Source organism: Daktulosphaira vitifoliae, unplaced genomic scaffold (genome assembly GCF_025091365.1).
Source record: "Daktulosphaira vitifoliae isolate Bord-2020 unplaced genomic scaffold, ASM2509136v1 Scaffold_1, whole genome shotgun sequence".
Lineage (NCBI taxonomy): Eukaryota > Metazoa > Arthropoda > Insecta > Hemiptera > Phylloxeridae > Daktulosphaira > Daktulosphaira vitifoliae.
The window spans coordinates 9,865,911-9,925,262 of NW_026099572.1; the positions used below are offsets into that span (position 1 = coordinate 9,865,911).

Genomic DNA, 59,352 nt, shown 5'->3' on the forward strand with positions numbered 1-59,352 from the left:
AAATGTTCAATATGTATGTTACAACAATATACGAGGTATGTTCAGAAAATAACGGGAATTTTCATTATTTGAAAAATGCATTTATTTATTCGTCTACATTAATGTTGTTGCCTTCAAAAAAGTTCCCATTAAATATTATGTACTTGTGCTAACGCTTCTTCCAATCCTCAAAACACTTCTCAAACTCGATCTTTAGGATATCCTTCAGCTCATTCAGCTATGCGGTTTGATGGCATCTATGCTTGTAAAACGACGGGCCTTTAAGGTTCTCTTTATTTTTGAAAATAGAAAAAAGTCACACGGAGTCATGTCTGTCGAATACGGAGACTGAGGAATCGTTACAGTATTGTTTTTGGCCAAAAATTCACGAACAAGCAATGAAGTGTGAGCAGGTGCATTATCGTGGCGTAAAAGCCATGAATTGTTTTGCCACAAATCCGGGCGTTTTTTCGGATTGCTTTTGGAACGCAAACGGCGTTAAACTTGTAGGTAGCGCTCCTTATTGACCGTTTAATCATCTCGTAAGAAGAATTTATGTTGCACTTTTGCTATTAAAATAAAAAAAAAACAGTGAGCATAACCTCCACGTTCGATCACTTTTGTAGAGCCTTTGTCGATCTTGACGATCCAGAATGTCTCCACTGAGACGATTGAGCCTTAGTTTCGACTTCCTATCCATAAACTCATGTTTCGTCACCAGTTATAACACGTTTCAGTAATTCTGCAATGTCGTTGACTTCATTCAGTAACTCCTGAGCAACTTTCATTCACCGCTGTTTTTGTTCAAAATTCAACAATTTTGCTGCTACGCGTTTCAAAACATTCGAGAAAATTTCATGGTATGAGCCAATCGATATTCCAACATCATCAGTGACTTCTCTGATTGTGATTCGGCGATCTTTAATAACCATTTTTTTAACTTTTTCCACGTTTTTATCGGTTGTTTATGTGCTGAGGCGTTCGTCATCTTTAATGTTTTCACGGCCTTTGAAACGCTTATACAATTCGTAAACCCTTGTTTTACTCATGGCAGACTCAACATAGGCCTTTGTAAACATTTCATACACTTTATTTCAATTTTATACAAATCTTTTGATCTATTTTTAAAAAAAAACGAAAATCGGTAAGCTTATAAAAACACGTCTTACCTTATCTGCTGCCACTGTCAAAGTAAAAATTTAATCCAGCTGAAAATTTTATCATTCTTTGGGGGACATAATATGACAATTATGTATCAACATTATGAACATTTTATTCTTGATAATCAGACGTCAGATCTGCGAAAATTAAAAATGTTTAGAATATTTTCTAATTAAGATCTCTAATATTTTAGGTGGTTAGTTTATTTTTATACTAAAATATATTATGAAATATAGACTTGAGATAAGACGAAAATTATATTTATTGACACAAAATTCTGTTCTTAGATTAGGTTTTTTATTATGACATCGTTGTTGTTCCTATTTTTAACAAAACACGAATAAAGTAATGTATGAGGAAAATTAGAAGATATGCAGCAAAAACTAATTAAAACTCAATCTGAAAAATAAAATGATATTATTAAGTCAAAAAAAAATCCCTATTTGATGATAGTGATGGAGTTAATGATGTTTTATTCTATAAAAGTTAAAATTTTATTTTCGAAAAGAAGAAAAATTGTTTTCAGTTATGACAAAGCAATAAAAATGTATAAACAACACTTATTATCTTTTTTTTTATTATTTTTTAAAACCAAAACACTGAAACTATAATACTATTATTCAATAAAGAACAATTTCATTTATTTAATATAACCAATGTATAATAAAAGAGTCTTGTAACAAAAAATAAATTTATTTTTTCATAATAAAAGGTAATTTGAAAATATTTAATTATCGCAATGAGATATAGCTATCATCTATATATTTTTTATATTAATATTATTATCCGATTTGGTTGGTATACCATAGTCCGATTTGTACAACAATGATATTTTAACAGTATTCTTGAAAATAAAAAAATAGTGAAAATATTTAAATATTAAATTAAATTAAATTTTTGATTCCATTTTTTTTTTTTTTTTATATCGATTTATTCAATATGATATTGATATCCAAAAATATATCGTTGTCGGACCCTACTAGTTATAATGAGTGGTAACAGATTATTGTTAACTATCAAAACAACGTTTCTTTTTGTTTTCACAACATTCTAAATAGTATGTTTAAATAGTTCTAATATTTAAGACGTCAACTATTCATGAAATTTTTGTTTCCTTAGTAAGCCAATTTTTGTTGTGTGAAGACTTAAATTTTAATTTTGCAATACATACTTTATTATAGAATTATTTAAAACTATCTACAAAATTACAGGTTTTCTTAAACTATTTACTAAAATTCAAAGTATCCTAATATTGAAAGTATTTTTAATATTGGATATTTCATAATACTAGGTGTGTTGATATAGATTATTTATGGGTAGATTTAGAACAAATAATCTGTCTCTCCATTATTTTTAATCTAATTTTATTACATGTAAAAAAAAAACGAAATAGTTGTTTTAACTCTTCTTACCCAATTGATTTAATTAAAAAAAAAAAAAAATTATATTTAATATTTAGATTTAATTTATACTTGGAAAAAAAAATCTCTTTTTTTTTAAGTTACAGTTGTATTAATCGATTGTTGTAAAAAACTTATTTTCCCTATTATTAAAGAATAACCTATGCAATGGTTTAAAATTAAGAGCTTCTTATCAATAAAAAGTTAATTATCAAGTATTTAAAGTATTGAATAGGTATAAAATAAAAATTATGAATATCAATGTGACAAGTAATGAATTATTTGCTTAGAAATATTGTGGTTGTAATCAAGTACCATGACTATTAGTAACTGTTATGTAATTTATTAAAATTAAAAATTAAACTTCGTAATTGCGTTTTAATAATACAAAAAATTGTATTGCTTATATTTTGAAATTAAGTATATATTTTTAGTCTTTTAATAAATGTGAATTTATTTTTATTTCAACTAATGTGTACTGTACTGTACTGCGACTGAATCTAAAAAAATATGTAGTTTGGTATGATAGTATATTGTATTATTTTCTATCAATAATTTAAAACACTTTTATGACATACAGAAGTAATAAGACGTCAGATCGGATTTTGTATTGCAACAATCAGATTGTTTAAAAGTAAAAGTATATCTTTTAAATGCATGAAAAATATATGTCTCCAGTAAACTAATACAAATAACAATAAAATCTATATTATTTTTTGAAAATGTTCAAATCATGCGTCTTTTGTTCTTTTGTATGACTTCATTTCCTTATAGCAGATATGACGATTGTCGACAGTGATGTTTCCCTTCCCGATCAAACCACTTAGGTAGGACGGGCCGCCAGAACACGCGATCAAACGGCGGCAGTTGCCTATCACAAACCGTTCAAGATAGTGGCGCGCTTATGCGTACAGGTGACTGCCGTTTATTTCTATCCCTAGCGCACAAGATGATCTTACAACTTTTATTAGTTGATCAAGTAAAAAAAATATTTCATTCGAATTTTAAATTAGACTAAAAGTTTATTTTTCAATATCTCTTCGTTGTTTCTGTAAATCATCTGTGTTAGGGTTGCGAATATATTTGAAAAAGTGATAGTGTATGATTGTGACTCTGAGTTCATGAACTTCGTTTGGATGAAACACATAAAAGGTAAAATTCTAAATAATTATTTAAATTAACTTAGAGTTTACATATTATTGCATTGTTATTAATATTAAATTTAACTTTATTTATTTACTCTGAAATTCCAAGTGAATATCGAACTAGGCCAAATTATAATTTAGGCATATGTTTTTTCAAAGCAGCCGCCCGCGTTTATTGTTATCACATTGTAAATTATACAATTTTATCTTATCATATAATATTTGTATTATTATATATACACGAAGTTAATTGTTTATGAAACATATGTGGCATTCAGTTGAAGTTACCAGTACTTAATACTAAAGAACATAAAATCATTTTCAGTTATTAATTATTTAAATTACATGTGTATTACAGATAGAAGCATATCTGTAATGAGATTATGATTACAATGTAATGTATAGTAACTTACATATTTTAAACGATTAATTTTCTTTATGAAATACTTAGTATAATAATAATTTATTCAGTATTTTACAAAAATACAGGAAAGATGTACATATTTTTGGTTGTCACTTGATTATGTTTTAGTCGAAAAATTAAGTCGTTTAAAATAAGTATATGCATGTTAATATATAAATACTTCCGAGGTTTAATTTTGTATCAATTATCCATATTTTTTAAATTCTTGATTATCGAAGTAAGTCTTATAAGTAAGTTCATCATTGTAATCTTATTTTTTTTTTTTTTACTAAGTAAATACACTTGCCATACCATAGAAAAGTATGCATCATTGTTACGTTAACCATTTTTTTGTGAACATGAATTTTACCAATTGTCAATTTATTTTTAATAACTATTTGGGTAATATATTTATATATAACAGAATCATCAGTTAACAATAATTCTTATTAGAATATAAAATCTTACTAGAATTTAAATTTTAGCTCCATCGATACACAGCGTAACCATTAATAAAATATCTGAAAATGTTTTAATTCTTAATAAATATTCTTAAATTTATCTAACTTCGAGTTAAAGTTAAAATATTTGGTATAATAATTGTACTCTGAAATAATTCTTTAGAAATCGTTGTGGTGGTAAAACCTAGTCCAATTGTAAGTGTGCTTATGTTTAAGATAACTTTTAAGATGCCAATTTATTTTATATTGGCAAGTTGTATTACATTAAAACGCTGATAAGGCATAAACTTATGGACATTTTTGCTAAGTCTGCAAGTACTTAGTACTAAGTCAATATATAATAAGAGTAGTTACATATAAATATTTATTGTCAGGTAAACATGAATATAGTATTCAATTTTTAGTTAAATTGAGTTAAATTTGTTTAAATCAAAATCAAAATTGTTTTTAATCAGAAAAATATTATAAGAGTGACAAAAGTGAGACGAATATTGTTTTTGTCAAGTCATTTCAGGCTATTTATACTACGTGTAGGCAAAAAGCGAACGGCCGGAAGGAATGATGAACGAAAATTCATATCTTCCCGTTCATAATCTAGGACAATATTATTATGATGATATTTATACTATATATAGGGGCTCACAATGATTGAACAGATCAGTGTTGCTAACACGTTAAAATGTCTAGTTGGACATTTTTTTTTATATGATTTTAGGTGTAAATAATACTACTTGCAAGATAAAACATCATGATAATTGAATCATAAAACTCTGGAGGCTATTTATTTTTCTTATTCAGTAGATTTTCAAAATAAATTTTAATGCAACAAAGAATAATAATTCCTCGGCGGCAAACAGAACAAAAAGTGGAAACGATCAAGAGAATTTGTATTTTAGTTATGGAATTCATACGTGTTCGTATTACAGTTCAGCGAGGACAATGTCGACTATACCTGATGTATGTTGTGCTAAATAATGATTTAATGAAAAGAATATTATAAAAATATAATAACTAAAATAGAAATCGTTGTATAACCAAAGCGTATTGGTCAGAGGATGAAACATAATTTTCTTTCTTTGATAACGGTAAAATTTTATTCTTTATATAATAATATTGCGTTTACTTTTTTCGTACTTAAGACCTAATAAACACCAAACAAATTTAGTCGATCAGTTCAAAAGATTTTGAGAAAATTTTATACCCCTAAATTTTATATTACTAACAAATGGTTTATATTATATTAGAATAAACAAAAATGTCTTATAATATATTAAGGATTATTCTGTTAGCTTTTATCTTAGAATACAGGTAAAAAATGTAATCTAGACATTTCATGAAATATAAATTATCTATTATTTGATTCATTGTATATTCAAATAATTAAAAAAAAAAATGTGTTCAAATTTTTCTTATTTTTGTTACAAGTTAATCTAAATTTGTTTGAAATTTATTTAGAATTTCGAAGAATACAATTATAATTAAAGAATACATTTTTCTTATTAAATAATTAAGAAAGAATAAGTATAGTATCAATTTTTGTTAAAACTGGGACGATGAATATTGCCGCATTCGATGAACCGTTTGAACCATGAATATGTTACAAGTTAAAGTTAAGTGGATTTTAGACCAAAATTTTATTATTTGACTGGTTTAAATACTGTAGTATTCATTTTAAGCTGTCATATAAACCGATTTTTATTGACTAAGATAATGAATATAGTTAATTAAATGATGTGGACATTTTTTCTTGATAATTACTGTAATAAATTTGTTGATAAAATCATTTCATTAATACATTTTTCTTGAAATCCAAATATTTAAACAATCTTAAAACGCAAGGATTTATCAAATAAAACAAATTATAAGAATAAGATTGATTTACAATTTTTTTTTTCTATCATATTGTCAGTTAAAAAGAAAGATGCCTATTTAAGAAAATTACTTACAGGATTTTTATCCTAAAGGGATAAAATAATAATTTAAGTATATTTTGTTTTAGTTTTTTAACCTAATAATTTTCTCATTGTAAAAATAAAAAATTTTCCATAATTTCTAAGAAAATTATTATCTTACCAGATTTCGATCACTCTGTATATAAATATATTCTTTTGGAAGGCTTAATTAAAAAATGAGTAAAATAATTTTGTATTATGAACAGAATTTGTTTTGACTCTATTTAAAAATTTTGACTTTCTGTACTTCAAAATTAAGATAAATTTGAAAGCTGACATAAAATTTAAATTAGTGACCTTTAAAACAAAAGGAGTAGAAAACTTTACATTTTCCTTACATCCAAAATTTTTTTTATTACAATAGTTGTAAAAAAAATAAAATTTATATGTTTTAACTTCACGAATAATATTCTCTATTACGGTACAAAAATAGCTCAAAAAACATAAAATAAGCAAAATATAGTACTTAAAATTTGAAATATGCAAATTATAGAAGTTGTAAGCTCTAGCCACAAAAGTATTTACAAATAAAAACAAAAATCCATTCATAAAATTATAAGTCACTCCTGTAATAAAAATGTCTAACTCTAGGCGATTAGAGATAATTATTAATCAAAATCTTTCTTGTGCTAGTTAAAAGTTAAATAGTATTTTCTAATATTTAATAACTAGTCTATGTATTTAAAATAGAATAGAACAGTTTATTTGAGTTGGAAAAACAATGGCACTATTAATTAAAAAAATAAAGAAAAATTCGCCGCAAGGACGAATTTGCTATCTCATAATATAAGAACAATAAATTTAAATAACGTGACTTCATTTTTAATTTGAATATAATGCGCCTTTGGGAAGTACTGGACCACTAAATTTTTCGAAGAGAAAAATATTTAGTTGATCATAGTTTTATATGTAAACGTATGTGACTTACTAAAAGAAAAGTTTTTAAAATTAAAAAGTGTTGGTAATAAATCTTTTTTTATTTATTTTTTTTTTGTTAACACAAAAACTTTATATTTGTGCAATATGTATTTATATTTATATTGTTATGTCATTTAATTAGTTAATATAATTGTACATTACATTTTATTAAAATAGTGGAGATAATTTTAATAATTATTTATGAAAGAAATACAAGTGAAATAGATGAAATTTTATTGAATAAATATTCACTTGGTATGACTGAAGATATTTTGATTTGACCCGATGATGCTTTGACTATTTATACTTGATACAAAATATACTCATTTTAGTGTTAAGTGGGTTGTTTGCAGGTCCGAATTAAGGATGGCTAAGGGGCGGTATCGAGGTCCCCAGATATAAGGGCCTAATTCAGAAACAAACTACCTAAACGTAAAGACTTTTAAATTTATTTTTTAATTAAAAATTTTTAAAATTGTCGTCAATCAGTTTTAATCTTATCAATGAATGGGATACTATTTGTTATATAATTTACTGTTTCATTTTAATTTTTAATGTTTTTTTACTAATTAATATGTTAAAATAAATCATTAAGAAAATGTTCATTTTAATAAACTTTCAAACTTTTTGAAAAATTTAAAAATTTTGAAAAGCAATAAAAAATTATTATTAGTAACAAATAATAAAATTATATGCTTTAAACAAAATCTAAGAAGGCAATAATTTAAAAAAAAAAAAATTATAATTGTAGTATCAAGTATGATAAGCATTATAAGTTAGTTCTGAGATACTCTGTATATGTAAAATTCATATTCAATTCAAACCTAAGATTTTTTTAAATTAACAATTAATTTTAGGTAATAAAAACAAGTAGATGCATATATTTTAAATTTCATAATAATTTGAATATCTGTAATTTTTAGTGTTAAATTGTAAAAAATTACTAATTTGTCGGCCGATTTCTCATAAAAGAACAGCCATGGAATGTTTTTCTTATATTGTAGTGTACTTCAAAAGTTTTATTTTGATATACTTTAGAAGTTGTAAAATCTCCCGGATCATTCAAAAATCGAGTTAAAATAAACTGCAAAAATATTCTTTAAATCTCCTCTGTACTTAGATTTTATGAATTATTGACGAAAAAGTGTACTAAATGAAAGTTTATTGCCTTTAAATATTTTTTTTAAATTTCATTGGGATCAATGTTTAAAAAAGAAAGTTATAGCAATTTTAAATTCAGAAAAAGATTTTGAAAATGCCATTTTTTTGGTAGTGTAATTTTGAGATAATTTTTTTAATTTCTAAAATTAAGGAATTTAAATATCGATCTTATAAAAGAAAATGATTGGTCTAAAACAAAATTTACAGAGTATTTTAGAAATTACTAATAATTTTAAGCTATGACTGGAGATTAGGTGCTGGTGCTGTTAATTTTTATCACTGGATATTCTTGGGACTCACTACTTCCATATAAATAGAAAAATCTAATATCTTATGAAATAATGTGTTTAATAGTTGATTTCTTATTTAGATAATCATCTGAAAAATCTTAGTTAATTATATTTGTTTCCATTAGAAAAATTAAGATAGCACCCATTTAATGTATAAGTTATAATAATAAAAAGTACTTCATGACTGATATATTAAGAAAAATGTGCAACATAAACCAATTTAAAATGATCAACATTATTATTATTTTCAATTAAGCAGTTCATGATAAAAGAATCATGCTGTATACAATAAATCAGTTAAAATAACTGTATTCATATAAACTGTAAATTTTTATTAAAATTGAACAAGAAGATAGAAATATTTTTCATTTATATATATTTGAATTCTTTAAAAAAATATTGAACATTGAAGGTATTTATTCTTTACATAGTTTACGTACTCGCTATTAAAAAAAAAAACCATTTGACAATTGAAGATTATTAAAGAAAGTTGACATTATTAAAAAATTTTTTCATCTATTTCATTATTTGTATCTACAAAAAACAGCAATTGCGACATTTGATTTTATTAAAAGTTTAAATTAAACATTTTATTTTTGATGCGATGCTAAGAAAGTATTAATTTTATTGTGTTGTATATTTTTATCTATAAAAATACGAAAATTAAAAAACTGCTCAATATTACAAAATAAAAGTGTTATCTTATTGATATGTTATATTTTCGTAGGTCAAAAACAAATTTTATATATATTTCATATTATCTTGTTTAAAAGACATTTATTATATTTAAATTTTTTAACAAATATAAAATTATAATTTATTAACATAGATGACAAATTTATTGCATTCTTTGTCTATTAATTAAATTAAATTAATTAAATTTTATTGTTAGTTATTTGATAGATCATACATCTAATAATACATTTTTCACGTTTGATCAACCAATTATTTGAAAATGTTGATTGATTCTCCTAACTGATATATCGGTCAATATGCAATTATATGTCTTTATGCAACAGTAACTATTAAAGCAGCATATAATAGTAAGGCCCATTATTGTTATTAATATAAAATTGCATTACTGGTGTTCCAAATAGGTGATCTTTGTAGTAGATGTCATTTTATTTGCGTTTAACTGCTTCGTTTGTTATTGCAATTAAGAACTATTTAAAGTCGCCTTCTCTGATCCTAGAACTGACACTTCATTTATTAAAAAAAATAGAATAATGTGTTCAGATAAATCTTTATTTATTTTTATAACTATATAACAGTTTACAAAAAAAAGAAATCTTGGAAGTACTTTGAAAATTTTAGTATTAACTTTTTATATTATATCAACAAATTATTCAGTGTTTTGTATTCGTATTTGATATGTATATCAAAATCGAATAGTGTATATATTTTTTTATTTAACAGTATTGTTTTAATTTGAAAATAGTATACACATTATATGCATTTTATTTTATTTTTATAAATAAAAAAAAAAATGTTGAGTTTCATTTAAACTTTAAATAGAATCCGCACTGTAGATATATTAAATATATTGTGTTATATAATTATACTTTGGTGGCCGTAAAGTGATCGTATGCTTATGGAGACAGAGTTGCATATTTTTAAAGTTAATTATGACTTATAGACATAAACGCGATAACAATGTTTCAATAATATTTAAAAAATTTTCAAATATGTAAAATTTTAAATTTATTACTTTATAAAATAATATTATCTTATGAGGGAATTTTTTTTTGCAGTCGGAAAAACGGTTCATGGTTTAGTGTAATGGTGATGGGCGTTTTGTTCTGTCGCTTAGGACTCGCCTGTTTAGTACGTATGAAAAGTCCGTAAACAATGTTCAAACGGATGTTCGATCATTTTTCATTTTGGTGAATTCAATGATAACAATAATTTTTCTTTTAATGCACGCAATATTTTATTAATATCACTTCATTACTTATATAGATTAGAACATTAATCATAATAGCTTTGTAGATTCAATCAGTTGATTAGTATATTTATGACATAATAACAACCTTAAAGGTTTTTAAATTCTGTTGAGATATACTTATTCCCCTGATTTTAACTTTTTAAATATTTTTCAGTTTTAAATTTGACATTTCAAGACATTTTTTTTGGATTCGTATATTCATAGTAATATTTCTCTATTTCCCAGTATATAAAGGATATTTTTTTTAATTTAATGTACTGCATTTTTTTTTCTTTTTGAGTTCTGTCTTCAATGTTCTTTCTATAAGATATTACTTATAATAAAAATAATTTTATGTAAAAGAAGCTATACAATTTTTGCATATAATACGTGTCAATATCCATTGCACTAACTGTATTTAAATAAGTGCTTCAGCATTAACTATTGAATATTAAGTGTAAAACTTTAGTAGTAACTAGTAGAAATTATATCAACTCTTAAGAATCGGACGTCGCGAACAGGTTATTATTATTATAACTATTATTTTTTTTGTAAATTGAAAGAAAAAACCTCATATTATAAAGAAAATCCTGTATGGACTTGCGAAATTCACTATGACCAGCATTATTTATGCGGCTAGACGGGAAATTTGTGACGGCATGTATAACCTTCATGGGATAACGAATTGTATATACACATTCAAGAGATACATTATCCGACAGAATTGGCCGAAAATATACGGTATCTTGTACACATATCGACAAATTTGTCAGATTTCTGTACATTCTAAGTAATCGATAGTCCAAGGTATTGTTTGTTGGTCGCGAAACGAATCAAGCGTTTAATTTGTTATTATTTGTTAATGGTAATTCAGATGTGTTAGAAGATAACACGGTAAATTATGCAATCTATGTCGAATAGGCCCAACTAGTTAAATTATACTATGTGAAAATTGTATAAAAATTATCTAGTTTTATCAACAAAATTTGTACGTTTAGTTCGTTTGTTGAACTATTATTTGTAATGTCAATCAGCGAACATCAACGTATGCCTCGTCGACTTCTAACGTTTTAAGAGTTATTATCTTAATTTTGCGATAATATATTTTATTGATGAAGGCTTTTATTTGCAATGTACACAAAAATACAATTCCTACTGCAAAATATAACTTTAAATATATATAACTATAAATGTATATTACTTTTTAAGTTTTAAGTAATATAATGGATTGTCTTTGTTTGAAAACGAAACCTACTTATTTTTCTTATTTTTTTTTTTTGATGTTCATAGACCAATCTGGCAAGACTGAAGGGCTTGACCTCTAATTATGTCGTAGTCAATAATTATAGGAATACATTTTATTAGTATATTTAAATTAATCTCGTTATTTCATTAAAATTAAATTTTAACGTTTTTTAAATTTTTGATTTAAGTTTTATGATCTAATGTCAGGTAAAAAAGGTTATGATAAATTTATTTTAACTCTAGCCATATTTTAATTACTAAGCTTAATCAAGTCTGAAACTCAAGTTGAGGTAACTATATATATGTAACATTGATAAACTCATAAATATTTAAAAATACAGCTTTGAAGTGATTCTTTTTAACGTTTTATGAAGTATAATTCATTGTACAATGATTGCATTGTGAAACGTTACTGAGTGTTTAAATAAAAAAGAAAAACTAATTGGATTGATAAAAAAAAATGAAAGTAATCATTCTAGTTGATTTCTGATAGTAATTAATTATTAAAATTTATAAGATATAACTAATATAACTTTTAAAAAATGAAAATACATCTATTTATTAACTAACAATTAATTCGTCGGATCACCGGACAATATAAACGAATTTTTCATTTTTCATTTTATTCAGTAAAACGTTTTATTGAATAAAAGGAAAAATGAAAAATTTGAAATGAACGAGAAACGTACGTTCCTCGGTCATTTCAAGGTGTATTATGTGTTATCTTCCACTAAAAAAATATGAAAAAGAGAAATTATAACAATAACAATAAGTATTTTATTACAGGCGGAACTTGATATTACATTAAACTGAGGTAAAAAAAAATCGTATAACTATACATTGGTTATACCATAGAAATTTTAAAGACTTTAATTAATTCTTGAATCTAATTGATAGAATATTTAGTAATCCCATATTAATCTAATTATTAGGTATTTGTTGGATGTTGTCAGCAAACCCAATTTGTTATAATTATTTAAGGATTATCAAAATAATATTTTGTTATTTAAAAATTATATAGCATATATACATATATGCTATATAATAAAAAAAACACTTTTTATAAAATAATAAATTATCTTTAAAGTACAGTTATTGCTTTTGACTATTTCATTGATAATATGAGTGGTCTTGCAAAAATACCAAATGTAGTAATAAAAATTTGAAAAAAAATTTACCTTGAGTCTTTCTCTAATGATGAATGTATGTTTAAATAAAAAAAATAATTGTACATTTACATTAGTCAAATTAAAATATAATATTTTTAATAATTAATAAAGAATAATTTTTTATCAAAATAGTAACAAAAGTTAAGAAAATAATTACATTATAGGTTAATTAAACGTTAATTTATAACATTATTATAAGATGACTAAATGCTTGGTTGTTATTTAAAATTCAATTGAAAATTAATAAAATAAAATAAAAAATTTAAGGTAAGCTTAAGAGTTAGATATAGATTTTTTAGAAAGTGACACTGAAAATGTAATACATAATATTAAAGATGTGTCTAGGTAGTTAATATATGTACAAACACCATACCAAGTAAAAACAGTGTAAAAAAATGCTTTTAAAGCGAGTACCGGCTAAATCTAAAAAGAACGCGAGGTATTCGACTTTTAATCGACAACCAAATACCCGAAACTACTTAATATATTGTTAGAATTTTAGTACCAATAATTCTTCACAGACTGTATATTAATGATTGACAAACAGAGTAATAAGAACCAAATTCAAACCGAGAGATTAAAATTTATCCAAGCCACTCACTTTTTAACAATTAAATCACAAGTATTGCCGTTTTGCGTCAACAAACAACAATATTTGAAAATTAACACAATGTTGCATGTATAAAATTTAAAAAATTAATACATTTTTTTTACTGTGGAATTATGCCGTAAACTAATGTAACATTTATGATTCAAGCTAAAAATATTGTAAAATTAGTGCCATCAATCAGTGACCGATTTGATGATGGTTCGAGTGGCTACATAATTACAATAGTATTTAGCAAAATTTTGTAAACAATTCATTTATTTGAAGTTATTGATATGTAAATTACAGACATTTCGTAAATAATTTCAAGGTATTTTGGTTTAAAATATTACAAAATGCAAATACTTCTTTATTGATGCCTAATTATTCATAACAGTCTATTGTTTAAATTTGAATTAAAGATATTTAGTAAACATCTTATTTTATTACTTATTAGTATTATTTATGGGCGTAGTAAAGGAGGCCGAGGGTTTAGACCTTTTAGTTTACAATTCAGCCTTCTCAGAAATTTAATAAAATTATATGTATTGTTATATAAAAATTATTATACTTATTATTATTATTATTTAATCGTGTTTAACGTCCTCTCTTAAAGCTATTGCTTGTGCCAGAGAAGATGGAAAAACCTACATATATTTTTAGTGGGAAAAAAATTAACTTAAGTTTCCCAATTAATTTGATTACCTTATACTTATTGAATTATTAACTCATATTTTTTATTCAATTAGTACTCACAAGGCTGTTTATATTCTAGATATTAATACAAATCGTTTTAATTACATGTGTTATTTGTTTTCCAATGTTTAATGTAGATTGAAAATACATATTTCTTCAAAATACGCTATTACCTACTCAGTAGTCAAAAATCAATAGTGGTATTGTATAACGACGCCAAAATAAGATCAATTGGTTCAATTTAACTCAATTTACTTTATTTGAAACATTAATGTTGGTTTATTTTTATAGAGAAAACAGTATTAACTTTTGTTAACACCTTAAGAGATTCTTTGATTTTGAAATGGTTTTACTGGAATTAGATTTCATTTTATTTTTGTAAATTGTATTAAAGCTTTAAAATAGAATACAAACCCAAATAGTGATCAATTTGACATGCACAAATATAATTTGATATTTGTATGCATCATACGAATATAATGCATAATCTAAATTAAATATAATCAAATAAAAATATAATTTATTATAGAAATTGATAAAATAAACACAATTCTTTACTTTCGTTCTTTTGATTTGAGGGTTTAAGTATCATTGGTGTTATAGAACTAATATTGAATAATGAGTATACAAAATTTATTATCACGTATTTTTCAATATTGACTGTAAAATGTACTCGTGATAACTATTCTCATCTTTGTTTACGAGGAAATTCTATACCGAAGCATTGTTTAAATATTATCGAGTTATTATTGTATATGTTCAGTAGAAATTATCTAAAATATCAATAATAATAAATAACTGTTTTCGCAGTAAAGAGATGTTTTCTACGAAAAACGAAACTGAACACTCTTGTATCAATTTGATTGGTAAAGTTTGCAGAAATATATAATTGCAATTCAGTCTACGAAGACTTCTGAAAACTCTTACTTTTAAAAAATGAACGATAAGAGCCGCTCTCAACGATTTCATTTTTCTTCAAATTATTATATATAAACAACAGTGATGGTCTCGTTTTTATTGTAGGTTATATTTTTAAATGCGTATACATATAAGATGGTAAACTATTATACCTTGACTGTAAATACTTAAAAATTATATATGCTGGGCACGACTCTAAATGCTTGTACGGACAAAAGATGCACGGACTGAATGTGTATTTAAATAATTATAATAATAATATAATAAATTACTATATATTCAGCTAAACATTCTATAATAATGAGTTAAAAGACCTTCACATCTTACACTAAATATAAACTTACTAGTTACTGAAAGCACAAACCACTCAAATTGTGTTTGAAATAACTATATTCAGTCGGGCGATCTTTTGAGTAATTCTTTGATTACTTAAACAATTAATTATTATATAAATCATTCCATTCTTTGAAAAGCTCTCATTATATTATCCATTACAGCTATTAACAATAAGGAATATGAGTTTGTTGTCGGTACATGTAATTTAAGTACGTTCTAATTGATGCTAATGAAACTTTAGAATTATAAATATTATCTTAGGTCAATAACTTCTAGGAACAAAAAATTAATATATAAATATCATTCAAAAATTCAATTAATTTTTAATTTTGTTAGAAAAACAGTTAATAAAAATTGTATCTGTTGATAGTGGTAATATTGTTCTCGAAATACGTAACCACGATTTTTAATAATTTTTATGGCTTTTAGGTTAGATATTTTTTAATTTTTAAATTAAAGCCAGGAAGATAAGATATATTCGAAAACTTTTGATAAAATTAATATTTTACGTTAATTTTTTTTTTTAAACCAATTTTATACTCTAGACTATACAAGTTACATAATATATCTATTTTTGTAATGTATTAAACAAATTTATAATTTACGGAAAATTCAGTAAAAGTTTGCAAGATAGAGTTATTTTGTAGAGTAAATTTTAATAAAAAATTTGGTTAAAAATTATTTTATTAATGTACAGTTGTAAATTATTTGTAGCATTTTAAAGCTTATGAAAATTTGAATTTTTGTGTTTAATTTTATGATAACAAACATTAAAATATGAATTGAGAAAAGGATAGAAGAAAAAAAAATATTTACATGCTATATGCTAGTTTAAGAATGTAACTGTTTCTATTAAAATTATTTATGCTTGAATGAATAAGTGCCCATCACTGAATTTGGATTTGATAGATAGAAGATAAAAGATTTGATATTTATTTATCATGAGTCAAAACAATAAATTTAAAAAAACAGGGCCTTCGTTCATTCCAATTGATAAGATTATTTGATGATAATCGTTGGGTTTCGCTTAAACTGATAATAACAAATTTTTAATTATCATAAATAATAAAAAACTACATCTTATAACCAAATAATAATTTAAAACAAAAATTAATTAATTTTTTTTTATACTTAAAGTTATAGTATATAATAAAATATATTTTATACATTTTTAATATCTCCTTTAGTAGTTTATGTTGTTCTTAATTATATCAGCTATGTATTAAAAATACATATAATATTTTTTAACATAAGATTATGTTGATTATATTTAATTTTGACGGATTAAATTTACGTAATTAAATACAGAGATTATTAATATAATCAAAGTTATTGGCTTTCTCAATCATTAAATTACACTAAAGTGTGATTTGAACATTTTTGTTTGAAATATTATGATGTTCATAACTGTTTTTTAGATACTTAATAAAGTTTTTTTATTAATAAATCATATTTAGTTTTTTTTAATTATGCTTAATGCTAATTATATTTCTATGTAATAGGTAAATGTTTAGACATAGACTATTATTAATAGTAAATTTTATTCAAATTTTACATGGGATTATGGAAATTGAAATAATTTACAAAATACAGTTGTATAAAGTGTTTTCAAATATGAAGTATAAAAATAAATATTTATGAAATTTATTATACATTTTTTTCAACCGAATATTTTAAATATCCGGGCCAAAATATTCGTTTTGGAAACTCCATTTGTGCACCCTTATTTTTGTTTAATTTACAATAATTAAGAAAATGTTTTACTATTTAGAAAAATTTTGAAATTCTAAAGCAGTGTTAATTGTTTTACTTAACATACTTTTAACAAGATTACCCTTTAAAAAGATAACACTTTTATTGATATTTATTGGGAAATTTAAATCATATGGTACTGAATACATTATTATTCTTGTAGTACATTCCTCCATTTAAATAATTAATTTTAACGAGATTTCTTATACTATTAAACATTAATAAAAGTAAAATGTTTAAATTATATGCTAAAAATAATTTGTATTGAACTCTTATTACAAATAATCTATCTGATAAAATTTATAAAAAATACCTGAGAAATAAAATTGTATAAGCATAATAACACAAACACTAACACATTTTTTTTACCAAATTAATATATTAATAAAGCTAAACAGTTACTGTATGACTGATATTAAAATATTAGTTACTAAAATAAATTTAACATTACATCACAACATCTTCATATATCAACAATTTTTTTTTAAAAAGATAGAGTATAAGCCAAAATAAAATATAAATATTTTGTATTACTCAAAAAAAAAAATTAATTAATTAGTTTAAAAAGTTTTAGAAATATATATATATATATATTTTAATGATAGAATTATTATAATATATTACAGAAAATACAGTACTATAATTTATTACAGAAAATACTTTATAAAGTATTTATTAAATTACTTAGTAATTACTCTATTAAAATTAATTCTTCATTACTATATTTATGTTGAAAAATAAAATATTAGCAGACTACTTGTCGATTTTTTTTAAATAACTTAAAATTTATTTGTTTTTAATTTAAATGTACATCCAACTCTAATATTTTTGTTGTATGTAATAAATAAGTCTTATTGGAATTGTCGTTATCTCGTGTGAAATTAGAGCAACAATAAATAATATCGAACGTCTAAAATTGGACGTTACTAACTATTACTTTCCTTTTTTATTCATTGTAATTCATTCATATTAAGCGTAATATTATTTTGATTGACTTTTAAAAAATATCCGTTGACTCTTGGTATCATTGTGTCATAGCGTGTGTCACGCTTATTTCCTATAACCATTAATAGTAATATTATTCATAAATTTATTTTTCACAAAATGAAAACCCGATCATAAAAATCAAAACAATGTAGTACTATAAGAGTCTATAGAGAGTCGTAGTTGATCTACTTAGGCTCTTAAATAATATTTATGGATACAGTAAAATCACAATATTAACTATTTAATTACACTAAATTTACCGGTTGCGATCGGAGTTTTATTTTTTTTTTTATAAAGAAATTTTAAAGAGCAATAAAAAATTTATTTTATCTTATTATATTAATACTATAGCTGTTTTCAGGTTAATACTGATAGGATTAAGCAGTATATGACAAATTTAATTAATATTATTTTGTTTTATTTCTTTTGTAAACGTTGAAATTTATATTGTTAACAGCGACGTAATAATTTACTAGAACAGATTCTGTTCGAATTGTGGTTTCAGATCATTAGTCACATTTAATTAGCCTGTGTTTAATAGTAATGTTGATCTGTAAAAATTAGGTTGCTACAGTTTTAAAGATCTAATATTGATAAATCATTTTATATGAATGTAATTATATCCATATTAATTGTACAAAGGGTGGCTTCATCTGCCGAACGAGAGATCAGTTTGGTAATTGGAGTCGCTATCCCTCTCTCCGGTGATGAACTAACTACCGTCCCGGAGTTTAAATGGTTTTAAAAACTTCTTCTTTTGGGGGAGGTCGCTATGACCCTAAATGGGCTTATAAAGCGTTAAAAAAAAAATTATATACAGATGAATTTTGTTTCTTTTAAAATGTATTATAACGTTAAATTAAATACGGGATTGATTACTTTTGAAAAAATATAGTTGCTGGTTTACATAAATGCAATTCACAACTCTTCGTTATGTATTGTCATTGATTCATTTAGTACTCAATGACTTAATAAAAATTTATCCCTATTACTTTTTTTTAATGGAAAATTGATTTTGTCCTCTTCCTTCAAGATGTATGTTTTATGGTCATATTTTAACTAAAAAATACATTAAGTACTTGTTTAAAAGACAACTTTTATGATATTTGAAAACTTAATGTTATTTAAATATTCTGATAAAAAATTATTTCATATTTCTTTTATAGTTTTAGTGAAATATTAAATACATGGCTACTTAATTGTTGCATATATGGGCTATGATCTTTGTTTAGGGTGGCGTATTAATATGATAATGTTATTAAAATACTACTGGGGCCGTTAATATTGGTTCGATAGAGAAGTGATTTTAACGTAATTCAGTATTAGTATTTGCGACCATCCGATCATTGTTAGTCGTCCTAGATTTCTCTTGTTAATCAAATTTAGTCCGTTACTGAAAACATTGTAGCGTATCAGTAATCGGTCAACTTTTTTATGTACGTTAAATCACATTCAATTCCACAAATATTTTTTTTGCGCTTTAAAATATTAACTGTTCATTAATGAAAAGTAAAGCATCAAGATGATTTTTTGCTATTCGTTAATTATTTTTAGAAATTTTTAACAGAAATCTTGGTAAATATATTAAAATTATAGGCGTGTACCGAGATTCAAGTCAGGAGTAGCAAAAACATGTACCGACTCATGACTATTCTAAACAGTTTATACTTAAAGGTAGATTTAAGGGGAATGTAGAGTATTTACTCTTAAAAACACATTTTATAAAATCAGTCTGAAATTTTTGTACTTAAAAGTATGATAATCCTCATTAAAATTATAACTAAATTATTATTATTCCTATTGAGTACCAAATGTTAGCAGACCAAATAAATAAAATTAGAGCAGTCTGAACAACCAAAAACACCCTGCTGCCCCTTTACACACGTCTATGATAAAAAATGACATTTAATGGTTGGTCTCAATGAGCTTATAAAAAATGAGTGTCAAAATACTAAAAATATATATTAAGTTCTGCTTATGGTACTTTATAAGTGCTTATATCAGTTATAGGTTGTAATAATGAGAGTGATAAGATTTTTGAAAAAAAAAAGATGATGAACATTTTCAGTGGGACTTTTATACATTTTTCCAATATACTGTTGGAAGTGTAAGTCTCTCATAACTCCTTTTTTAGATTGCTCCTGAATAGTATCTATTGTTGATGTTAGATGTCAATAACTGTAAAAGTATTTTCTTTATTTTTACTGACTGTACGTGACGTCACTTCAAGGCAATTTACTCTACAGTTACTCTGTGTTTGGACTTCAATCGCAAAACTATTCACAGATGACTGCAAATTTGATAACTGTTCATAATGATACAAAATTAGAACTATTGTGTTAATTGTGATTACAGACTTAACTATTGAATTTGATCGTATACATTTATTAACATCAATAAGAATTTGGATTTGATGTAAAAATCATTAACATCCTAAGATTATTTTACTGAAAATGTTTTTAGACAATAGAATATAAAAATGTTAAGTATTATTTAAAAAAACAATGATGTTATCATTTATGGAATGTAGTTATATCTTAATGGTAGTTATATCTTTAATGGTAAAGTCAGAAAAATCTCTAATCTATTCATATTTTGAATTTTACATTACCAGTGGCTACGCCACTAGTTTAAGAATATGTTAATTATAATTTTACCTCTCAAATTTACCTTTAGTTGATATCCTATATTTATATTTCATTCTTTCAAAAAATATAAATTTAGCTAAAATATAACAAAAATAACAATTCTTTTTAATTGATGAAAAAAAGTCGATTTTTTCTATTAGTCCAGGTGTAGTAACACTTCACTAGTTATAAGAATGTAATGTTTTTAATAAAGATAATTTTTTGTACATACACAGGTACTAAAGTTCCTACTGAAAGAATATATTTTTTTGACTTCCTTCTACTTAAAATAATTATCATAATGGCATTTAACATTTTTTTTTCTAAATTCATATTAGATAAATTAGTAAATAATTCATTAGTTTACTAAGTGAGTTGTTTACAAACACTATCGAATTATCATTATGAAACTACAAATAATTGAATATTTTTATTCATTTTCAAACTTATTAACGTAAACTAATTACGTAAAGTAACTATCATCACGTTGAATAAAAAATGTTTTTAGATGGGTTTTAACTGTGATTTTTTATTTTAAAGTTTTGTCTATTTGTACCAGATTGGTTGAGGGCTAACAACATTTATGATAGGATCGATTCGAAAACCTTAATTTTTTATCTATCACCTGCAATTACAGATCTGTAATTACAAATTATTATGTATCTTAAGACATACAATAGTTAAAGAAATTTAAAAATCATTTAATGAAATTTTAATAATCGCTGAAGATAAATAAATTTTCATTTTTAAAACATGTATTTTTAGGACAGTTTTGGAACGTGCCGAAACTGGATGACCATGTTTTGGATACCGTGTAACCGGTAAGGCGAACGTCGGAGAGCAACTTATTTTTACTACTGCAGCTGTTTGCGGTCATGACGCGGTGGGACCATCAACGAACAAAGGTCAGCACGATAACGACAGAAGTAGCAGCAGCAGCAGCAACAATAACAACGGCGAAGGCGGCGACGTCGGCGCAACGTCGTCATTGGCTGCGGCGGACCTTTAACACGAGTGCGGCCGCAAGCCGATGATAACTCGCGCGTATTTAATTTGAACGCGTAGACGTGTAACGTGTAGATAGGCCGTTACCTGCAACCAGTGCGTAAAGGACATCGTTCAGCGTTCGAACGTGGCAAAAAAATAAAAATTGTGGACAAATTAAAGCTCCGAACAATTGTGCAAACACATGTGTGCGCGTCTGTGGCGGGGCGCGGTAAAAGGCACATCGCAGCCGCCGTTGCTTCTGCCTCAGCCGCCGGTTTTTTAGCGCCGTGCCTAGCAGGTTCGATGCGTTCGGCGTCGCGCGCGCATAACTATGAAACTCCGTGATCGGATCGCGATCGGCTTTTGCCTGTCACTAGCACTGGTTACCGTGTTGATCGTTGTGGACTTACAAAACGAGAACGAGAGGCGCTCCTTTAATAATGAAGCGTACCGTAGTAGTGGCGGTATAGGCTCGCACGGCCGTTCCGATCAGTTCGTCCGGGAACCGTTGCAACAGCCACTCGGCAAAAGTGTCCAACCACCTTTGCACCCTAGTCCGCACCACACTAATACCGCCAAGAAACTCCCGAATGTGGAACCTGCAGACGAATATGCCAATGACCGCTTCGATGACATTGTCCATTATCTCAAGTACAATAAGCCGTACAAGGGACACGTTGATGATTGGACAGAAATGGTCGACATAGTTGTTGACGACTCGAATACAGTGGCAAATCATAATGTAGCCAGTCTCTTTGATTTAAGACCCAAGTAAGAATTAACAAATTTCAAGTCGAATAGTTTACTAAAATCCTCCTTGAAGATTTAAAAACCTAGTTTGTAAAAATATATTCTGCTTTAGGTTTAATAAGTATATAATTTCCAAATTTTTATGAAGGGATTTAATGAAATCTATAAAATAGCAGTTATACATTGTTACGTAAGCACAATTAATAGTTTATTGTGTGCTTTAGTTACTCTACAAAAGAATATTATTTAATTTTTTTTATACAAATCAAAAATTAAAATTCTCAATAAGAACTACTGATAAATATCAGAATTGTATTCTTTTTAAGAGTGTGTAAACCATTACATAAAGTTTTCATTTTGTTAAAATGGCGATAAAATTTTAGTTAATTTTAAAAGCGTGATATAGAAAAAGGGTAAAAGAAAGTCAATATACTTAGGAAACACATGTGAAGACTTGAAAGGAATTACTATCGATGAATAATATTTCACTTTGTATTATAATACAAAAATGTTAGTTCCTCAAAAAAAAAAAAATAATAATAATAATAATTTGTCCTTTAACATATACTTAATTAAGATATTATCATTCAATAATCAATTAGGTTATCTTGTGCTTATGGCGAATAGATACAACCAGTTGGTAAATTTAGTTTTAAAAAAATGATTATATTTATAGTATGTATTTATTTACAATTATATAAATTTAATTACTTTTAAGACAAGCGATTGATTAGAACTACGATTACTTATTAATGACTTGACATTAATAAGTATGATTAAGTTTAGTTGCTCATAACTTATTTGCATACGTTTTACTCTATTTTATCTAAAGTGTAAAGTGCAATATAGTGCATTTAGAGCCTAGTTTTTTATTTGAGCTATAAACATGAATTTTTATTTGATATATTTATTTATCATGCATAAAAATTAAAGATGTTATTAATTACTTTTAGCATTATGATCTAATTATTTTATTTAAATAACTTACTTCAAGTTCAAGAGAATATGTAAATAAAAATGTATGATCTAAAAATTGTCAAATAGATTTGTAAGGTTAAAAAAAATTTTGGCTGGCGAAAATATAATAATATAAAATAACTTTACATTATTGGGCGAATAATAAATAGCTTCTGGATTATAATTAAAAAAAAATCGGGGGTATTATTCATTATTAGAATTTTTTTACTTAATATATTCAGAAGTCAACTAAAAATAAAAAAATTAGGTAGATTTGATAATTATGTACGAATAAAAATTCCAGCTTATAACTGTATAAAATAAATTTGTTAAATATTTTAATAGTATTATTTATTATTAATACTATAAAATGACAAGTGGTTTAACGGATAATATCAAATAAAATATTGTATTGTATTTATAGGTGATGAAAAAAATCACTTTAGTTTTTCTTTATTTGTGTCAGAAAAATAAAACAAACATTTTTTGTGCTGCCATTCTTTGAGTTGTAAATGTAAAGTTTAGTATTGATATCCACTATATCACACCTTAATAGATACGTCATAAAGAACTTTAAATATCAATCTGATCTTATATAACTTGTTTTTGTAGAAACGTTCTTTTCTTTGGATTTAGAAATTATAATACTAATACTTATGTTTATCCTAGACCTTTTAATATATTTTTTTAAAGTATTCTATTGATGTATTAGATGTATTTTGTAAGATTGTGTGAGTTCTTATAAAAGTGAATTGTTCTTGGAAATAATTTTACAGAAATAATATTTATGCTTAGTTACAAGAAATGCCGTAAAAAATTATGTAACTCATATGATTAACAATTTGAGCTTGCCTATAATTTTTATAAAATATAATCAAAATTGATTATTATTATTTTATTTCATAAATAATTTTATAACTCCAATAAATTTTTTTCTTTTTAAATATTAGTCTTCATTATTTATTTTCTTAATTAAATGCGCTAAAAAGTTCAAAACAGCAAAAGTATTTCAAAAAAGAGTTTGATGAAAGTTAAGTTATAGAAAATATTTTGGAACATATGTATATTTAATTAATTAATCATTTGGAATTGAATTTATGTTATTTGTGCGGCATAGGTATTTAATTAGTTTTATTAGTTAAAATATTTCTTGATGAATTGCATGTAATAATAGATCGTTAAGAATTTCCATAAGTGCAAACATACTTTTCCATAAGTTTGACTCTGCTCTACTGTTCACGCACAGTAGTCTGAAATTTAAATTTAACTGGCTAAAACAACCATTTATTTTAATATAATTTACATTTTTTTTTAGCAATTATCTTTTATTACTCATTGCTGAAGCTAATTATAAATTTTCAACCCCTAAGTTATTTTTTATTAATTATAGAGCTATTTAAAAGACAAAGTTTTATTTATTTTTTTGTAAAATATTTCTAGTAATGTTGCTTGTGTGGTTTTATATATATTAAGCGTTCACTTTTCAAAAAAAAAAAGTACATATACATATATATATATATATATATTAATTAAGTTACATTAATAGTTAATTGTGGGATAATTCATTATTAGTTATACAATAAATCCTAGAGGTTCAATGATTTAATAATTTAAAATCATGTAATTCACTGTGAGCATGTTAGAATTGTATCACAGCTATAACACATCAATGTCATTCAATTAGGTCAATTGGTTAATAGCCTATATTTTTCTACTTCAGTGAGATTAGTGGATTAGTTTTCAAACAATACAGCGAATAGGCTATTTAACTGCTTTTAAGGTTAAATTACTAACGTAAGTTAACACAAGTGTCACTGTATATAATTATATCTAAACGAAATAAATGGCACAATTGATCAAATATAACAAGGCACTCTTTTGTTATTTTGTTTTTATGCATAAAATTTATTAGTTTCATGTAACTACATGAAAATTTTAGAAACTTTCATAAACATAACGGAACTAGAGAAATTCTTATATAACTTCTTTTATTTTTGTAAATAAACAAGTAGGAAAATTTTATTTATAACGCAACTTTTTACCCTCCGAAAACAAACATGTCATACGTGACAGTCTATACGGCTGAATACTACCGCCATATGGACACTTAAATCGCTTAAAAAAGAAGTAAACACTTAACCAAACGTACAAGGTGTGAGGTCCATCAAAAGGTTAGCAAACAGTTTTTATAAAATTCAAATCCCTTAAAACGTGGTCAGTATATTATTGAGTAATTTTTCTTTTGTAAATGTGTAAATCATAAAACATTTTTCTTAGACTTAAAAATTCATTAAAAAGTTAACATTTTTAAGTTTATTCAGCTGTAACCGTTTGTTTTTAATTCTTTGATCACGTGACTATTGTGTGTTAACGAATAGTATGGTATAATCTCGATTCTAAGCCAAGCGATTAACTTTTACTTAATTATAAAAAAAAAACTTTGCCTAGTAAACTTTAAATTTTTGTGTGTGTGTGATATAACAATATTATATTAAATAAGCACTTAGTAACCGACCCATAGAGTTTAATCTTACATGTGATGTCGTTCAATGAATCTTACGAGTCCCATGTGTGTTTATTAGAGTCAACGTGTTATTGGACTGCGGTCATAATTCACACAGACTGCGGGCGAGCATTTGAGACAAATTGTTTTGTGTTGTTTATTGCCGATCCGATCGTATCATTGGATACATCTTATATTTCAGTAACACGGTTTATGTGCATCAATGTTAATATAACAATATAAGAAACTGAAAAAATCATACCATCCGTAGGTTGAATACTAATGACCGTCATCTTCTCTACTGAATACAGAACAATAATTATTGTAACGTGTATGTGCGCTGGCTGCATTGGGTTTCTTAGGTATTATCTCCTGGCGTAATGTCAAACAAGATTTATCGGTTAAGCAGACATTGGTTTTCGGACTAAGATACACACACGTATATATATTAGGGGAACTAAACAAGTTGTCGTATGACTGTGAAAACAAAAAAATGTTAGAGGAAAAATAATTTTTGATAAGAAATACTGATGTATTATTGAAAATGAACGTTTGTAAAAGATAAACTTTACAGTGAAAATAAATGTTGTGTTAGTTTTTATATGTTTATGAAGTTAGAAGAGTTATTGGTATCATTTTTTGTATTAATATTCTTAAATTTGCTTATAGAATTGTTTTTATTTAACAATAATTCACGGTTAATATTTATTATTGTAATACAATACATAATAATGACGGCGCCAGGAGTATCATTCTGTGTAGACCCTAAAATTGATGGATTTACTTATGAACATGATTTTTGAGGCCAGGATATTTGTATGCATATGAGTTTATTAACTTCTTTCAATTTTTATGATTTCACAATGACAAATTTTTATTAAATAAGATTAAAATCAAGTTTAATTTACGTTAAAGTTGTTTGAGTAAAAAATATATTTTATGACCCCTTAGTTTATTGACGTGGTTTTGATGATTATTTCGTTAGCAAAAAAAAAAAAAATGTTCTAGAATTTCAATTGGTCTTTATTTCTGACAAAATCAGTATAATATAAACAGTGCCGCAACTTTTAAGTTGGGACTTGTGTGTTGATAGTACTCCCATCCTTTACCTTCAATTTAATTTCAAAAAAAGTGGGCCCAACGTCCAATGTATGAAGGTATGAAACTGGTGTGTCTTAAACACTTTACACGTCCGATTTTCTTAGTACTGACTATGAATAATTATAAAGTTTCCAATATGATTTTTAAGTTTGTTAAAAAATAATTTAATTTTGCGATCATAGAAATAGGATGAAGGGGAACTAGGAGGCTTAGCTCCNTGAATAATTATAAAGTTTCCAATATGATTTTTAAGTTTGTTAAAAAATAATTTAATTTTGCGATCATAGAAATAGGATGAAGGAACTAGGAGGCTTAGCCCGNAGAAATAGGATGAAGGGGAACTAGGAGGCTTAGCTCCCAGAAATTTATCAAAATTATATGCATTAATATCAGTGGCGGCTCGTGGTTTCTGGTAGTGGTGGTGCGACTTAAAATATAATACCGCTAGTCATAAAAAATTGTCAAATTAAATATAATAAAATACATATTTTATTATTTTAAAGGTCGCAGTAGAAAATAGAAATGAAAATTACAATTATAGCGATTATACTATTATAACGACAAGCAGTTAAATCTAAAAATAAATTACCCAATGTAGTAACATACTAATATTTTACCGTATGGACTACCCTGCCGGTCATCCAAAACCCGTTCATAAGATTGGACCTGAATCCAACCCACACGATTATAACGCCTCGCTAATGGTATACGTTTTTGCATATTGCTCGGGACGACGCTGCCGATTGTCCCAACACTGTTCGTATGCGCATGCGTATACTGAGAGAAACAACTTTAATGTTCGCACACGACAAATGTATTATAACTATTTTACTATTTAAAAATTTGCATTTTTAATAAAAATGTAGAATTAAGAATATACAATAAATTTTATTCTTTAATTAATTTTAATAAGGGGTACGATCGTCTCGTCGTCCAAGCCACGAGCCGCCACTGATTAATATTTCGAAATTATTTTTTACAGGGAAAAATATTTTAATTAGCTCATAAAATAAAATGTTTCCATTTTTTTGTATACAATGTTTACAGGTCTGTGTTGACCATTAATCTATACTGTTTTTAAATCTTAGTTCATAGGTTTATGACACCAATCTATTTGCCCGTTTTTGTACAAAATTTGCTCAAATCGTAAGTTTTGGAAAAAAGTGATTATCCACAAATGTCGCCCTTGTTTTTTAAACACTTGGTTAGCGTGAGTCTGATCATTCTAAAATTATAATCTAGATTTTTAAAAGTTGTATATTTTAATAATATTTAATTTAATATTGATAATAAATTAACAGTCTTCAATAAATTTTGAAATATTTATTATGATTAGTTAAAAAACAGTAGCACAGTGGAATCGCGACACAGTATTAGTGTGGCATTGTTGGGTCCAGTATAGATTTAATTTGACAGTGATTAAAATCACTATCATAAGAAACGCTTCGATGCAAATCTGTAGATAGTGTTTAATTTTAAGAAATTGGTAAATTATTCAAAGCAAAATTCTAACTCAAAAAGAATTAAAATTAATTTTTTCGGTTTAAAAGAATAAAGAAATTAAATAAGTTTAACTTAATGTCAATTAGTATTATATAATATTTATGAAAACCCGTGTAACCCATTTTAAGGTATATCAAAATAAATTAAAATACAAATCCCAATATTTTAACACAAAAATAGCATATTTTGAATATGATAACCATGTTCACTGTACCTCGTTTTTTTTTATAGTATATTACATAATCTTTAATTTAAGATAAAATAAAAATGTCAATATTTCTAGAAAATTTTTAAAAATTGATTTGATAAAGTTAAATTTTTGTGCAGAAGTTGCTATTTTGAATCTCTCCCTGTGGGCAGATAAAGGGTCTAATTTTCAAAAAAATTATATCAAATTAAAGAATATTAAGGTTACAATATTAAAAAAAAATTTTTTAATTCTTAATTTTTCATAAAGTTATGGCAGTTTTAAGTATTAAAATATTTCATGTAAAACAGTGATTTTTGCATAAAAATTACATTTTTCGATAAATTCGATAGCAATTTTTCCTTAGAAGAAAAGCTATCGGGACAAATTTTTTTTCAAACTTATAATGTTTATCATAAGCTTTAATTTGACATATATTTAAAGCTCGTAGTATTTTCGGAACATTTTCAAAATTTAAGTTAAAAAAGTTCTACTTTTAACTCTTATTTTTAAAAATTTAAACCCCCCGTATAAAGGAAAATGGTACGATTGTTAAAAAAAAGTATGTCGAATATAAGGTATATATATAATTTATTTAGAAACAAAAATTTGTATTGATTTATATATTTTTCAAAGAGTTATAGTAATATAAAGTTGAAAAAATAAAATATGAAATCGTAAATTGTAACACCAAAATTTTTTTTGTATATGCTTTATACAATTTCAATAAATCTGTTCTTTGCGTATTTAAATTGTATTGTGTATTAAGTTTTTACATTATGATAAAAACATGCATGTTGTTATACCATAATTAATAAATACCATTTACATTTAATTATGCTTATTAGCTACCAGATATCAGTAGTTAACAATATCAATTACTTTTGATTTTTCTATCCGAGTCAATTATTTTTATTTTTTATTCGAACAAACTGTATTAAATGACATGTGAGTGTTTGTTTGACTAAATATGATTTATCAATGTAATTTTTACAAATACACAATAATAAAAATCATTTTTAAGTTTCCATGTCATATTCTTTATGATGATAGTTCCTTGATTGGAACTACGGCTTAAATTCTTATACATATAAAATATATGTATGACTGTTTTAAACAGATAGTACATTTTATGGATGTATTTTTTCTGAGGTATGTAGCTTGATGCACACTTCTGTAAATTGCGAGGTCTTGGACAGATTATTAAAGTGAAGCTCAAACGTAAATCTTTAAAACCATATTCTTTTTTGAAAATTGTTTAAAAGCAAAAAAGTTTAAAATATAAATGTTTTTTCTGTTTTAACTTTATAACGAATATAATGTACTTCGGTTTTCCTATAATAAAGAACAAGTCTTCCATTTGGACAAAGGTAGCTTCTGATTTTCCTATTGAACTTATTTGTATATAAAAATAATCATTTTTTTAAGTATTTATAAGGTAGGTCGATTGAAAAATGTTGTTTTAATTTATGCAGTAGTTACTGTTTATTTAAAATTTATTTTAAGTCTAGTATATACTACAATAGAATATTTCGTGAAATATTTTTTCTTAATGCTTTGAGTTTTCTATGAAATGAAAAGATTGGTCTTTGGTTGTTTATGGATCGATTATTAGGAAGTATGGGCTCATCCACGGTCCGACGATTTGATCGCTTCTATAAGATTAAATAACGAATTCGACAGTACAGTAGTAATTTGAATACTATCCGACCACATAATGACCTAAAGTATACTTTCTATAGCTTAACAAATCAACAACAATATCCAAATTGTTATAAATAATTTATTCGAATTCAGTGATATTTTTTTAAAAAAGATTGTTTTTTGTATAATATTCAGTTGTGTCATACTATTGTAGTAATTTTTATTACAGGGTAAAAGATTTTTTTTTTTTTTAAGAGTAGTGATTTCTTAAAAAATTAACTAAAAATATCGAGAAAGGTATAGTTTATTTGTTTTCATCAGAGAAAACTTAATGTTTTTCTGGTTTTTCTGGTTATTATTGTTAATTTTTGTATTACACAGGTCAAACGTGCCCGCATAATTGAATTGTTCTTCACCTTAATCAACCACGAAAACCCTATCCCATAATATTTCATTAATTACTTTTAAATTGAATTTTACATTTAAAGCCGACCAGACTATAAATTGAAACCTTTACCGTTGTAATAAAGTGAAATACGTTTTGAAATCTCACAAAGTTATAAAACAAAAACAACATAGCAAATATGGTCCATGATTAACAACTAACTTCAAAACTTAAAATTAACTAAAATTAAAGAGTTATTGTGATTTGTTTACAGTAAAAATGATACAAAACTTCGTATTTTTCATTTGAGGATATCGACGAGGTACATGTATTCCGAAAATGATAGCTACGTGCCTATGATTTTGAAGGGGATGCACAAATTTCCCATTCAAAAAGTTGGTAAGTATTATTTAAATGATTGTTTTTATGAGTGTATTTATATATTTAAATAACCAAATATATTTTAAACATTTTCTCAGAGCAAAAAGAAGGCGGTACTCAGTTAAAGCTCATCATTGAATTTTCAAATGGAGACAAAGCTTTAATGAAGCCAATGAGGTAAATAATTAATTAACTAAATATGTTTGTTCATCCCCAAAATCAGTATTACAGCCTTGCTATTTTATATATAAACTAGCTTTTAGGTTTCAAATGTAATAAAAAAGGTAAACGTTGATTGAGTTATTAATAATTAATGTATACTAATGGACCTTGTATATATATATATATATATTATCTTCTAAGTGTTAAAACTTGACATGGTAATGTTTTTAAAAAGTTTATTTCTAAATTTGCTCTTACCTTAATCAAATTAATTTTTAATCAAAAGTAATTTGAAACATTTTAATATTACATAATGAATTTACAACATGCTGAGTGATCAAAAGATTTTGTAGAAATATTTTTCTTTGACCTATTGAAGTTGTTGATTCTTAGCTATTATGTTGTCCTCTTTATGATGTGTCAATTAATTTAAATATATTTTATAATGCAATTGTGAAAAGACTTTATAATTATTTATGTAATTATTGTCAAACTTTAGATTTCCCAGAGAACAGCAAACTCTTCCAAACCACTTCTACTTTACTGACTATGAAAGACATAACGCAGAAATTGCTGCATTTCATCTTGACAAGTATATTTATCACTATTTATTTTACTTAGTGTTTAAGTATTGAATAATTTTAGAACAATTTTAACTTAATTATTTTTTTTTTTTAACTAAACCATACTTAGGTGGTTTATTTTATGATACATAATATGTAACTACTTTTTAATGAATAAAAAATCAACAGATGAAGATGAATGTTTTTATATACATCAATTTTTACTACCGAATTATATTATAACTATTTTACTATACAAAATTTAAACTATTGGATTTTAATTAATTTCATCTGAAGTGATTAATCAATTAAATAGCATTGATGTAAGTGTTTTAATGCTATTTAACTATTTCCAATACAATAATACTCAATTGATTATTTTCTTTAAGTTTTTTTAATTAAAATAAATTTTGCCATTAAAATTATTCTATGACAATAATTTTATAAACAAGATATCAATTAAAAATGACGTAGATTTTAAGGTTGTCCAATGATTAAATTTGACCCGAGAGGAATAAGTTGTAGCATTTTATTAAATTTATTAATCACTAAAATATAGATTAATTCGATAATATTTTGAGAGTTTATTTCTAACTTTTATTTTTTAATTAGGGTTTTAGGGTATAGAAGAGCAATGCCAGTCAGTGGTCGTTATATGAATATTACTACTGATATTATGGATAAAGTAATAGATGATGATTTGCTCAAGACATTTTTCATTTCACCGGCTAAAAATCTATGTTTCCATGGCCATTGTTCATATTATTGCGATACGTCACATGCGATATGTGGTAATCCTGACATGTTAGAAGGCTCATTAGCTGCGTATATGCCGTCCCAAAATCTCCTTGAACGTAAAACTTGGCGACATCCATGGAGACGAAGTTACCACAAGAGAAAAAAAGCTAAATGGGAAACAAGTTGGTATATTATAAAACTAATATGACTACCAAATTATAAGTATTAATTAGGGCTATACTTATTTAATATGAATAAGCTTAAGCAATTCAAATAATACACTTAATAATATGGATTATGAACTACCATATATGGACTATCATTTATCTGAGGTGATAATGAAACTCAGACTAAAATAGCCAAAATATGTGTTGATATAATTTTTTGTTAGATAATGTCTAATATTAAAAAAAAATGGATGCTTAGAAAATAAAATAAAATTTAAATTAAGATTTTTCAATATGTAATCACTGTGATGAAATATTAAAATATTTAATATATTATCTATTTATGAATTTAATATTTGTGGGGTAACTTAACCAGTGAATGAACAATTAAGAGTTTATTATTTTATTAAAGTTCTTTGTTATTTTATATTTTGACGATATATAAATATTATATCTCTAGAAAATTTACTAAAATTATATTTTAAAACATTTATAACTAACTCAAATAAAAATTTTAATTTATGTGGAAAATTATAATTTGTCAGTAAATGCACAGTTAATGATGTTGTGTTGAAAATTGTCATAATACAATAGTAGGTCAAATGAGTCTTTTACGTTTAAATATTTGTTTTTAATTTTTGCTTTTTTCATTCATTGCATTTCTAAAAAAATTAGTACTCAAAATTAATTTTTTTATGGTTTTTCTAATAAATTTGCTTTGCTCGATGAATGAGTTTATAGTTTTGATCACTATTATTAATTTTAATAATTTCTTAAAATTTATTTATTATTAATTTTTTTTAGCTCTTTTATTGTACCTTAAATTTGAAATCATTATTAGTGACTTTTTGTGTCTAAAATAATGTGTTGAAACCAAAACCTAATTTATTTTTTTGTTAAATTTAGTGAATAATTAACCGTTTAATTTGCAGTACAAAAATATTTTTAGAAATTATATAATAAATGATTTAGTAGTTTTTTTAGAGTAGTTTTAGTAATTTGGCATGTTTTATGATGGTAAAAAAACATTATGAAAAAATAATAACCATGTGATGATTATATAATTTTTGGAAATATGATAGAGATTTTAAATCACTCCTACTACTTGAATATTGAACCAAAATAGAACTTTCAATAATAATAATTGAAAGAAGTACCTTACTTTAAACTTAATTTTGTTTTTTAATTCTATTATTTATTGATTTTATTAATTTTTTTTCAATGTTCCAAAGAACTTGAACTTTTTAATTTTACATCAAATTAAATCTAATATAATATACTTTAAGTCTAAAATAGAAAAACTATCGAACATTTCGATTCCTAGGAGTTATTGGACATTAATGACTAAATTCATACAATAATTTGTAAAAATGGTTGATTTTTTAGTTTTTGTATAGTAATACAGTATTTTTATCATTTTAAATTATTTGAAATTAAAGCTTGTTTAATGTAGTATATCATTTATAAAAGAAAAAGGACTTGTTGTCTATGAGTCAGAAGTATTTCACGACAGTGATTTCAATCATTGTCAGATATTAATCATTACTAATCTAAAAAAAAACCTCAACTCACTATGCTATATCTATATCTGACTGTACTTAACTTTTTATAATTAAAGTTTTATTATTAATAAAATTAATTAATCATATAGTTAAACTAATAAATTGCCTTTTTTAAAAATTTATCCAAAATTAATGAAATTTGGTTCGTAATTATTATTACACATATTTATTTTTGTATTTAGTATGATATTTTTAGTTTTATTTTAATTTATAAATATAGATGCAAATTATTGCGATCTCATAAGACAAGTGGAACCGTATAAAAAAGGTAGTCGCCTATTGGACTTGATGGACATGGCTGTGTACGATTTTTTAATGGGCAATATGGATCGTCATCATTATGAGACTTTTACAGTGTTTGGAAATGACTCGTTCCCGATTCATCTTGATCATGGCAGAGCGTTTGGTAAACCTTTCTATGATGAAGTGAGCATATTGGCTCCTGTTATTCAGTGTTGTCTCATACGTAAGACGACATTAGAAACTTTACTCAAGTAAATTGATATGAATTATTCAAGTAAATTTTTGTGAATTAAAAAATCAATAACAGTTAATTTTTTACCTACCAAAATGTTATGCAGAATTATAATATTACTTAAATTTATTTTGAAATTGATTGAGATCAGTGTTTAATCAAAATGTTTGTTTTATTTTATAAAAGATATGTATACTCTTCTGTTTAAAATTTTTACTAATACTGGAAGAAGGAAATATTGACCATTTAAATATTTTTTGCTCATTATGTCTCATTGGTCTTATTTTTTAAAACTTTTATAGAAATTTTAAATTTACACGCTTATACATTTAACATTGATAGTAGATATTAACAGTTGTTTGAAAAAGGTAGAATCTTTATGTTAAAGAAATTTAATACCCCTTATCGTTCCATTGTTGGACTCAGTAGAAAAAATCCCAACTTTCGTATGCAATAGTTTGTTTGTGCTATATATTACTTTTAGTCCCATACTGTCGTCGTCGATGGCTATTCGAGTGCGGAAATTCGGCCATACAAGTCCACTGCAGGATAAAAGCACCCTAGAGAATAAACGGCTTGCCAATATTGTTCGTCGAAACCCCACGTGGAGAGATAATCTTAAATAAACGGCTGTCGTTAAGAGAGGTAGAAAGCTATTACCCATTTGAAAACATACAGCCGTCCGACTGGCCAATAAAATATTCAGAAGACAAAAAGCATGTTTGGTGACGGTGAATAGCTGCTTTTCCGACAAACTTAGCGTTATTATTATCAGTATCTTGTGTATATTCTGTATTTATGAATGTGAAAACCATCAACACTGTAGTATTACTAGATTATTTAATCCACCTTAAGAACCATACCTGCTATTAGGATAATACCTTTTTGCAGCCACATTTATTTAGTACTTACCAATTTATAATTATAGATTTCATTTAAGCCTGTAAGTTACTGCTGTGAGGTTATTTATCAAATTTTTTTATTTAATGAGCTATAAGGGTAACGTTGACATTTAATATTTAGCATTATAAGATAATTGTCTTAATTGCTAAAAATATTTAATTTTTTTGACATTAGTATAATATGTTCGAGATAAAGTTCAAACTATATCCTTTTTTTCAAAATATATCAATTTTAGATGGAAAGTTTTCCGTTGGCTAATTTGAAATGAAAGGCGTGCGTGTTGGATAATATAATCGGTTGGGAGTCAATTCCATAGCAAAGTTTTCGATGTGAAAAGTTTAAATGTTCGGCTATTTGTCCAGTAATCGTTACATACGAAAACCAGCCGAATGGGTACACGGTTAGAAATTGGTTTTATCGAATTGAACTATAGAAAAAAAGAGAAACCCCCTTTATTTGTAAAATAAACGATATATAAAAAGTATAACATTCTGATAGGAGTGATTCTAAGTTAAATGAAAGTTTTTAAATATTAGTTTTTGTGAATAAATCAATATAATAAAAATTGATCACTTGTGGCCAATATTATGTTTTAAATTAAAACTAGATTAATAATATTTTTTAAATAGTTTTAAATTAAAATAATAAATCAATACTTCTATAAAGTTTAAGTCAAAGGTAACTTTGAAATAAACATGTTGTTACCAGTAGAAAAATACAAAAATTTTATATGAAATATGCTTGATGTATGAGTAAATATTCACAGTAATTTCTTAAAAGAATATCAACACTTTAGCTTTTCTTACTTTTTTATTAAACTTTAATATTTTAACTTTAATTAAAACTTTCAAAATATTTAATGAATAAAAGAAACAGAGACTTAAATTTTATTCATATTTATATATACAGGGTGGCCCACCACTCACTGACAACTTAAATAACTTTTGATCCAGTTAATATTTTTAGCTGATTTTTTTTTTAAATAATAGTTATACGTTAGGTCTATAGCTATATCTCAATAATTAATTTTTTTACATTTTATTAAAAATATTAATTATTTTTAAATTTTAAATAAAATGTAAAAAAAAAATCTAAGATAGCTATTTTGTAGAGTAGAATTTAAGAAAAATTTTAGTAAAAAAATATCTTATTAATATTCAGTAGTAAATATTCTGTAGCGTTTTGAAGTTTGTGAAAATTTGAATTTTCATGTACTATTTTACGGTATTAAACATTGAAATACGTATTGAGAAAAGGACAGAAGAAAACGCTATCTTTTCATGATTACTGTGTATACATATGATGATAATGTGTATACATTACAAACTTGGCATTAATACCATGATAAGAAATTAGATAAGGCAATTATTACTTATCACTCTCATTCAAAAGTATATTGAAAAGATAGCGTTTTCTTCTGTCCTTTTCTCAATACGTATTTCAATGTTTAATACCGTAAAATAGTACATGAAAATTCAAATTTTCACAAACTTCAAAACGCTACAGAATATTTACTACTGAATATTAATAAGATATTTTTTTACTAAAATTTTTCTTAAATTCTACTCTACAAAATAGCTATCTTAGATTTTTTTTTTACATTTTATTTAAAATTTAAAAATAATTAATATTTTTAATAAAATGTAAAAAAATTAATTATTGAGATATAGCTATAGACCTAACGTATAACTATTATTTAAAAAAAAAATCAGCTAAAAATATTAACTGGATCAAAAGTTATTTAAGTTGTCAGTGAGTGGTGGGCCACTCTGTATATATTATATATATAATATCATACTATCTAGAGAGTAATTACCAGGTTTTTGCTAACACAATGTTATCATGTACTTAAAATGACTCAGATGATGTAATGTATGATAATTTCATAGTACCAGTTACAATAGACGTACCTATAAGTATTCTGTACAAAATAGCCTACTTACTCCACCTTACCTTTAAATATTAAAGTTGCAAATTAAATTATACGTTTTACTTTACTTCGATTAATATTGGTTTTATACAACACATATAAAATTGTATTATTATAAAAATGTTTCTTCAGAAATCCTTATACTTTAACAGTAATTCTTCTACGTTTATTTGCTGATTTATGTTATTAGCTGTTTCTAAATCCAATTTAATTTTATCCATTGTGATAAGTGCTTGTTTAAAAATGGGATTTTCCTTTAATTGTTTAATTGCACTAACTTCCATTTCTCGCTGAATTTTAAAATTCCTCATTTCTTTTTCATATTTTTCCAAAAGTAAGTTCAAACGCTTGCAAGCCTTGAAATTGGTATTTACATTCAACTCATCATAGTCGTTTTGATTTTTGGCTAATTGCAAGGATGGAGGGTTTTCAAGAGATTTGCAATCATTTATTTCCTCTGACATGATTATTACTAATCGAAAATGTATTAAATAAAAAATCAAGAAACAGTTGCTAGGCTTTATGAAATAAATAAATTCTTATTATGATTTCATGTTGTATGTGTGTAATTTTATTATCATATCTATGTATTTTTTATTTCTATAATTATATCAACAATTTAGAAGAGATTTTTGTAAATTTTGTATAGAATTTTTTTTACAAATACGTGGACATAATTCCTGTGAAAATTAGTTAACATGTTTAGAATTATGCCCGGAATAGTTTCTATAAAAGAAGTGTGAGGCTGCTAATAATTTTGTCATTTAAAATATTTATAAAAATAGTTTCAATATTGAAACGGTAAAATATAGAATTTTTACGGCCAATTTTTAAATAGTATTTTAAAATGTGTAACTCAAACTTATTTAATGTCAAATAAGTTAACAATTATTAAATATTAATGGTTCATATGAAGTATTTAATACTTAATTTTATTATTTTTATGATTATTTTGGTCTCTAGATTTTAATAACTACTGTCATTTATAAAGTTTCAAGAAGCATTAGAGTTTGTTTTTATTTCATACATTTAGTACATAAATATTATTATTTAAATATTTTATATTGTATTAGAAATTAAATAATATTATTTGAATATATTACAAATGAAATGTATAGAACATAATGACATTTTTATAGGTTTCACAATAAGAAAAAACTTAGCAAACATATGAAAGAGTCTATGAAAGATGATCCACTGGTTCCAATTCTGTGGGAACCTCATTTTAATGCAATGGACAGAAGAGTGGGCATCATATTGTCGGTCATTAGAGACTGCTTACAGCGTTATGAAAACGAAAGTGACCAAGATGAGATGAATAATAGTCAAAATAAGAAAAAATCTGCCGAGTTCAATAAAACCTTTTTCGCAAATTTAGTACCAGAATCAGTTACTAAGTCTGCTGCTAGTTGGACGACGCAAACTGAATCAGTTGCAGGAGACGCTGGAGTTTAAATTTTTCGAATGTTGATTTATCTAAATTTTATATTTTTATGTATCATAAACGATAACTTTTGTATAATATTTTGTTGTTTTCTAATACCTAGTCTATTATGATTATGATAAACAAATGTATATCAAATATCATCACAAGTTACTATTTTCAAAGGTGCTAAACTATTTTATTATTATGATGTTTATAATTATTATTTTTATTGAGTATTCAATGGACTACAAAAAAATTGTTTTCATGTACAAAAACTAAAAATAAATTAATATTTTCTCAGACTAAGTATACTTTTTTGATAAAAAAAAAAAATGAATTGCTACAGAAATTATTTAAATAATTATTATTTACATAAATTCGAGAAAATATTAGTTAGATTTTATTAAAATTAAGAGAATTCGAAATTAAATAATTTAACTTAGAATGATAAATGAACGTTGAAGACTAAAAATATGTATACTTTTATTAATTATTTCATATGGATTTTATAAAACTTTCTATAAAATATGTAAAATTCAAAATGTAAACTAAATTATAAAATATATTTTAAATATAGCTAAAAAAATGTTATTCATAAATAACTATATAAAAATCTTTATAATACTGTGTTCATAACGATACTCATAAGTATCAAAAAATATATTTAAATTTATTAACGTTTTAAATTAATGCTATGGAAAATTCTGAAAACTTTTTTGTGTCATTGACTGAGATATAATTTATCAATGAAAGCTACGTTTATAACTATTTTATTTAAATATCAATATAATGTTAAAGTAGTTGAAATCATATGCATATAAATTGATTATTATAAACGCTACTATTAATATAACGTAAAAAATATTTTAGCTTCGATGCGAAGCTGAGAAGGTATTGGTTTTACTATGATATGTTTTTTTTGTGTCTGTTACCAATTTTTCTCAGCTCTCGCAGAACTGATTTTTTTTTAACAATACGTCAAAATATGACAAATTGTATCTAGTCGAAGATATTACCCTCAACAATTGAAAAAAATTCCCTCTTTCCCGTAAATGGGGGAAACTTCCAAAGGAATTACAAATTTAAAAATCGCTAATTTTCGTAATTTTTTCAATTTTTTTTACTTAAAACTGCCATAATTTTTTGAAAATGAACATATCAATATAATTTTTTTTATTTTATAGATGCTTGATGTCTTAACCTATCATTTGGTATATTTTTTTTATAAATTTAACCCTTTGCCAGCCCACAGGGGGGGATTCAAAATGACAACTTTTTTACAAAAAATTTACTTTTGAAAGTGTTCCGGAAATACTGACACTGTTATATATATCTTAAATTAAAGCTACTGTAATATACTTTATTATTGAAAAAAAAAATTTCGGACTTTATTTTATCTTCACGGTGAAAACAGACATCAAAGTTTATAAAAAAAATACGATTTTTGTAAAAAAATTCATTTTTATATTTTTAACTTTATAATGCTATAACTTTTTGAAAGATGTATGGATCAATATAATTTTTTTTTTATAGATGCATGATGTCTTTACCTATCATTTGGTATATATTTTTTTTATATCTGACCCTTTACCTGCCCACAGGGGGGGATTTAAAATGACCACTTTTTCACAAAAAATTTACTTTTTCAACTTAAATTTTGAAAGTGTTCCGGAAAGTCTGACACTTTTATATATATCTTAAATTATAGCTAATGTAATTTACTTTATTATGCGAAAAAAAAATTTCGGACATTATTTTGTCTTCACGGTGAAAATGGCTACCGTATACTATTTTTGAGTTAAAATTCTCGATTTTATTTTGTACATTTTGTACTTTAAAATGCTATAACTTTTTGAAAAATGTATGGATCAATACAATTCTTTTATAAGAAATAAAATTTATACAGAGTGATTTTTTTATCATAACCCACTCAATTACTTGCAGAATAATAATAATTTAAACATTTTTTTTTTTTTTATTATCTTTAGTTACACACTATTCTTGAATTTTTAACTATGTAATACTTTTTAAGTTCATCCCTTATGCCTTGGAGGGGGGTCAACTTTGTTTTTTTAAATGGTAACACATATTTTTAATTTAATAAAATGTTTGAGTTTTTAATTTAATAGTGAATGGCATTTGAATTTTTAATATAACTTTATTAGCTTATTAGATATGAACATTTAAAGTTTCAAAATTTTGAGTTAATATACATGTATAATACACATGGGATTGTAAATACAGGTAGCTAATTGGATTTTTATGACATTGCTGTCTCAGTCACGGATTGTTTATTATCAATTATGATTATCAATAGATATACTTTCTGTATTGTCAGTTAGTGTATTTATAAACTCATAACAATGTGCCTTACTACAATTGATAATAACAATGCTGTGTACCTGCTAATATCGATGTTATAAAAAACCAATTAGCTACCTATATTTGTAATCCCTTGTGTATTATACCTGTATATTAATTCAAAAATTTGAAACTTTAAATGATTATATCTAATAAACGAATTAAGTTATATTAAAAATTCAAATGCCATTTACTATTAAATTAAAAACTCAAACATTTTATTAAATTAAAAATATGTGTTACCATTTAAAAAAACAAAGTTGACCCCCTTCCAAGGCATAAGGGATGAACTTAAAAAGTATTACATAATTAAAAATTCAAGAATAATGTGTAACTAAAGATAATGAAAAAAAAAAAATGTTTAAATTATTATTATTCTGCAAGTAATTGAGTGGGTTATGATAAAAAAATCACCCTGTATACCTCTTTCATTCGACATACTTTTTTTTAAACCGGACCATTTCCCTTATTACAGGAGGGGTTCAAAGCATAAAAATTCATATAGAAAGTAGAACTTTTTCAACTTAATTTTTGAAAAGGTTTCGGAAATACTGACACTTTTATACATATCTTAAATTAAAGCTTATGTAATATACTTTAATATTAAAAAACAAAATTTCGGACTTTATTTTGTTTTTATGGTGTTTTCATGAAATCAATGATGGGAGAAGAGGTACGGTCAAAAAATGTCTTATAATAAATATAACATATTGACTCTTAACTTCCAGTCAATATTTCGTTTGGATTGGTTAATAAAAAAAGTAATTAGTAACTGATAAATTGACAAATGAGTGAAACTTAAAAATATCAAAAATAATTATTGAGTATATATACTTCATTCAGTGGCGTATTTTGGGGGGGTGTCCTCCATGTCTGGACACCCCCCGACTTAAAAAAAAAGATGCATAATATATTGGTATTACCTTTTTTTTATAATATACTATAAAATAAATGGTATTTTAAATAAATGACAAAAATGAAGTTAATTTGATATGATTCGACGACACGTTACGAGATTTATATCAATCTGTATTTTATCAGGGATATCTAGAAATTATTTGAATTTCACTGGGTCATAAAGATAACAAAAATACCCGCAGGAAAAATATAATAACAACGGAAATATTCTGAACTTGTAGCTTATTTTGAAATCTATTTTATATAGTTTATCAGTTAAGAGAATTATACATTTGAATAATACTATTATTTGACATTCATTTTTTCGTCGACCGTCGAGCATACAGCTATAACGTGCCATAAAGTAAGTACTAAGTACCTACCTATTTATTCAAATAAAATAAATAATTAAAATATGAACCAATCATAGGAATTTTATTATAAATTACGAATAAATGTGTAATAAACTATTATACAATTTTAATTTTATTTAAATATTTTAAAATAATATTTTTATTTTTATTATATCTTAACTAAGTTATTACGCGTTACAAAAAAAAGTAAAATTTAACAAGTCATTTATAACTGAGTTTGTAAAAGTTTATTTTATAATTTTGATCAGTATTATGCTTCAGTTAGCTATTCCAAAAAAATATTATTACATAAATAATATTTAACGAATNTCCAAAAAAATATTAATACATAAATAATATTTAACGAAACTAGTAATTTTTACTTGTTTCCTTTTACCCGTGCTGTCCATTTATACATTATACTAGCAATATAGTCTTTGAAACTGAGCCTCCCCTTAAAAAATACATATCAACTACTAATATGATTAATAAACTATTAGAATAAGAGTAAGTAATTATATTAAAATATAATATTTTGTCACTGAATAGAAAAATTCGTGTTTTGTCAATATTGCAATCTACGTTATCTATAAATAGTTCCTTGGGCGAGNCGTGTTTTGTCAATATTGCAATCTACGTTATCTATAAATAGTTCCTTGAGCGAGTTTACAGATATCCGGCAGTCATTACGACGATGGCAGTTAGAGTAAAAATGCCGCACTGCCGCCCGAGTGTTTCAATCATATTATGTAATATTATGACTGGGTGTAGCTGAGGGGGCCAGGGCAAATTGCTTTTATTCATTTAATATTCAACCAATTTAAATTTTTTTTCTCTAAGTTACTTATACTTGTATGTAACTCTACAAAATGGTTCTTTAACAATTTTTCGAAAAAATAAAAAATTAAATGTTTTTGAATTTTGTTTAACTATTATAGTTTGCGATAATTAAGGAAAAATGTGTTGTAAAATTACCAAAAATGGCACAAAAAAAGCAAGGATCAATTACTTCCTTTTTTAAGTTAACACCTACTACCTCAGAATTTTAATCAACTCATAACAACGATACTCTTACAAATAAACGAGCATCTTCGCCAGTTAACTCGATTGACTCGCACTTTAAGTTTAGATACAAAAGACTCAAATAATATTTCTTTTACTGAGGACACAAACTATAGTAATAATTATGATATTGAATTTTATATTAACCGTAAGTTATCGAACGAAGATATCTTAATTGTTATGACGAAAATTTGGATGCCAAATATATCATTCAAATTCCCACAAAAACTATATACAGTTCAAAATAAACCAAAATACTTAAAGTTCCAGTATTCATGGCTATTAAGATTCCCTTGGTTGGTATACTCGATAAAAGTAAATGGTGCATTTTGTCGAATCTGTGTAGCTTTTTCCAAATCGAATGAAAATAACGGACAAATCTTAGGTGCATAAGTAAAAAAAAAATATGATAATTGGAGAAATGCTATTGTTGATTTCAAAGAACATTCTAACAAGGGTTACCATAAAACGTGTGTGTTAAGTTCAGATAATTTCATGGATGTTGTAAAACATCCTGAGAAATCTATAACGTGTAAAATAGAAACTGGAAGAGCTGAACTAATTAGAAAAAATCGAAAAAATATAACTCCAATAATTCAAACCGTAATTTTATGTGGTAAACAAAATATTCCTCTCAGAGGACATCGAGATTCTGGGAAAATTATTGTTGAACAAGAAAATGACAGGCTTATCCAAGAAAATCAGGGAAATTTTAGAGAAATATTAAGATATAGAGCCCAAGGAGATAAACATTTAAAATCATTTTTGGAAGCTGAAGGAACAATAAAATATACAAGTGCAACACTTCAAAATGAAATAATTGAATCCTGCAATAAAATTATTTTAAATAAAATCGTAACAAACATAAATGCCCAAAGATGTTTCACAATACTTGCTGATGAAACAGCTGACATTGGTGGAATCGAACAAGTATCTTTGTGTCCACGATATTTAGATGTTGAAAATATGATTATCAAGGAAGAATTTCTTCAGTTTGTGCCTACGACAGATACTACTGGAAAAGGTTTAGCCGATATTATTATACAAAGTTTACATTCATTTGGTGTAGATATAAAAACCTTAGAGGACAGGATTACGATGGATGTGCTTCTATGTCTGGTCAATTTAACGGAGCTCAAGTTATTATTCACCAAAGTCACCAGCTTGCGACGTATGTTCATTGTGCTGCTCATGTTTTAAACCTTGCTATTTCTTATTCATGTTCTATACAAAAAATACGAAATTGTTTAGGAACAATATCTAAAGTTAGAGATTTCTTTATATATCTGAAGCGAAAAGATGTATTGAAAAGTCAAATCGAAGAAAGCCAAGAATGTATTACAAAAAAAACATTAAAACGATTATGTGCGACCAGATGGGTTGAACGTTTTCATGCTGTCAATGATTTTCTTGAGCTTTTTGAGTACGTAATTGAATCGTTATTTATAATTTCGAAGTGGAGTGTTACTGAAACATCATCACAAGCAAGCAATCTACGAACATCAATACTGAAAGGAGATTTTATTATTTGTTTACTTATTGTGAATAAAGTATTTAGTTTTGGGTTACCTCTTTCAAAACAACTTCAAAGAATAAATATTGATCTAGGTGAAGCTATGGATCTTGCGGAAGATACAATAAAAGAACTTCAAACTTTAAGATCGAATGCTGAGTCTGAATTTCATAAAATTTTTGAAAATGCATTGACTTTATCAAATAAACTAGATACAAATATTTCCATACCACGTATTATAGGAAGACAAACGAACAGAGTAAATATTGAGACAAATTCACCAGAGTCATATTTTCGAGTTGCTTTTTTTATTCCTTACATAGATACATTTATAGATCAACTAAATTTAAGGTTTGTTAATCAAAAAATGTTGTTATTAGACTTAAAATCATTAATTTCAACAGACGAAAATGAAGCTCACTTCTTACGTTTGGCGCAAATGTACATGTTTGACTTAAATGAATGCGAAGAATCTGTGTTACTGGCAGAGTTCAAATTATGGAAAAGACGTTTAGAAAGTATTAAATCATCAAATACACCAAGAAATGCCATGGAAGCAATAGTTTTATGCAATAGCCAAATTTATCCAAATGTATTTAAACTCTTACAGATTTTTGCAACTTTACCAGTATCAACTGCATCTAATAAGAGGTCGTTTTCTAATTTGAAAAGAATAAAGACATACTTGCGAAACACAATGTCACAAGTAAATTAATATTGGTTAATTTATTATTTTATAATTATGATTTTTTAAGTTTTTTTTTTTAATACAGGGGCAGTTAAATGGTTTGGCTATGCTAGCCATTAACATAGAAGTTGGCATTGATACTAGTGAAGTAATTGATAATCTAAGTAAAAAGAAGAGACGCCTAGATCTTATATTATAAATTTAGTTTTAAAGTTCAAAAATTGTTAATTTTACTATAATCTTTAAAATATAAAAATTTAAGAAATAAAGATCATGAAATATTAAAATAGATCTTAATATCGTTGTATCTTCATAACAATTTAAAAAGGAATTANCCATTAACATAGAAGTTGGCATTGATACTAGTGAAGTAATTGATAATCTAAGTAAAAAGAAGAGACGCCTAGATCTTATATTATAAATTTAGTTTTAAAGTTCAAAAATTGTTAATTTTACTATAATCTTTAAAATATAAAAATTTAAGAAATAAAGATCATGAAATATTAAAATAGATCTTAATATCGTTGTATCTTCATAACAATTTAAAAAGTAATTAAAAAAAAAAAATGTTGGTTATCACTTATCAGTATTAAGTAATATAACATCTATATTCTATTATTATTCCTCTTTCTTAATTATAAAAAATATAAATATCACACATAAAGCCAATTATTTTATTTCCTTCATCTCTTCATTCTTTTTATTATTATAATTAATATCCTTTACTTTCTTTTTTATGACATATACCAAAGTTTCAAATTTCAAATTACTTGTCAATTCCCAATATAGTAATTTGAAAAATAGTAGGTTTTTTTTACGTCAATAAACATTTTTACAATTTTCGTTTGTGAGGCTCATTAAATGTTGGACAACCCCCGAGAATTCATTCGAAATACGCCACTGCTATGCTATAATAAGGTGAGCCCTATGACTTGCCCTATCACGTCGTGATTGTGCCGTCCGCAACGACGCTGACATGTACGACCTAGTACTGCAACGTGTCTTAACTCTAACGTCGCATCCCACAGCTGACAAATCTATGTCGGGTCGATCAAAAAAAAAAGTTAATTTTCCAGAATACCTACACGCAAACGGTTAAACGTGTGTACAGTACGCGTCGAGTCCGCGCGTTTGATATGTCACAACCCTATATACCGGCGTGCCAATTCACCCCGATGCTGTCGTTTAAGTTTAAGTCGATAATTCGTAAATGATGAATACCCCTTCCATGTGGTTCTACTACACATTCCAAACATTTCGACAGTCGTTGTGTTAGATAAAAAACCACCGAACACGTGCATAACGCGTAGGCGCAATATCTCACAGCATTACTACAAGGTCATTTGTTGTTTACAGCATTGACCCTGTGCTGTGTGTGTACTACTATATACCCTTTTTTTTTTTTGAAACATTGAAATACAATATACGTTTTTTATTGATGATGTAGCGAGGTGTAATGTATAGAAGTAATAAACACTTTTACGATTTAATAACAACTATACTATATTACAACGAACTAACAAATAACAAATAACAGCGAGAGACGAACTGTATTACAACGAACTAATAAATAACAGCGAGAAACGAAGCGCGTGTAAGACAGAATGCGTAAGTGATTGACTGATCGACTGACTGACTGGAGCGACGATCTTGCCCTTAAATAGTCAGAGGAATCTTCTAGAGGCGGCGGCGGCCGGACATTCTAGAATATTCGACCGCCACAATGTGTACTATTTGTATATTACCAATAGCTGTCGTTTGTTGATTTTGAAATTAATATGTTAGGTATAGTAAAATAAATCTGATTTTTGAACACATATCTATAATAAAGGTGACAATTGTGACTGCAATATTATTGTAGCATCCTTCCGCGGTGGACTTCAATCGCACGAAATATTTACCACGTATTTACGAGTGACTTGAAGACATCAAAAGTGACCGTACACCAAACACAATGGATAGTGTCATCGGTAGCACAACCATAGAAACGTTGTGGGAGCGTATTAAACAGATGGACGCTTCGCGGATTATATTTTTGTATAACGGCTGCAACAACCTTTTTGATATTACTAAGTTTCACACAAACCGTAAACAGTAGCGACAGCGATAGTGGATACGAAGATGCGGATGACATCGACAATTTAAAAAATACATTGGCAACGGACTGCTTGGATTCTGAAACGGACTAAACGACGGCCTCCCCCCTAGATATGTCAGCAAAACCCTCTATATTAGAGAGATTGCGAAGCGCATCTAGGGGTGGTCTGGCAAGGATGGGACTTTCGGGTCCGATTACGAAGAAGGTTGGTGTGGTGGATGGTTGTGGGGAGGCGCCCATACCGACGTTGCCTGCGCCAGTATTGGCCAAAAAGCCTAAGCTGGTGCCCCTGACTGCGGTTGACTTGTTTAACGCTGACGGGAAACCAAAAAAGGTGATTGGCCGGGCCGTCGGGTATTGTCGGCAGGGCTAGACCTCGCTAGGGATCAGGCGGGGAAGCTCTCTGACGTGCTGGAAGTCTATTGCTCTCACAGGCTAGTGTTGAAGATGTCCATGTCCCTTATTGAAACCGTAAGTACCTTGGCTGATCTTCACCTCACTAGATCGCCTGGGGGAGATCGCATTCATCTTTGATCTTGACTTTTAACATTTGACCTTTAACTTATGACCTTTGACCTTTTTACCTATAGCTTTTGACCTTTAACCTTTTGACCTATGACATTTGACCTATGACCTTTAACCTTTTGACCTATAACATTTGACCTTTGACCTTTAACCTTTTGACATTTGACCTTTGACCTTTAACCTTTTGACCTATGACCTATGACCTTTGACCTTTTGACCTATGACCTTTGACCTTTTGACCTATGACCTTTGACCTTTGACCTTTTTACCTATAGCTTTTTACCTATAGCTTTTGACCTTTGACCTTTAACCTTTTGACTTATGACATTTGACCATTGACCTTTGACCTTTAACCTTTTGACCATTGACCTTTGACCTTTAACCTTTAACCTTTTGACCTTTGACCTTTTGACCTTTGACCTTTCACTTTTTTACTTTTAATATTTTAACCTATGACCTTTCACCTTTTAATCTATGACCTTTAAATCTTTGGCCTTTGACTTTTAGCCTTTTGACCTTTGATCTTTGAAGGTAGCCGGTTATAGCTGCCCATCGCTCAAACAGCAGGCAGGCAAAATCATAGATAACATTCCGACGAAACACTTAGTAAAACTTTTTACGGTCGGAGACGTGGTGTATTATAAAGCACACCATTTATCTAACAAACAAAAAATATTTTGTGCTGGCTTCGCACCGAAGTGGTGGGACCCCGTCAAATTAGCAGAAATAGTGGGCAAGGGGTGTTTCTAATAAATTAAACTCCCCTACGCAAACTTCGTACTACAAAGAACTGGACATGAGAACTCGTAATGGTGAATGAAACTTGAAGATTGTATACATTAATGGTAAACCAAAAGTTGCAACTTCTCTCCCAAAAACGAAAGAAGTCGACTATAAACATCTCAAGCATAACCAACTCGTCTACCAGATTACCCGTCATTGGGTACTACCAAAATTGCCGTGGCCTTCGATCAAAACTTAGTAGTTTTAAAAGTAATGTTTCTTCTATTAATTGTTTGTTTATAGTGTTAACTAAAACATGGTTAACTGATGGTATACATTGTAATGAACTAGGTATGGTTAACTATAATTTTTTCCATTTTGATAGATGTATTCAGAGTAGTACTCANACAAATATTTGTTCGACATTATTAAAAGGGATAGTTAAACGAGACAAGGGAATATCTTTTCTTTGCCAATATAGGTCTTTAGTTATATAAGACAAAAAAAAAGTTCAATTATTTTCAATGTCTCACCCACTCATATTGTTCAATATGATGAAAAAGTAATTTGCGTAAAATTTTATCATGATAAACCACTCCATTCACGTGCCTATAAAGGGTTACAAATTGACAAAAAGGGTAGTTTTTTAGTTTTTTTTAATTAACTTCAAACTTGATGACTGTAGCGTAAAAACGTATACCAACTTAATTATTGTTTATTAGATTTTGCATAAAAAATAATATAATCAATTTTCGTAAGTTCCTTATTTCCCGAAAAAAATTAATAAAACTGTAAAAATAAATTGTTCTCTCAAAATAAATTTTTTTATGGTTATTTAATTATTTAGAACAAATTATTAGAGATACGATAAAATGTTTCATATAAAAGTTGTACGAACATTAATTTCCTTAAAAAAATAATTTTAATTTAAGTTCATTGGCCATTCTGGTAAAACAAGTTGCCAAAAATCTCCAAATAAAATAGGACAATACCTTGTTATCGAAAACTATTTATACCAATATGCTAGATGTGAAGTGGGAAATTACTTTTATGGCTTATACTATTGATTACATCACAGTTGTCATTTACATTTCAATTATATACACTATTTTTTAAATTTTATACTTGTATTTATGTATGTTTAATTAATTTCTTCCATTCTTAATAATGGCTACAAAACTTAGAATAAATATTTATTTAGTGGGGAATGAATCAAATCAAATAACTGGTGGTAAATTGCCATCTAATAGACAAGTATTGTTAGTTTTCTTTTATAATTTACGTGTTGTGAAATTAAATATGCGTCAAAGTGCACATTTGGCTATAAAAGAAACAATAATTTTTTTGGAAAAAGCAAGGATTCCTGTAAGGGACACTCAACATTATGTAGCCAGATTAGAAAATTTTTATCAAAAATGGAGATCAGTTCAAAAAAATCGTAAATCTAGAACAATATGGCAAGTTAGATTAGAGAATCAGTTTTCAGAAACTTCGGACGATTTATTTGATATAGCACATGCAGATGCTCTTAATATAATAAGTAATTATTACTCATAACTTTTATACATTTTAATACCAAGTGTGGTCAATTTAGAATGTTATCGAAAATAGTCGATCATTTAATTTTAATGAGGGCCATTTTTACTTTATGGAATACAATGAATTAGACATTAAGTGAAAATTGGAGATTTTTAATAAACTTTGCTAGTCGTCTAACGTGTTTTAAATATTTTCATAAAAAATGTCCCGAAAAACAAAAAATATTCTCTATTATTAATTTTTATTTAACATAAATTATTAAATTTTTACCGCTTTAATATTTATAATATTTTTTATTTATTTTTGTGTCGTAATAAAGTAACAATGGTTCTCATTAAAATTTCGGTGATCAACTATTTTTGATTCACCCTAACCCCTATGTTTAAACACATACATTAAAATAAATATTAACATTTTTAACGCGGTGGATAAACATTTTAAACGTTCACGTGACGAGATTGATCAAATTTGTAAGTTAATATTTTATTGAGAACTATGAAATTTGTATTAATTTATAATATTTTTAGATAACAAAATTGAGTTAATTTCTACATCTTCATCAAATGAAAATGAATCTGATATAGAGCTTGACGAAAAACTTTGTGGTCCATCAACAAGTTCGCCTATTATTATAAGTGGTCGAGGGACAATTGATTTTATAACAGACCGACTTATTGCGGTTCTTGATCGTTGCAAAATTAGCGACAGAGATGCTGTTCATCTTTTAATAGCTATCGCAGAAGCATTAGGTCATGATGTGCATAATATTATAATTAATCATACCTCAATTAAGAATCGTCGTCAAAATATACGACAGAAAGTTTCTGAACATATAAAAAAAAATTTTAATACTAAATCAAATGCAGTCATTATTCATTGGGATGGTAAGTTATTACCTTCGAGCAATTTAATGCGTCAAGAGAGACTTCCAGTTGTTGTGACTTTTGATGGAACTGAACAGCTCCTTGGAGTTCCAAAACTAAATTCTGAAACTGGTGAACAAATTGCAGCATTTGTCTATCAACTACTTCTCGAGTGGAACCTTACTGAAAAAGTGAATGCTCTTTGTTGTGATACCACTGCAACAAATATGGGAATCAATAAAGGAGCTTGTGCTATTTTAGAAAAAAATCTAAATAAAGAACTCCTCTATCTTCCATGTCGTCATCATATTTATGAAATTATATTACGTTGAATATTTGAATTAAAAATGAAACATCATTCATCGGGGCCTGAAATACAATTATTCAAACGTTTTCAAATTAAGTGGAATAAAATGGATTTAACCAACTTTTCTTGTGGAGTTGAAGACAATGAGGTAAAAATTATATTAAATGATGTAATTAGCAATATAAAAACGTTTTGCTCTCATGAATTAGAACAGAATTATAGTAGAGATGACTAAAAGGAATTTTTAGAGCTTGCATTAATTTTTCTGGGAGGAGACGAGCATAGGAAAATAAAATTCAAAACTCCCGGTGCTATACATCATGCAAGGTGGTTGGCAAAGGCCTTATACTCCTTCAAAATTTATTTATTTCACAAACATTTTAAATTAACAAAAAATTAAGAAAAAGGATTACGAGATATATGTATATTTCTTATCCGCTTATACATTAAAGCTTGGTTTACAGCACCTTTAGCAATAAAAGCGCCCTACCAAGATTTTAATTTTTTGAAAAATCTGTCATCATATTATGATAATGAAGTGACCCAAACTGCATTAAAAAAAATATGTGGTCATCTGTGGTACTTAAACGAAGAAACTCTAGCAATGGCATTTTTTGACAATGAAGCGCCGAATGATTTGAAAAAAAAATGTCAACATCTTTAATAGCAAAAAAAAGTATTAATGTGAAAATAAAACAATTACCACTTAAACCAGAAGATATAAAAAATTTAATTTCAAAAGATTTAAGTTTTTTAGTATCGACTAACACTAACAAGTTTTTTGAACGATTTAGTATTGATAAACAGTTCTTGACATACAATCCAGAAACATGGTCAACTTATGATTCTTATAATAAGGGCTTAGAAATAGTTAAAAATATTAGAGTTGTAAATGATACAGCAGATAGAGGTGTCAAACTTATAGAGGAATATAATAAAATAATTACAAAAGATGAAAATCAAACTCAATACCTTTTACAAATTGTTAAAAATTATAGGTCTCAATATCCAGATTGTAACAAATCATCCCTAACGTAATCGATGTCTCAGATTATGGTAATATAATATTGTAACATGCATTAGTATTTAAATAATTAATGTGATTTTGTGTATAGTATAAAAGTGTGATTTTAAATTATTAATTAAATATTTGAAAAAGAAATCAGAAAAACTTTATACTGAAAAATAATTCCATTTTTATTCTAAAAAATTCTTGCTAAAATTTTGCTAATTTTGTATAATAAAATAGTAAATAATAGATTGTAAGAATAATTAATATAATTTTTCTTTAGGAAGTAAAATTTCGTACAACTTTCATATGAAAGATTTTATCGTATCTCTAATAATTTGTTCTAAATAATTAAATAACCATAAAAAAATTTATTTTGAGAGAACAATTTATTTTTACAGTTTTATTAATTTTTTTCGGGAAATAAGGAACTTACGAAAATTGATTATATTATTTTTTATGCAAAATTTAATGAAAAATAATTAAGTTGGTATACGTTTTTACGCTACAGTCATCAGGTTTGAAGTTAATTAAAAAAAACTACCCTTTTTGTCAATTTGTAACCCTTTATAGGCACGTGAAGGGAGTGGTTTATCATGATAAAATTTTACCCAAATTACTTTCTCATCATATTGAACAATATGAGGNCATGATAAAATTTTACGCAAATTACTTTTTCATCATATTGAACAATATGAGTGGGTGAGACATTGAAAATAATTGAACTTTTTTTTTGTCTTATATAACTAAAGACCTATATTGGCAAAGAAAAGATATTCCCTTGTCTCGTTTAACTATCCCTTTTAATAATGTCGAACAAATATTTGTTCAGTTCTCAATTGGTTCGGATAAATTTATAATTGGAAGTATTTATATTCCTCCTAATTCCTGTTCTAGTATTTATGATATCCATGCTTATACTTTATATCAGCAATACCCAAACTATATTTATATTCTTTGTGGAGACTACCTAGCCTGAAATTACCTGGTATAATGATGACATTGGTTTATTATACACATATACTTCAACTTTTCGTGCTCCTAGTATTCTTAAAACCTTTATAACCCTTAACTTTTTTCAAAAAAATATTTATAACAAACATGGTTCAGTTCTTGACTTGGTGTTTTGCAATAATAGCAGTCTCGTAGTGGATATGTCTCATGTGCCATTATGAGTGCCTCTTGATTCATTTCATCCTGCCTTAAGTATCTCATTGCCATCGTGTTTTAACTTACCTTTCTGTCACCACACTCAAGAATTTTTTAATTTCAAAAAATCTGATTTCCCTAGTATTTGCTCATATATTAGCTAGTTCGATTGTCATGCTACCTTGATGAGCCACGATGCTAACTGTGCTATGAACTTGTATGATGCACTGCATCGTTTTATTATTGAATTTGTTCCTAAGTGTATCTTTCGTGAATCTACTTGTCCAATTTGGTTTTCCAAGGCCTAAAGAAGATCTTATTCCAAAAGAAATAAGCTCACTTTATTTACAAATCATATCCTAATGTAGATAATTATAAAAATTTTTCATTTTTACGTGCTAAATTTAAATTTGAATCCAATAAGCTTTATCGATTATTTGTAAAAAAATTGAATCATCGTTTAAAGATAACTGTCGTAATTTTTGGAAATTTGTAAATAATAGTGATCATTCGAACAACAACTCGAAAGAAATATCCTAATAAAGGCGTAACTTCATCAAATGATCAAGAAACGACCGAATTGTTCGCCTCCTACTTTTCTTCAGTATACTTCTCCACTAATTTTGACATTGATACTGATCAATTGGGTTTAGAGACTTTTGATTTGTGAAATAACATTAACTTCAGTATTGAGAACATTTGTGACAGTCTAACAGTTTTGTGTGGGGATTGGTCTGTCGGCTCCGATGGACTCCGTGGTGAATTCATTTTCTAGTTGAGACACTATATTTCTTAACCACTATGGCTCATTTTTAGAAGATCTTTAGATGATGGAGTTTTCCTATCAATCTTAAAATTCAGCTCCATCTCCCCTATCCCTAAAACTAGCTGTCCCTTAAGTATTTCAAGTTACAGACCAATTTCCATTCAGCACATGTCTCCAAGATTTTTGAAAAAATTATCTTAAGTAAACTGCAAGCTTCCGTCAGCAAAGTAATTATTGAAGAACAACATGGTATTTTTCCCGCCCGTTCAACTACTACTTGTAATCTTTTATTTACAAATTATGTTTTTAATGCATTGCAGCAACAATCATATGTTGATGTCTTATATACAGACTTTAAAAAGGCGTTCGATTCAATAAACCATGAAGTATTACTTGCAGTCCTTAAAAACTATGTTTTAAAAAAACAGTATCTTTTTATAGATACCAATGGGTTAAAGCAGAGGTTCTTAAAGTAAAATGAATCACGGACCCCATCTAACGACCTACAGTCTTCGAGGACCACCAGTTGGGTTCCAGGCGTAAATTTTTTTTTTTTGTTCATCATTATTTTATTTTTCGGAAAACAAGCAAAATAAAAACAGGTCTTCAAAAAAAATTTACGAAGGAACCCAACCCAACGATAAATGGTGTGCTTTATAATACACCACGTATCCGACCGTAAAAAGTTTTACTAAGTGTTTCGTCGGAATGTTATCTATGATTTTGCCTGCCTGCTGTTTGAGCGATGGGCAGCTATAACCGGCTACCTTCAAAGATCAAAGGTCAAAAGGCTAAAAGTCAAAGGCCAAAAATTTAAAGGTCATAGATTAAAAGGTGAAAGGTCATAGGTTAAAATATTAAAAGTCAAAAAGTGAAAGGTCAAAGGTCAAAAGGCTAAAGGTCAAAGGTTAAAGGTCAAAGGTCAATGGTCAATGGTCAAAAGGTTAAAGGTTAAAGGTCAAAGGTCAATGGTCAAAAGGTTAAAGGTCAAAGGTCAAATGTTATAGGTCAAAAGGTTAAAGGTCATAGGTCAAATGTCATAGGTCAAAAGGTCAAAGGTCAAAAGCTATAGGTAAAAAGGTCAAAGGTCATAAGTTAAAGGTCAAAGGTCATAGGTCAAAAGGTCAAAGGTCATAGGTCATATGTCAAAAGGTTATAGGTCAAAAGGTTAAAGGTCAAAGGTCAAATGTCAAAAGGTTAAAGGTCAAAGGTCAAATGTTATAGGTCAAAAGGTTAAAGGTCATAGGTCAAATGTCATAGGTCAAAAGGTTAAAGGTCAAAAGCTATNTCTCCCCTTTTATTCTCTCTTTTTATAAATGGAGATAGTCATACTTATCTCAACTGCAAATTGCTTTGTTTTGCGGATGACATGAAACTTTTTTTGCAAATTAATACGCAGGAAGATTGTATTAGGCTTCAGCATGGCTTTAAGTAGTTTACAACTAGGTTTAAGACGCAGGGCTTGTCACTAAATATTTCTAAATGTCAAGTTATGTCTTTCACTCGCTCTAAATCTCCCATAATACATTATTATTTTATCGACGAATCTAACCTTACTCGTGTTTATGAAACTGTCATAGATCTTGGCATTAAATTTAATGCTTTATTAGATCTTCGACATCATATTGATATGATTTGTTGTAAGGCGATTAAGGTTCTCGGTTTTATAATGAGGATAGCTTTTGACTTTAAACTTAAATTAGTAATAAAAACACTATTTTGCGCATTAGTTCGTTCTATTTTAGAGTATGGTGCTATCATCTAGAATCCACAAACAGAGGACAACGTAGGTATTGCGGTTAACTGGTTTTGTATTAAATATTCCTCGTCCCCAACATGAATACTCACCTATGGCCGAATACCTTAATCTTTCCTCACTCGCTGATCGCTGAAAGACTAGGTACTAAATTATCAAAAAATTTACTTGACGGTAAAGTTGACTCTCCATCTCTTTTAGCGTTAATTAATTTAAAAGTTCCCTAGAGAAAATTCAGAAATCACGCTCCCTTCTTTATACCTATCTGTTCTTCTAAATATATTTATAATGAGCCAATTAAACGTTTAATGAAAAATGCCAATGAAGACCCCTATTTCAATTTCTATTAAACATTTATTTTATATTTTTTTGTTTAAATGTTTCTTTTTTTTTTTTTTAATGTTTATTATTTTTATATTACTGTTTTTTTTTTTTGTTTGTTTTGTTTTTGTTTTCTGTAACTATATTTTTGTATAATAAGGGTCAATCCCGTTGAATAAATAATATAAAAATAAAATTATCTCAAACCAAAAAAAAAATACTGATAACTTCTTATTTTAATCCCTGATAACTTTTTATGTATAATTTGTATGGATCTATAACATTGTTGCATTTCTAATTATAACTAAATAAAAATTTTCAAAAGTTCAATATTATTAAGTCTTGATTAACCATGGTTTTCATTTATCCGAGTGACCTCCTCCTTACCAATACCCCGGATAATTGAGGTTCTATTGTATACTAACTCAAGCAAAGATTATTCCATTGAAAGCTCTTAAGTGTCTTTTTACATATAAGCAAGAAAGATGTCAGAATTTTGTAAAAACACTTCTCACAAAAAACATCTCACATTGCAATATTATTGAAATAACAAATAATCCTACAAAAAATTCAGCTAAGTACTTGGAAATACACTTTGACTACTGTCTTAACTAGAAACATCTTGTACGCTAGAAAATTAAATAAAAGAAAATATGTAATAATTATCAGTAATCGTAAAACACGCCGGACTATTATTAGAGAACAAAAGTCTATTATACGTAGCATAAAATATATTNCCGGACTATTATTAGAGAACAAAAGTCTATTATACGTAGCATAAAATATATTTGGATTTAAAGAATTAAATTTTGGGGATTTACTAGTAAGTTTTACATATTGATTGTTATTGCTGTGAAAATGTCGCCCTTTATACCACGTTCACGGCTTACCAATTCGACAGAAATTATCAAATTCTTTGTGACACAATGCTGCCGAGGACCATAGCAAATGAAGTCACGTAGTTTGCACGTAGGCATATAACAAGGATAAAAAACTATGAAAACCTAACGGAAATCTTATTATTAAACAAATCCAATGACCTAAGATGTTTAAAAGACATTCAGTCATCTGTCTTTATTTAAAATTATGTATTTAAAAATAATATGTATATCGATTTTAATTATTATTTTATCATTAGACTTAGTTATGTACCAATTCATTGGTAGTGTAAATTCCATTCATATTTGTATTATTTCTGTATATATACAGACTGTATGTACTTTTTTAAATAAATGTGTATTTAGATGTACTTTCAGATATTAACACCTATTTAAGACTTAAATTTCATTAAATCCTTTTTTCCAGTAGAGTATATTTGTCTACTTTTTTTTAGTCTGAAAAATAATTTTAGATGGTGTAATTTTAAAAAATTAATTTCTTATCCTTTGTAATATAAAACTATTTAATTAAAATGTAATCGATTTTTTTATGTATCTTTGTTCTATATTTGTAAAAAATAATAAATAAACGTAATAAGTTATTTACGTCTGGTAAAAAAAATAAAACGTATAAAAAAATAAAAAAAACCCATTATAGTGAAGACGTGACATAGTTAGGTTCAGTATAGATTTAATCTGACAGTGATTAAAATCACTATTATAAAAATCGCTTCGATGCAAATCTGTAGATAGTGTTTAATTTTAAAAAAATGGTGAATTATTCCAAGAGTAATGTGATCTTCAATTTCCTTATTTACTTATATCCTGATTACAACTTTTATGATTTATAAGTGTAATATATGTATACATATTTATTATAGCAATTAAATATGGTATGACATTGATATTTAATAATTTAATATGGTAATTATTGTGAAGAAATTATAAAAAATTATAAAGTAGTTATTACTTTTATGGCAAACTTATAAAAAGTAGAAGGTCTTAATACAATACTTAAAAAAAAAAATTGTTTGTTATTTATAAATAAATTTACTGGTCTACAAGAAATTTTTATCCGTGACCAAAATATATTTTTCTAAACCCATTTTT

At 26.4% G+C, this 59,352-nt stretch overlaps 2 protein-coding genes across 2 annotated transcripts; both read left to right on the forward strand.

Moving 5' to 3' along the window:
• Positions 1-3,417: 3,417 nt before the first annotated feature.
• Positions 3,418-39,532, forward strand: LOC126910361 (extracellular serine/threonine protein CG31145). The gene is made up of 8 exons (XM_050692868.1): positions 3,418-3,692; positions 21,876-22,868; positions 31,402-31,526; positions 31,607-31,685; positions 32,170-32,262; positions 32,846-33,153; positions 34,921-35,194; positions 39,148-39,532. Exons 2-8 carry the CDS (start codon positions 22,429-22,431, stop codon positions 39,461-39,463), a joined length of 1,635 nt encoding a protein of 544 aa, XP_050548825.1. The 5' UTR covers positions 3,418-3,692; positions 21,876-22,428; the 3' UTR covers positions 39,464-39,532.
• Positions 39,533-46,059: 6,527 nt separating this feature from the next.
• Positions 46,060-46,507, forward strand: LOC126896568 (52 kDa repressor of the inhibitor of the protein kinase-like). The gene is made up of 2 exons (XM_050669472.1): positions 46,060-46,326; positions 46,394-46,507. Exons 1-2 carry the CDS (start codon positions 46,060-46,062, stop codon positions 46,505-46,507), a joined length of 381 nt encoding a protein of 126 aa, XP_050525429.1.
• The last annotated feature ends 12,845 nt before the right edge of the window (positions 46,508-59,352 follow it).

What these genes read in the sequence shown, in the direction of transcription:
- LOC126910361 (XM_050692868.1), top strand. Translation starts at nt 22,429, where the DNA reads ATGAAACTCCGTGATCGGATCGCGATCGGCTTTTGCCTGTCACTAGCA. An exon ending in GCTGCATTTCATCTTGACAA is followed by an intron (nt 32,263 to 32,845) that starts GTATATTTATCA and finishes TTTTTTAATTAG; the next exon opens with GGTTTTAGGGTATAGAAGAG. An exon ending in AAAAGCTAAATGGGAAACAA is followed by an intron (nt 33,154 to 34,920) that starts GTTGGTATATTA and finishes TTATAAATATAG; the next exon opens with ATGCAAATTATTGCGATCTC.
- LOC126896568 (XM_050669472.1), top strand. Translation starts at nt 46,060, where the DNA reads ATGTACATGTTTGACTTAAATGAATGCGAAGAATCTGTGTTACTGGCA. An exon ending in TGCGAAACACAATGTCACAA is followed by an intron (nt 46,327 to 46,393) that starts GTAAATTAATAT and finishes TTTTTAATACAG; the next exon opens with GGGCAGTTAAATGGTTTGGC.